Genomic DNA, 60147 nt, shown 5'->3' on the forward strand with positions numbered 1-60147 from the left:
TTGCACACTCACACATACACTCTCACACAAACACACATACACTTAAACGTGCACACACACTCTTACACACACTCACACAGACACATGCACATACACACACACACATGATCTCACACACGCACACTCACACAATTCAGACATGCACACACACACTCTCACACACACTCAGACAGACACACACAGAGACATGCTCACACACATGCACACACATAACACAGACATGCACACACACACACACACACACACACACACACACACACACACACATACTCCAGCTTTTTTGCCCTTAGACACTCAGGGCTTTGGCTCTCTACTGTGGCTAGGCTTCAGGTAGATTGTGTTAACAGTTTTATTTTTGCTAAATGAAACTTACAATTTTTTTTCTCATATTGTTTTCTTTTCCCAAAACTTCCAGTTGTATCCACCCCCACATTTGAGTCTAAATTTGGGGTTTATGTTTGATAGCACAGTCAAGTTGAAAAACACAACAAAGCTTGAAAATCCCCATCTGAATAGTGCTGCCTTCAGGCACAGCTGTTCAGATAAAATAAAACCTAGACAACCTAGCAACTAAACGAAACTGTTTTTCTCCTTAAAGGGACAGGCAGTCTTAAATGGCATTGTCTGGTGTACAATATTTTACTTGGTGCAAAAGTGCTCACATCTGAAATTTTATGTGTTTGCTTTGGTTTTGATTATAGAGATGATGCTATTCCACAAGAATTAACTTGAGCAGTCATTTGCTGATGGTCACTGAGTATGTGGAAAAAGAAACAGAAAATCCCAGTGAGGTGGCCCTGTGGTTAAGATGAACACTGCTCTCTTGCAGAGGACTGGGGTTCAATTCCCAGGGCCACAGCAGATAGCTTACAACCACCTGCAGTTCTAGTTCTGAGAGGATCCAAGGCCTCTGACCTCTTCAGGCACCTGCTTTCACGTGCACATGTCCTTCTGCCCAACCCCCACATAATTAAAAATAAAATAAAATAATTTAAAAACACGAACTGACTAATGAAATATGAATCATAAAACCAAATGCAAATCCACAAATAGAATAAAATTGAATTGCCAATTGCAGAATTTAAAGATTAAAATGTTTGCTTGATTCCAGCAACTTAGCCTTCTGTAATCTGATCCATTCTGAAGAAACATTAAAATCATCTTTAAAAAAATAACAGTAATAGCTGGCTGCAGAGAGAGAGAGAGAGAGAGAGAGAGAGAGAGAGAGAGAGAGAGAGAGAGCTCTCAAGGGAAATAGGAGTATGGAGAAAAAGGTCTGCTAGCATGAATGCATGCTTACATGTTTCGTTCTACCCGGCATGCTCATCATATAAAAGGAAGTATCAAGTTTCCCTGTAAATATTTGACTTCAATACTACATTTAAAATATGATTAGATTTGTAAAGGTGTTATTTACATATCATTTTTCCTGGCAGCTATCCATTATATAAAGCAAAAGCAAGCAAGAAGACACAGTCGTGTGACTTAAAAATTAAACAATAAATCATGTTGTAGAAGTTGCATCTATCAAGATTCTTTGATATTCTGGACTAATTAGAGTAATGAAAAGGACTGGGGAGACAGGTCAGTCGGGAAATGGTTTTAGCATGCAAGGATGAAGGCCTGAGGTCCATCCCTAGAACCCATGTTAGAAAGCTAGGTATGGTGATCGTGCAATTTGTAATCCTCATGCTGGAGAGGAGCCGGCCAGATCCCTAGGGCTTGCTGGAAAGCCAGTCTAGCCTAATCCACGGGCCCCAGGACTCTCTCTTCCAAAACCAAGGCAGACAGAGCACTGAGACTGAGCACGTACACGCGCAGACTTGGGTGCCCCCATACACACGCACACATACGCAACCAGCACAGCAAGGAAAGCAAATACGATTCTGAGATGCTTTCTTGCCTTCCGTGTATAATCCTAACATAGGAGTTGCTCACTGCTCCCCTGGCTCTACCCCATCTCAAAGGGATGCTAACACAGCAAGAAGCCCAACACCCTTCTCCGGTCTTTGAGCACATATGACACACACACACACACACACACACACACACACACACACACACACACACACACATTTTCAAAGAGATGGTACCTAGTTGGAGAAAGTTAGGTCCCTGGGAAGGTGGCCTTGCAGTGGCTCTGGGGTCCTATGCCTCCTGTGTCTGTACTCAGCCATCATGAGATGAGTAGATGGGTTAACCTCAAAACCTATGATATTCTGCCCCATCACATTCCCCCAACAGGGGAGCCAAGTGGTACTGAATGCTTTTAGAAGTTTATTATTCCAGATACTTTGTCACAGCCATGGAAAGCTAATACATATCCCACATTTTTCCTTCTTAATTATTCCATTCAACTATTGCTTTGTGGGGGAAAAAGTTCAATATTGACTATTGTTACAGCCCATCACTTTTATAGCAGTAAAATGAAACATCACAGCTCAGGTCACTTCTTGAGAGTCTGGTTGTTTGCTTGCTACTATTATGTAGCATTCTTGGTTGGATGAAAGGCAGCCTGACAGTAGCTTGCAGCCTTTGTGGTTTACTAAGAAAACATGCAGAGGAATGTGGTCAGTAGCAGGGAATTTGGGAGCTCAGTGACATTACCACGGACCCAGGTGGCCAAGGCAAACTTTCAATGCAGGTAGTGTAGCTCAGAGTTTAGCTCACTATCATTACTTTCCCTTCCTCGGACACTGTGAGTTTCTGTTGTAGACAGAGCACAGTAACCACTTAGGAAATACTCATGAAGCCACGAGGTCGGGCTAGGACATGTAAAATTGGAGCACTACATAGAGAATGGAATGTTTGAGTTACTCGTTATGCTGGATTGTGCTTCTAAACTGATGTCTGTATGGCAGAAGAACATTTGGGATTATACATAATCTTTTAGTTCTTGGAAAGGTCTTTTGTCAGCTGAGCAAGGCTCTACATTTAAATTTTCAAATCAAAAAGAATAAAGCAAACTAAACTGTTTTCTAAAAAAAAAAAAAAAGGTAATCTGCTGTTTGGTAAGGTAGCTGGGTGTGTGTGTGTTTGCACACACGTGCACGCTCACTCTCACACACGCACTCACACTGTCAGTACACACACTTGTATACTGGAAAGGAAGGGAGACTTGAGAAGGATTGGGAGGAGTTGTGTTTGGGGCTGGTATGAGGGCTAAAGTTATGTTTTAAGTTTAAATTACTGTACTTGAGATCTGAAAACAAAAATGCCTCTGATCTGTAAGCCTCACTTGCAGAAGGACAGATAACTTCTTGGAATGCTGGAGGCTGTTGTTCATGTAAGATAACAAAGCCACACATTTTCACTCTTGTAAACAAGGTTGGTGCCCCAACTGCACGGGACTGCACAGGCTGTGCTTGAGCTCACTTAGGTGGGGGGAGTTTGCCAGGATGTATGCTTGCCCCTGATTGGATTTGCCTTTAAAAGCTTGGGTGAATTCTTGTGGACATTCTCTGGAAGTCCCGGGTATGGACCTGGCCAGTGGGCATCATTCTGGCCAGTATTTAGTAAAGCTGGCTTCAAGTAGTCTTATTCTTGCCTAGTGGAGCCTGAAATGGTTTTGTAAAAGGTGATTTATTTTTACTAGACTTGAGACCTCCCAACCTTCCAGTTTATATAAGTCATATTATAAGCTGGGCATGGTGGTGCACATCTGTAGTTCCAGCTTCTTGAGGGTCTGAAGCAGGAGGAGCAGTTGAGCTTAGCAATTCAAGATGCCTGGAGGGACTTGATTAAGAAGGAAAGCTGTGTTATTCTTCATATGAATGAGCGGCAAAGATGAGCTTCTGTCAAGAACTTGAGATGAGGTGTGAGATGGGAATTTAGACAGTCTTCCTCAGTGTGCACGCCCTTTACTGAAGGTGGTGCACTTGTCTATTAGAAATGCAGTCTTAGGGGTTGGGAAGATGGTTCAGTTAGTAAAACAAAGACCCAAGTTTGATCTCTAACACCCACATAAAATCCAGGCAATGGCAGACTCCTGTGACCCCAGTGCTGGGAAGATGGACACAGAGGGTCCTTGGGGTTTGCTCACCAGCCACTCTGTCAGCATAATGAGTTCCAGGTTAAATGGGTGACACTGTCTCAAAAAATAAGCTGAGCGTTACCAAGGAAAATGCCTGGTGTCGACTTATGGCCTCTATGTACGCATACACATATGAATTTGCACACATAGGTGTACACACACACACACACACATACACACTTTAAGCACTCTCTGGTTGAAAACTAACCACCTTTCTATGACATATTGTATCAATTGCTTGAATGATTTATGCACAATCAAATTTTACATGGCCTTTTAAAGTTAGTAACTCAATCTGGGGACAAATGGTAAGTTGGGAAGCACTGTCTGCTAAAACTCATCAGTTATTCTGTGATTCATGGGAAGCCACGGGGTAAAACACTCTCAGCAGACCAGACCAAAGTCTAAAGTGCTAAGAAGGGAACTACCTGTGTGGCCTGGTAGAGCCTTCAAGGAGGGGTAGCTTGTTTTCCTGGGGCTGCTTTCTAGAAGGAGGCTTTTAACCAACAGGAGGAACAGGCACAGTCTGGTTTTCTTCTGAGCACAGCTCTTTTAAAGCGGTGCCCACAGTCATTTCAATTCTGCCTACTAATGGTCCAAGCCTAGCGACTGGTCAGTAAGACAGTTTTGTAAACACAGCATGATGTCACCAGTCCAGGAGGATGGGTAGGAGATTAGGTCCCATTAAGTTTGCAGCTGTTTTAGACTTCCATTTTGCTTGTGTGGTGCTGAGGGTGGGGTGGGGTGTTGAACCCAGGGCTTTGCACATGCTAGGGCAAATAGTCTACCACTGAACCACATCCGTCAGACTGGCTTTTCATTTTTCTTCCTCTCTCTTTTTCTTTTCTCTTCTTTCCTTTACTTCTTTCTTCTCTTTGTTTCTTCCTTCTTCCCTTCCTTCCTCCCTTCCTTTTCCTCTTAGAATTACCCATTTAGCAGAGTTGAGATTGTCTTAAAGTTCTACACCCATTCCTCTACTCCCTTGTGGACAATTCCCTGGCAGAGAAGACTGAATTTTCTTGGCCCTTTAACTCTGGCCATATTAAACTGTTCTCACAAATAAAACAACCATAAACACAGAAGCAGCCCACTCAGTGTTCAGCAAGACTTACGTTTACCCACCCTGCTATCCTCAAAAAGGTAGTCCTCCCAAGAGCCTACAAGTAATAGAAGCAGAACCATTAACAGAAGTGGTTCAGCTCATAGTCTTGACTGTTCCAGCATGCACACGGGCCCTGACAAGCAATGTACTCCTGTGGACCCAGAAATCATTGCTTATTGAACAACCCAAATGGTATGGCTCCAGCAGACAGCCTTCAGGCATTGGCCTGTTCCTACCCAGCTCTGGATCTACAGATCCGAAGAAGCTGTGTATCAGCATGCTTGCTCGGGTATTTGAAGTGCTTGTCTCTGAGAAAGACAGACCAACTGAACTAGGGGTGGTTCAGAAGCTGCGTTGGCAGAATTACTATATTTTAAAGATCACAGTAATACCTGCCTCTAAAAGGTCTTGCATAGCAGAAATTAGTGAGCTGAAAATCGTGTTTCTTTTTACGTCTTGGCTAATCACAACAGGCCAGCTAGTGGAGGCTTAGTGCAGCCATGAATGGCTGAGGCTACAGAATTGAACATGGACACAGCCCCTGCCCTCCTGTTATATTCTAGTGGGAGGAGACAGACCACAAGCAAGGAAACACATTGAGAAGGCTGCTCTATGTTCAGGTGGGATCTGAATGATGAGAAGGGATCAGTGCTGAGTCTTTGTGGGAAGAAATCTCCAGAAATATGTTAGTTTGATTTGAAATGTCCCCTAAGAGCCCACAGGCTGATGCCTTTGTCCCCAGACCCTGATGATATGGGGTAGAGGAACTTTTGTGTGTGTGTGTGTATGTGTGTGTATGTATGTGTGTGTGTCTGTGTGTGTGTATGTGTGTGTATGTATGTGTGTGTGGTGTGTATGTATGTGTGTGTATGTATGTGTGTGTGTATGTGTGTGTGAGGGGGGAGGAGCATAGTAGGCATTGTTTACTAGGGATGTGGTTCGCTGGCTGTCGGGCTTCTGGTGGCTCCCTGGAGTCTCTTTCTTCCCTCAAGTCTAAATTCCTCCTACTACTTACTTTGTCTGCCTAGAAGTCCTGCCTGTACCTGCTTCATCTCTATTGGCTGATCAGTTTTTTATTGAATCAATCGGGTGCCTTAGGCAGGCAAGGTAAAACAGTAATAGTTCTTTACATAAACAAATAGAACACATCTTTACATAGGAAATATTCTGCAACATAAATAACTGCAACACATCTTTGCATAAATATTCTAGAACAACTTTCTGTTGTTCTGAGGAATATAGGAGTCGTTCGTGGATGGTCCTGTAGGATACAAGGGCAGAGTGCTAGAAAGATGTGCATCTTGGCCTATCCTAGCCTACTTTTCCTCACAATAACAAATTACTTTCTCTCAAGCCCAGTCTTTTCCAGCCCTGTGCTACAGCCCAAGGCCCTCCTTCAGACTGCTGCCTCGACTATTTATCTTGTCCCGTGTGCCAGTCAGGGTCTTCTTGATCTAAGTAACTGAGCAGCTGACCCCCAAAGCCTTGAACAACGAGCTTTCTGAGGCTATGGCATCTGAGGAGCAGTCTAGAGCTATTGCATGGGGCCAGCAAAGGCTAATTTAGCCATTCAGTGACATTTGGGTCCCAGGTTACTCTTTCTTCATGCTTTTGTCTCCTGACTGAGATGTCCTGTCACAGATCTAAGCAGGTCTTAAACTGGAGGATGCCAAGGCAAGAGAGAGTAAGGAAAAGATTTCTTATGGTTGGCATGAGGACAGGCTTCCTATTAGATCAGTGAATCACAAAGAATGATCTGTGGCACCCAAAAATCCCCCAAAGGGAATCTGAGGTCAGAGCTACTTCTGTTATTACACTAAGGCATTTGCCTGTCTCACTTCATCTTAGTACACAATGGGGTGTTCCAGATGACACCAGAAACAGTGTCACAGATGGAATGTAGAAACAACTTGGAAATCTGTATCCCTCCTTCTGTCTTTGCATGTAAAGATACATGCAAAATTTTAAATACCATTAAATTTTAAAGCAATATAGATTTTCATTAAAATCTGTTTATGTTGACATTGATGTTTAAGGTATTTTTATTATTATTTCCAAAGTATGGTATTTATCCGCAGATGTGACCTATACAAAGGAAAGCTTTGGGACACCTTGGCACTTTAGTGTGAGAAGCAAGTCCTGAGACACAAAGGCTGAATACCTCTCATTCTTCCAGATAGGTTGAACTGACTGACTTAGCTAGCCCAGGAGTGAGTGTTCATTTCATTGGTAGAATGAAACGGTATAGATGGAATCTTAATTGCTGTTTCAAAGAACATATTCATATTAAGATGTTTTCCTGAGAAAGGAAAAAGAGTAACCTTTTGGAGAGTGGACAAAGGGACTTTCTAAATGCCCCTTGGGTGCAGAGGAGCAACCACACCCCATTAACCGGCTGGCTTGGGAATCAAAATACTCATTCTCGGTAATTAGTTTCTTACTAGTTTCAGCCCTGCATCCCAAAGCATCTTTATGACAATGGGTCCTTTCTGTTTCTGGCTGTCATCCATCTGTACTCAACAGCTAGTCCGTCTCCTTGTATCCATCTCTCATTTCTTCATCTTTCATCTGGGATTGTGGGTATGTGTAGTCCCCATTTCTCTCTCTTGTTCTTTGGTGGCAGTGGAATTCATACTTTTCTCTCTCTTTTCGCTGTTTTGGCCTCTAACTGCTCTCAGGAGCCACTTAAAAGCCTGAAACCCGTTTTCCTCCTCCTTGGTAAACCCCTCATCAGAACCCCACGACCTCCCCCCTTACTGTGATCTCTCCATCTAAACTCTCCCTTTCCTTGGGGAATTTTAGGCAGACGTCATAGGGAGGAGCAGGCAGACTTGGCCTTGTGCTTGCTGTTCCTATGTTTTCTTTGCACTCACCGTGTGGGCCTGGGAAGGTTGTTTATTTCCCCCTCCCACCAATTTGCAGTCCACAGGGGCCATTTCTTAGTTTTCCCCGTCCGTTGCAGCTGTCTCCTCCCTAGGCCCGTTTCTTCGCCCTAGTTTTATTCACTCTGCTTTACTCATATGACCCAGGCTAACCTCGAGCTCCCAATGCAGTGGAAGATGACCTTGAACATTGTTGGGTCAGAGACGTGCACCCTCCCGCGCGCGCGTGTCGTGTGTGTGGTCCTGAGGGCTGGGCTCAAGGACACTACACCCCGGCCCTAGCTTTGCACGGACTTCAGTATCACTGGCCACTACCTCCCTTCTCCAGGACCTGACCTAATTTTGGGAGCCCTCGGCGTCTCTGCACTCTGGCGAGAGCCCCCTCCTGCTCCTAGAGGAGCGTTGGGGTGCAGGGGGCCTCGGAGGCCGGGGCTCTGGGGCGCTAGGACCCTCCCTCCATCCGTGCATCCCTCCCTCCCTCCCTCCATCCCTCCGTCCCCTGCCCCCGGGGAGGGCTGGGGGCGGGGAGCGGCGGCCGGGTGAACCCGGGCGGAGTAACAGGTGCGGCGGCCGCAGCTGCGCCGGGGAGAGCGGCTCGCCGTTTGCTCGGGGTGTTCCGAGGCTTGTCCTCTCCGGACCAATGCGGGCCGCGGTTGTTCGTCGCCTGGCAACCGGCGGAGCCAATGGGCGGCGCCAGCGCGGGGCGGGGTGGGATGGGCGTCCGCCGCGGGGGGCGGGCGGAAGGCTGCGCGGAGCTGCGGGCGGGCGCGCGGGCGGGGAGCCGCTGCGGGCCCCGCGGGCTGCGGGAGGCGCGAGGCGCTCCGGGTGCCGGGGCCGTGACGGCGAGCGGCGCGCGGGATTGTGACGCGCAGCCGGGGAGGCCACCGGGCCGGCCGCGGGCGCAGCCACCGGCGCCGGCTCTGGGCGGGCTCGGCGCGGCCGTTGCGGCGGTTGGAGAGCGTTTTCTGCTGCCCGCCGCCTGCAGCGGGAGGTGCGAGGTAGGTCCTGGGGGCCCCGCGCGCCCTTGCGGGCTGTGACGCGGCCGCGGGTGGGGTCCCCTGGGCGCGCGGGCTCGGCGATTTCCCAGCCGCGGCCCCAGCGCTTGGCGAGTGGTCCGCGGCCGCTGCAGGGGACGCTCGCTTCGTAGGGGTCCAACCCCGCGTTTAGGGGAAGAACTTACATCATCGCGCCGGTGGGCTTGCTTGAGAAATTATTTGGCCTCCGATTTCCCAGTGCAGCTGCAGGACAGTGGAAGGCGAGCTCAGGTCAGCATGTGTTTATTGCTCTTGGTGCCGATCGCCGGGTTATGCAAGTCACCTGGGCCCAGGAAATAAAACTTGCCAAGTAATTCCCCATCAACACCAGTAGAGGAATCTGAACATTAAAGTCCCCGGTTCAGGCTCCTTAGTCCTGAGTGTCAGACTGAGGACTGGGAAGGCCGATGCAGTGTGAGAACTGGGATTTCCTAAGAGTCTAGACAGCATGGAAGGTGGGTGGGTGAGAGCCGCCTGGATTTGGGATGTGCTTCCATTCAGATTAGAGTCCAAGCCTGGAATTAGATGATAGCAGTGCTGCTGCGCAGCCCTCAAGGCTCTGAAAGAAAATCCGTCTAGTCCACGATTTGATCTTGAACTGGAAAGGTGACACATGTACGAAGCTGGATAAACTTTGAAAAGATCTGGATTAGAAACATGCTGTCTTGAAATTTAAAACTGAGGCAGATTCGTAAAACTTGGGTCTAGGTAAAACTTCATCCTCCCAGTTTCTTTACTCCCAGAGACCTCGGGGGCCCAGGGAGCTTACAGGGTTGTTTCAAACTAAACTAGTCGGAAAAGCTGTGATCTCATTTGGCACTTGGTCCCGCCTGGTGTGCCTGAAGGTTCCCCATACAAAATGGTTCTCTGAGCGGATTAGGAATGGATAGAATTCAAGCCAGGGCTTTTTTGGTGACTGGTGGGGCCTCTCCAGCTTAGTCATTTTACACCCTTCTGTCCCTTCCCATTCTCCGCCTGTACAGGGAAGATAATAAGACCCAGGGATTAAGTAACCGAGTTAAGCAGCTTGAAGATGAGTGGAGAGACTCGGTTATTGTAGATGAGATGTGGAGCTCTCCCCAAAAGGCAGTGATCCTTGCGATACGACTATTTGAAGTGCTTAGCATCCTGGCCTTGCTGAGGCAGGCATATACGAACAAAGTGGGAAAGTTAACTGTTTTCTTTTTTTAAAACAGAGGCCTCAAACCCAGCCCGTTCATAAAACCGGACAAACCTGCTCTTTGGCCCAAACTGCCTAAGATACAGATTCTGTGAAAGTGTCCTTGTTTAGTATTCATCTTTGGAGAAAGACTAGAAAACACCTTTCCACAGTGATTTGAATCCATTTCATGTTTAAATTGGAACAGTAAGCCTAGTGTGGCTTTTATCCCAGCTATACAGGAGCTGAGGCAGGAGGATAACTTGAGTTTAGGAGTGGAACACCATACTGATTCTGTTTAAAATCAACCCCCCCCCCTTCGTTCTAACTGTCCTCACCCATCCCTTGGGGAGCCAGACCCAGGGGCAAGTGTTGTGTTGTTGAGTAATGGGGTCACATGCTTCTTTATTTTGAAGCTGGGTTGCTTTCCCACTCCGCCTCCCTGGTATTTGGGATTTAGGCTGGGCTCAGTGGGCCCAGCTTCAGATGCAGTTTTAGTGATAGCTTCTATGTCTGTACAATAGCTGTGAACACCACTTGTTGACATGGCCATTTGTTCATAACAAGAGGCTGTGTGAGTTCTGTGTCTGGGTAATTACGGTTAGCTGGTAATGAGCATATATCTTATCTCAAATTCATGTGCTTATGGGATAAGTCAATAAAGAAATACGTCATCCATCTCATTATTAGTAACGGAAAAACCTAGATTCATACCATTTGATGCTGGTCCCGTATCTTGTATAGTGTAGGAGCAGATTTATTGTGTGTTAATAAGTATATTCTTTCAATAAACATTTCTTATCAGGTACTCAGCTGCTACTCGCCAGGTGTAAGGCTAGAGAAGATGCATTGCCCTGAATGTTTTGTACTTGGGGAGATGTATGTGAGGAGAAGGAGACGAATGGAAACATGGGTGGGCTTTAGAAAAGAAGGCATTCCAGATGTGTCCTGACAGGTACTCACCAAGCACCTGGTGCCTTCTGCCCAAAGCAGGTGCAGGTCACAGGTGGCTGAGGGCCTTCAGGTGGCTGCGTAGTTGCCTTAGTAATAACAGTCAAGAGCAGTTCTGTGAACCTTGACCAGAAGGCAATAAGGAATATCTAAACCGTTTTATTGGGGGATTATGTTGCTTCTGACACAGTAGAGTATGCCCACCCAAGTCAGTAATTGTCACAGTTCATGGGGCTGTAGACTTGGACAGTTCAGGTACTGCCTGAAAGCTGCTGCTTTTCAGCAGGCACTGTGTCTGAGCCCACAGAATCTGTAGAAGCAGCAACAGTCCCTTGCAAGCAGGTGGGCTTGCCCGTCACAAAAACACGGGACTTTATTATGGAAGCTTGGGCTTGTCTCACCTAGCTCTGAAAACTTAAATTGATTTATATTTTTTATTAATCTGTGTTCTAACACATGGCTTTTACGTCTATTCCATTCTATGTGTCTTAACTCACTCTGCTGGCCTCTCTCCTGAGCATGGGTTCCTCCCTATGACTTCCTCTCTCTCTGCCTGGGAGTCCCGCCCATCCTCTCCTGCCTAGCAACTGGACATTGAGCTTTTTACTATGCCAATCACAGCAACACATCTTCACATAGAATACAGATATCCCACAACACATGTCTTGTTGAATTGTGTTGTGTGGCCAGGGCTGGGTGGTAGAGCTCCAATGGTGGTGAAGATGCAGCCCACGGTGGGCAGTGGTGCAGTACAGGGCAGATGCAGCCCACGGTGGGCAGTGGTGCAGTACAGGGTAGAGCCTGAGCGCTGGGCTGGGTGGCCCAAACATGTCAGGAGGAACAGTGTGGGATTCAGAGATGAGAACAAGTTCTTAATGGAAGTGAAGCAGAATTGTCGATTACAGTTCTGAAGGGCTGCGCATGCCTCTCCTCCATCTTTTCCCCAGTGAGAGGCTGCGTTGCGGCACTGCTGGTCCTCTGCACTGCTGGTCCTCCCCCCGCACTGCTGGTCCTCCCTCCGCACTGCCGGTCCTCCCTCCGCACTGCCGGTCCTCCCCCCGCACTGCCGGTCCTCCCCCCCGCACTGCCGGTCCTCCCTCCGCACTGCCGGTCCTTCCCCCGCCCTGCCGGTCCTTCCCCCGCCCTGCTGTTCCTCCCCCCGCCCTGCCGGTCCTCCCTCCGCACTCCTGTCCTCCCCCTGCACTGCTGATCCTCCCTCTGCCCTGCTGATCCTCCCTCTGCACTCCTGTCCTCCCTCCGCACTGCTGGTCCTCCCTCCGCACTGCTGGTCCTCCCTCCGCACTGCTGGTCCTCCCTTTGCACTGCTGGTCCTCCCTCTGCACTGCTGGTCCTCCCTCTGCACTGCTGGTCCTCCCCCCGCACTGCCGGTCCTCTCCCGCACTGCCGGTCCTCTCCCCGCACTGCCGGTCCTCCCCCTGCACTGCTGGTCCTCCCTCTGCACTGCTGGTCCTCCCTCCGCCCTGCTGGTCCTCCCTCTGCTTCTCATGGAGGAGGAGGGGTGTAACACTGGCCGACTCCATGGGGCTGTGCTGATTGCACAAGTGTGTCCTGGTAAAACCCACTAAAGTAGTGTTCATCTGGGACACTTTCTGTGTGAAAAGTGTAATTAGCCAGGCCTGGTGACATATGTAATATCCTTGCAAGCTGGAGACCGAGGAAGAAGGATTCCAAGTTCAAGGCCACCCTGGGCTACTAGGTAATCCCTAGTACAAAAACAAAACAAACAAACTAAAGCAAAAATCTAAATGTGACTCACACAAAATCCTAAATTTAGATGAGGTTTTTGATATCTTTGTTTGTTTGTTTGCTTGTTTGTTTGTAACTCGATTGTGTAGTTCTTATGCGTGAACTTTGTGGATGATGTGTGTTTCGCATTGTCAAAGGCTGGGTGGGTCTTATGCTTGACTTCACTCTGCATTGAACACTGTAGGCATCTCTGTGTCCTGCCCGATCTTGTCTCTACAAGTCTCATTAACCTCCTTCCTCTGTTCCAAGCGCACTTTGTCTAGCACCAAAAAGAGTCTGTTACTTGAGAGAATGTTCTTTCCGCCCAACTTACTGCATATTTATTTTCCGTCCATTTTTCACCATTGTGACCATAAACTACTTCACTTCCCATGTCTTTCTTGATAATATTTTCTTTATAAAAGTATGTGTACTTGTGTAATGAAAATTGGGCCTTAGCATGGTGGTTCACACCTTTAATCCTAGCACTCAGAAGACATAGGCAGGTGGGTCTCTGTGAGCTTGAGGCTAGCCTGGTCTACATAGTGAGCTCCAGGACAACCAGGGCTACATAGAGAAGCCCTGTTTCAAACAAATAAATTAAAAAAAAAAAAAAAAGGTACTTTAGAATTTTCTTATTTAGTTCCTGGAATACAGTGATCACTAAAAAAGTATTTTTGTGTCAGGTTGCTAAAAATAGAACTTACTTAGAAATATTAAGTTTGGAGGAAATCTGCAAAATGTTGCTCTAAAAGAATTCCAGTCCTTTAATAGTCTCATGGTTTCGAGATGATCAGAACCCTGAGTTTACAGCACCTTGAGTGTGCTGTGACTATCTCTCTTTGTGGGATCCATAATAAGGAGGTGAGACGACCATCTAAGAAATGGTCAGCAAGTAGCCATATTATTGTGAGGGAGAGATGGGCTCGGGGAATCTCCACCATTCCCCCAGAATGCTTGCTAGTTAGGAGGGGGCCAGGATCCCGGAGTCCTAGAAGTTGTACCTAGTTGGGTTTTTCCCTTCCGGGCTTAGAGCTAGCTGAAGATAGAGTATCTCTTAGTTTCATCCATCGCTGCTTTCCTATGGCCATCTAAGGAGTGAGGGACTTAGCCACTGAGCCGAGCCGCATGGGGCGTGGTGGATGCGGGAGTTGTCATCTTCTCCGTTAGCGTTAGCTAGCATTACATAAACAGATGGTACATGAGTTCTTTATTCTCATGCCAAGGATTTTTTTTTCCAGTCTCTGGATAACTTCATAGATCCCTGAAACTGTAGCCAGAGCTTCTGATCGTTACACTTTTCAGGGAAGATGTAAAACAGTTGAATCCCAGAACCCTTGGCTCTTTGTACCCCGTGGCCTTAAGGACTGGAAAGAATTTCAATGTGCTGAACAGTATGCAGTTTAAAGTTTATAAAGGATTTTAGCTATGAAGCATGAACTAGTTTATGTTCCTTGGTTCATCACACGTGTGTGTGTCACACGGCGTGGGTGAATTTGTGCATAGCATGTATGCATGTGTAGGAGGTCAGAGGGCAGCCTCGGGTGTGGGTCGTTGGGTGCTTTCCACCTTTTGTTTGAGATGCTCTGTTACTGACCTGGGGTATGCCACATATTGATGCAAAGAACTTTAGGGAGATTCGTTACTTCCTTACTTTGGATACTTATCTATAGCTATAACCCTGGGAGAATATAACCGTTACAGTGCTCTAAAATCCACACACATCCTGGTCCAGTCTTGACTCAGAATATCCTGAGTAGATGGTGGGAGTTGTCTGAGCCCGTGTCAGCATTAGAAAATAGCCTGGCTAGTGATAGGGTCTCATGTGAGCACCCATGGGTTTGCCTGACTTTGCCTACCATCCTCTGCCCTCGGCGTTCCCATGGATCCCTGGAATCCAAAGTCAGTTCCTCGGGCTCATGAGACAAACTCTCATCACACAATCTTTTGTTAATTTGTTATTCATTTTAGTAATAAAGCCCATCAAATACAAAGGGGGCTTTAACAGTGACTCTATATAACTGTGTGCAGAACCCTCCTTCCCTTTTTATTCGGCAGTGATGGCTGACTTCTGCGTCATTCTTGTGTCTTGTAATACAGATGTATCACATCTGTTTTCCATATGTATAATTAAAAGCCAGGTGTTACATGCCCTGTCTCTTGGAATGATCTTTTTGTGGTGTGTGCTTTATAATTCATCTGTTGTGTGTCACTAGGTTTCCAATGGCTGCATAACAGCCCATCTTGGGAGTAGGTCCACTTGTCCCTTGTGCTGTTGGAGTGTGTGGGTTATGGTGGGGTCATGCCCTGAGCTGTGTGAAATGCTCTGCTGCTCATAGCACCACCTCCTGGAGTACCTGTGTCCTGCAGTCTGTCACGCTGCAGCAGTGATGGAGGGTGCGCTGCAGCAGTGATGGAGGGTGTGCACTGCAGTCTGTCACGCTGCAGCAGTGATGGAGGGTGAGCTGCAGCAGTGATGGAGGGTGTGCACTGCAGCAGTGATGGAGGGTGTGCACTGCAGCAGTGATGGAGGGTGTGCACTGCGTCTGTCACGCTGCAGCAGTGATGGAGGGTGTGCACTGCAGTCTGTCACGCTGCAGCAGTGATGGAGGGTGTGCACTGCGTCTGTCACGCTGCAGCAGTGATGGAGGGTGTGTGAGCATGTAATGATAACACGCAGTGTGAGGACTACACGCCGGGCCTTGCTACCTAGGTTAGATAGAAAGCAGCTTTCTGACAGCCACTTTTGGCTAAGAGCATCACTAAAACTTGTCACATGAAATCTTTTTTTGCATCCCCACATGATTTTATTCTGCCTTTGCCGAATTGGGAGATCAGACTAGAATCCTGTGTTTGGTGGGGTTTACAGATGAAGAGATTGCTGTTATTGCAGTGCAGGACCAGATGGCCAAGAGTGGTTGTGTGGACCAGGGCTGGAATCCCTGCAGGGCTCTGCTCCTCATTAGCCCTGTGACCCTGGATGCATTCATTACCTAACCCAGCTGCCCTAATTGTGTTAGTACTGCATACAGGGAAGGGATGCAGTGGGCTGGACTTCCGGATATCTGTGAGCGTTGTCCTTTGTCCTTTGCTTAGTTCTGCACCTGCTGTCTAATTAAGTGCCTGCAGCAGACTTAAGAAATAGATGTTGTGGCCCTCATCATGCAGGTGAGGAGACCAGCTTGGAGAGATGGTTTGTGGGAAGTGACTTAGTCAGAATAGGATCCCAGACACGTGGCCAGGCCTAGGAGGCCATCATGGTTTACACTGCATTCCCTAGCTGCAAATCTTCCTGATAGCCATAAACTCAACATGAAGGCAAATCAATAAGGATAATAGTAGTGTTTCCACCTGGGCCCTGCTGGTATGTGGTGCTGTTTTCTTTATGAAGAATCCATGCCCGTGTAAGCTCTGCATGCTTACCAGTTACATCACGGGGGCTCTTCTCCAGGGTTCGCATCTGTGGAACATGTCTGTCGTACTGCTTCATACAAGTGAAATGATCTAGATTTTAAATTTGTAAAACTAAGAGCTTGAATTTAGTGTATTGCTGTGCTTGTAGTAAGCAGAGGTGTTTGTGATGCAATTAAAAGCTATAGTCTCCTTTAGAATGAAATTGTAATTAAAAGTGTTACTCATATTTTAAATAACCAAATTTTGTTTTTGAGATTAGTGATATAAATAAAGCATGATAACTGAATCTTCAAGTTCTATGACTGAATATAGAAGATTACTAATGTTTAAAGATTGAGTTTTAACAATTTTATTTTTGAATCCAACAATCTGGTAACTCAACTTGGTGATATTTTGGCAGAAATGTTAGTGAACTATCTAAAACCATGTGAGTATCTCGGAGGCCAGCTGGCACCATGTGACTGTGTCCCTGGGTAATGGAGACCTGTCCGTTCCTGACTCTTGATGGGTGTTGTTGTTGAATTCTGATGAGGTTTTCGTTGCGCCTTCTCAAGCTTGAATTGCAAGTCCGCTTGGAAAGAACACAGAGGATGCACTGTGCAAAGAGGCTTTGCCATGAAGGTGTGGTTTCTGCCACATTCCTTTTCCCTTTGTAGGTAAGGACAGACCCTGGGTGGGCAGGGCAGGAGAGATGTGCATTACATAGTACCTCCTCGGGTATTGGCTCAGCATCCGCCAGTTCTTCCCATCGCCGCTTTCCTTCGCACACGTTGGCCAGTGTGGATGGCCACACTGACTTGTCACGGGCTGTTCACTGGAGTTGTCATTGGTTACTGTTGATCACTTATGGGTGTATTTAGCAAAGAGTGTAGCTGAAGATGAAATAGTAAGAATGTGAGAGGTCAAGGAAGAGGGTTGGTGGCTGGGCTAGCAGAGCTCTGTGGGGCCTGGAGTCCTTTAGTCCTGCTGTATGTCAGGGCCTTGGCTACAAAGACCAAAGATGGAGACAATTCCTACTTCTCATAATATATAAATCCAGTCATTTGAATTTGCAGCTCCTGGTATCATTTATAGTTCCATTTCATCAAGATGTATTTAAAGTCGTTTCAGAATATCTACTAATGAATAACAAATTATTCTAAAGTTTACCAGCTTAAGAGAGCAAGCATGCATTATCTCCCAGCTTCCACATAGCAGGAATCTGGGCACAGCTTAGCTGAATGCCTTTGGCTCAGGCTCTCATCAGGGGTCATCACTTAGGTATTAACCAAGGCTCAGGCAAAATCCACTTCGAGCTTGGTCCTGGCTCTTGGCTGTGTCCTTTTGGGCACAGATGTCAGTTCCTTGTCACATTGGCTGTCAGGGCTGCTCACAGCAGGATGGCTTGCTTGGTCCAGAAAAGAGCCTGACCGTGCAGGAAAGGCTTACTTAGTGGAACCACACATTCATAGCCCGGTTTTCAGAGTGAAGACATGTCATGTCACCTGTACTGTAGACGATGCTCACCAGATCTAGCTGTTCTCCAGGTGCAGAATGACCCAAGGCTATCCCACCCACAGGAACGGTGCTGAGGGGTGCGTAGAGCCTGCCTACACCAAAGCTCTGCAGATTGTTGGTGTGTTGGGAACCTGAATCTTCAGAAAGGATAACAAACTTCTCTGGTGGAAAGGATGGATGGGTATAACTAATCAGAACTCAAATGTTTGTGTGAAATGTCTTAGTGTCGACGTGCAGAGACAGTTAACAACAGGCTTGCCTAGATTTGAGACTGAGTTCTGCAGGAATGGTGTGTTCTGGGTGAAGTGACTTGAAATTGATGAGAGGAGCTCACTCTTGTGCGTGTCTTTCTGACTTGTCGGCATTGTAGGTGGCTTCCGCACACTGTTGAAAGGTGGGAGTAGGCAGCTAGGCGCCCAGAGCGCTGAAAACACAGGTAGCTCAGGCACCCAGCTGGTCTCTCTGATCCCCAGTTTCCGGCATTTGACACAGGAAACCTAAGCATGAACTAAATCTGCCATGAAGCATGATGAGTTTGGGAAATGTGTCTTTCTGGAAAAGCCTTGCTTTTGGGTGAGAGAATGCACAGTGGGAGCCAGACGCCGGGCGGGCGCGAGCAAGCCTCAGGTCCCAGGGCAGAGAGGCTGGGCCCCTCCCTCTCTGCGCCTGCCTCTGTGAAGACAGAGCAACACTGAGGGCTCTGCTTCCTGGTTTCCTGTCTGGATTCCACCCTAGAAACTGCTGCTAGATCACTCTTCAGCTTCGAATAATTACTTCTCTCAGAGGGCTACACAGCCGTCCCTCGCTGTGTTTGTGTGTGAAGGGCACACTACATTGGCGCCCAGAACCAGCTGCTTCAGAAGTGGTTATGGAGCCTTTTTACTGAAGTTACTGCTATTTTCTGAAATTAATACGATTTTCTCTTATGGAGACTGTTGATAGGCGTCTGTGGTGGACTATCTCCCATAGGAGAGTTCATCAGCCTGCAGATAGTGAGTAAAATGGCATCTCTCTGACATGAAAAGAGAAAGATTTTTGTTTTAAGCCGTCTGGGGATGAACCCACGACCTTCCATTCTAGGACTACACCCCAGCCTGAGAATGCTGGCGTTCTCACGGGTTATATTGTAGAATTTTGTTCCCTCAAATCTTAGATGGATGAAATAGACTTGAGTGTCACTTAAGTTCTTGCTATTTCGGTTGTAAAATGTGCACCTGCACCCGACTGTCTTGGAGTCTGAATGGCTGTCCTAGCCAGTGATGTCTGTCCACGGTGAGAACGAAGTCAGAGATTGCCAGGTCCAGATTACTTGACCACATTGTTGTCATTAACTCTTCCCTCTTTTGAAGTGCCAGTAATACTGTGGGTGTAGCCAAACCTGCAGTGGTGTGATTTGTCATTGGTTGTTGTGGTCTCGTACAACGGATTGCTTGATTGTGGTGAATCTGTAGTGTGAGCCCTTGCTGGAGTAGCAGCCTTCAGGACAGCCCATGCTTGCCTTTGGTGTTTCCACGTTGCAATGGGTTTGTGGTAGTGTGAGCCTTGTGCTTCATGGAGATGCTCCTGTTACCTTTTTCTTTGAAATTAGCCTCAACCAGTTTTAATATCATAAAAATAAAATCTTAGGTTGAGCTATACAATACGACGTGTAGTGTGAACTAACCTCTTGGGTCTCTGGTATGTATTATCCTTGAAAACAGCTGGTAGAGCAACTTCTCCCAGATGTTTGTCATGGTGTGTAATTTGGTCCTTCCTTGGACTGTGTATGTTTGTGTGTGCATGAGAGGGGTGGGGGAGGGGGAGAGGGGAGAGCTAAGCTCAGACACAGAGGCCTTCATTTTAAGGAGCAGGTGAGTGATCTCACTCTGGTCCAGTCTCGGTGAGTGAGGAGAGCCACGCAGCTCTTTTCTCTCAGGCGTTCTTGGAAAGAGCTGATGTTCTGTTCTTTCATCTCCTCAGCCCTGCAATTACAGTGACTTAGGTCACTGCTAGTGTCTATGCGGACAGCCTGTTACAGTGGACTAGATCTCTATCCAGTGTCTATGCGGACAGCCTGTTACAGTGGACTAGATCTCTATCCAGTGTCTATGCGGACAGCCTGTTACAGTGGAGTAGATCTCTCTGTCTGCTGTCTATGCGGACAGCCTGTTGCAGTGGATTAGATCTCTGTCCAGTGTCTATGCGGGCAGCCTGTTACAGTGGAGTAGATCTATGTCCAGTGTCTATGCGGGCAGCCTGTTACAGTGGACTAGATCTCTGTCCAGTGTCTATGCGGACAGCCTGTTACAGTGGAGTAGATCTATGTCCAGTGTCTATGCGGGCAGCCTGTTACAGTGGACTAGATCTCTGTCCAGTGTCCATGCGGGCAGCCTGTTACAGTGGAGTAGATCTATGTCCAGTGTCCATGCGGGCAGCCTGTTGCAGTGGAGTAGATCTCTGTCCAGTGTATATGGGGACATGAGTTCCAGGTCTCCCTAATCTGTGTCCCCTTTCCTTGAGAGCAGTGGTGCATTTCTGCCTGTCTTGGAATCCTGTCCCTTACAGGAGCAGAGATGTCTAGGTGATGAGTGTGACAGCTGCTCTTGGTTGTCACAGCCACTCACAGATGTGAGTGCACATCCAGAAAGAACTGCCTCATGGTGAAGACCCACTCTGATTGGGCAGCTACATCCCATAGGCTGGCGTTCTGGACTGAGGGAGAAAGCCTGTTCGTGTGCATACTCACATTCTCATACCCCATTCCCTCCCGGGTGATGTACCTGCCCACCCTCTTCCCTCCCTCCCTCTCTGGTAGGATGAACTCTCTGAGCCTGTGAGTCCAGACAAATCCCCCTCCCCATTGTTTATATCAGATAGCCGGTCTTGGCAAAGAGGAATATGGACACAGTGAACTCAAACTAATTCCTCGCCCCTTGTGCCAAGCAGTGTGATAAATACTTCATGCATGGCCTCACTTAAGGACACGAAAGTACATGTTACCATTATGAGACATGACCAGTGAGAAACAGGGCTCAGAAGGGATGTCGTCTACCCAAAGCCAAGCTCCACAGACACACAGGTTGTGTTTTTCTTAGAGCCCTGAAGGCCCAGACTGAAAAGTTAATGTGTTTTTCTCACTTGAAGACTCACCCTTTTTACCTTTCTTCATAGTTCTAATCCCTAAGCTGTTTTTGCTCCTGTAGTGGTCCGTGCTCACCTTTCCCAGAATGTGAACTCTGGAGAATTTAGCTTCCCTTGTGCGGAGACTCTGCCTGCTGTGTGGTGGCAGTGGGGCTTCGGATCAGACTTAGAGTGAGGGCAGGCCGTGACTCGCCTTCACAAATCATGTCAGTTTCTGTCCATGCTAAATATTCAGAGAAGCGTTAATGGGCGTGGGTCTGTATCCCATGGTATGTTAAGATATACTGTGGCATGCTATGATATACTATGATATGCTATATTAAAGTTGATTTGACTTGTTAAATATTGAGTTACAGCATATAGTCAAGAGCATAGACTGTACACCTACAACTTAATGAATTGTATGTATACCCACGTAATTGAGCCTCAGATAAAGATGTTTCTAGAACCACGGAAGACTATAGTATATTCCCTTCACTCCCTCTTCCCACGGGATAAACCACCATGTTTCTTTTAATTAGCTTCTAACACTTCAGAGTTGGAAGATTTCATATAAAAGTGCAGAATTCCAAAACCTCTCAAACTTGAAAGCCATCAGCATTGGGGCTGTCATCTCTTCAGGTTACTGTTGCTGAGCAGCAGCTGTCCAAAGTGTCACACATACCCTGCCATTTGCCTACACACTTCACCGTCCGCCTTCTCCTGACTAGGGAATCTGTTGCCAGTTGCCAGTTATAATTTGAGTTGATTGTTTTTCTGTGGTAGAACTGTTGCTCATCTGGGAAGCATGGATAGTAAGCAAAAGTTAGCTCTTACTGTAGTCCGCTTCACTCATTGTGCCCCTAGACTGCCGTATTTCTTAGCCACTTTTACCTCTCCAGTCTTGTTTAAGCCTGTGCAATGTCCTATTGCATGAGCCAGTCCCCCTGAACGTGTTTCTGCCCTGATTTCCTCTATTAGGAAGAACACTCTGTCGATGAATCTTTGTGCACATTATCTTCTTAGCATAAACTTGGGATCCATATTGCCAGCTTTGCTTCGGGAGTGTGAGACACTGTTGCCTAAAGGGCCACACATAGAATGTGTCTTCCTATTCTGTGCGAGACTGGGCGAATATAATTAGGAAAAACGAAACATGGGGATAATGGCCTAGAAGGTTTTATCTTCTCATCTACATAAATAAGTTGTCTTGTATATTATTATTATCCCTATCATCATCATTATTATTCCCTATTAGACTGCTGTACCTTAGAGTCAAATCAGGTAACATATATCTTGGGAAACCTAACCTTACTATAAATATGTATACTTTGTAACACACACACACACACACACACACACACACACACACATGCACACATGCACATACACACAGCCTGTGTGTCTTTGTGTTCTAGCTTTCATTTTTGTTGATGTAAACATTAAACATCTGGATCAAAACCCACTTCAGGAAGAAGGCTCTATCTGGTTTATAATCCAGGTTGTGGTCTGTCATGTGGCAGGTCCCAGAGGTAGGGCCTGAGACAGCTGCTCACACTATATGTAGATTCTGCTTACTTGCTGTTTTAGTTCAGCCAGCTGTCTTCACTCTGACGCCCAGTTCGGGGCCCAGCTCATGAGATGGTGCTGTCCACCCACATTCAGGGTGGGTCCTTCTTCCGCCTGGGCTGATGATGGAAACACCCCACAGGCATGGTCACATACCAACCGCATCTGGGTAATCCCTCATGAGATTCCCTCCCCAGGTGACCCCAGGTCTACCAATTGTCAGTTAAAACTAAATAGCACACAGTACCTAGCATTTTCTCTGTGTAGATAGGAGCAACTCCTACGGAACCCTTCTGTTGTAAAGGACATGCAAATGGGCTACAGAGGTGGCTCAGTGGTTAAGAGCACTTGCTGCTGTTGCAGGGGACGCAGGTTCAGTTCCTTACCTGACCTCATGGGCACCAGGCATGCACCTGGTTCACATACATACATTCAAGACATTTATAAGCATAGAAATGGAATAAAACTGCAAAGAACAGAAAATGACCTTTTGCTTTCACTGAGCTTCATTTTTGAAGTCAGAAGCCTCTGTCTCTTGCTTTCTAAGCAGATGCTCACGTAGCGTGAGAGAAGCCGTTGTACATGCCTCAGCCCTGAACCGCCGTCTCAGGTATACTGGCGCTGGAGACTGCTATGGGAGATTGGATGACTGTTACAGATCCAAGTCTGTGTGCAGGTAACGGAGTCTAAACAGCAGACACCGTCAAAGGCGGAGAGGGGTGTTGAGAACAGTGGAAACTGGTTACCACAGATGGGATGTGTGAGGGCAGCGGCCCATAGTTAGCACGTATCCAGTTTTCATTTTCAGTAAAGTTATAAAAAGCCAAGCTGGGCTATGAGTGGACAATAGATTATTTATCACCAGGGTTTTGTGTTGTTGTTTGTTTTGGGGTTTTTGTTTTTGATTTTTTGTTTTTTTTTGTTTGTTTTTGTTTTTTGAGACAGGGTTTCTCTGTATTGAAGCCAGTCCTGGAACTAGCTCTGTATGTACACCAGGCTGGCCTCAAACTCACAGAGATCCTCCTGCCTCTGCCTCCCGAATGCTAGGATTAAAGGCGTGCGCCACCAATGTCCGGCTATTTATCACCAGTTTAGAGGGAAATTGTATACATTTGTAATACGTTCACTGACTCCTTTAGTCCCTAATTCCTTTAATCACATCAACTGAGTGTCATAAACAAGTGTTTTTCCTGTTTTTATAAATCCAAGAGTGGAAGTTAAGGTGTGACTCCATTTAACATACCTACCAAGACAGAACACTAGTGTAATTGCATCTTTTCTCATTTTTTTTTAAAAAGTGCATATAGATTTCACACAAGTATCTTTGCCCTAACTTTAAAATACTTTGTAGGTAATTCAGAATCTTTGGTAATGGAGAGTGTTAGATTTGTAAGTGTCTGAATTTTTTTTTTTCAGAAAGCAAAAATCTCTCTGAATATACCTCAGAAACAAAGATGTCTCCATCAAGTTTATACTCCCAGCAAGTGCTATGTTCTTCCATGCCTTTATCAAAAAATGTACAGAGTGTTTTCAGGGTCTTCTGCACAGAAGAGAACATTGAACAAAGTCTTTCATATCTCGATCAGGTAATGTGTTTTATGTAAGAAGCAAGAACATGTCATATCCTGGAAAATATCAAAGCTACAAGAAGTGCCCGAGTGTGTCGTTACACAGTGACCGAGACTTAGACACGCAGAGACCATTGTGAGCTCCTGGGCTGACACAGCTTAACTGCTGTACTTACAAAAGGCCAGCACCTCCTGCCCTGGGCTCCTCTACTCAGAGTCCAGCCCTCATTTCATTGATGGAAAACCTGGATAATTTATGCCAGGCTGTAGTGGCATCTTGCTTTGTCAGTGGATTTGCAGTGGTGGCTACATCCTAAGGGCGTGGCTTTAGGCGCAGACATGACCCCTTATAAGGAAGAGGAGGGACTGGCTCATCTTACCTAGTGAATATAAGGAGACAGGCTAGGCTGGGCCGGCTAGCCATGGAGGCACTAAATGAAGGCAGGGTTTAAATGAGTCCACAAGACTCGAGATAAATGATAAGCAGATAATTATTAGGGAAGAACTTACACAAATAATAGTAAATAATCGTCAAGGTCTTCCTGCTTCAGAAGATGCACTCTCCAGCCTTCTGATGTTCTCCTCACAACTTAAGAGAGTAAGCCAGCCCCTTCTCTCCCTGATAAGAGGTCAAGTCTGCACCTGAACCACACCCCTAGGATGTGATCACCACAAAGCAAGTTGCCACTACACCAGGTCACAGGTGATTGTTCAGCAATGAATTTAAAGTTGTTCTAAGTATTCATTCTCTGAATATTTAATATTAATGATCTAGGAATGGTTTCCCATTTTTCTCTTTTTCCTTTTCACTAAGTTATCTGTTAATCCACTAAAAAAATTACATATTGAAAGTTTCAGTTGACAAGTTAACAACTGTGTATATTGTGTGCTGCATGTTTTAAAATATGTGTCCATTGTGGAATGGCTCTGAAGTGCACATAGTGAGATTTGATGTGTGTCAGGGTGACTTTGTCTAGCCTGTCCAAGAGTCAACATTGTTGCTAGCTTATCACCATGGAGTGAACTGAAACATCCTGTCCTTCACCAACTTCTTCCCAGAGATAACCAGCCACTAAGAAACCATTCTCTCCTCTCAGGAACTGACTACCTTCGGTTTTCCTTCCTTATATGAAGAATCCAAAAGTAAGGAGACAAAGAGACAATTAAATATAGTTGCTGTGTTAAACTGTATGAATGAGCTACTTGTGCTTCAGCGGAAGAACCTTCTGGCCCAGGAAAGTGTGGAGACACAGAATCTGAAGCTAGGCAGTGACATGGACCACCTACAGAGCTGCTACACCAAACTTAAGGTATATGTTGTCCATCTTCCGGCCCTAGCGCCATGCCCCAGGCGTGGTGCCACGGGTGGCTGTGGGCTTCAGATGAGATTCGAAGCTGTGTTTAAAATCTGACATTTCTTTTAGCTGTGGTTAATTGTGATTTCAAGTCACTTGCACAGATTGCTCGTTCAGCTTGTTGCTGTCTGTGCTGAAGGCCTTGGTCTTGTTGTCTTGACTTGTTGAAGCTGTAGGAAGTTAGGAAATACGTTAGGTCTGGGGAAAATTGGGATCTCTCACCTCCTCGAATCTTGCCTGACAAAGTCAATGCTTCATGACATGTTGATTCCAAGAATATTCCTGAGGTGTGTGTACCAGAGCAGAGCTCAGAGACAGAGCAAGCCAGACAGCAGCTGACAGTAAGTTCCCAGGCTGCAGGGGGACTGGAATCCCTGTGGTTCGTCTCTTGTAACCCTTCTCTGTACAAAGGGAAGCATACTTTCCATAGGGCATAGACCTGCCACCTCAGTGTACTGTGCTGTTGCTGGTTTCTGGTGCTTTCTTTTCTCCTTCATAAAAAAGCTTCTCTGTGTGTTTCTGAAAGAAATATAATCCTCTGAGAAAAGAGGAATGAGCATTTGAATCATGGTACAGGACAGACTTACATTATAGTTGTGTATTAACATAAACTTTAGAAACCATTTTCCTCAGTACTCAATAGAAGGCCCTGCTTACAAGCACAAAGCTCCGCGTGCGTGTGTACCCTCGGTGATTGCTTCCTTGTGCATCTCCATCTGTAGGTCCTTGGCCCTCTTCTGTACATCTTCTTCCTACCCCACCCCTTCTAAAACAGACAGGAAAAGCAAAGGACCCTTGGCTTCGGGCTCCTAGAGAACCATAGTCTCTGTAACATCTGCAGGGTAGTAACACATGCTGTAAGTGTGTGTGGTTTGCCTTGCCCTGCTTGGGAATGCCCAGTGCATTTGGGGATGCCCCAGAGAAGTGTCACCTTATAACCCATCACTGCAGTGTGTCTTGTCTGTCCTCAGACCAGGTGCAGTGATGTCGTCTCTCTCTAACAGTTCTTTTAACTTCTTGTATATCCTGTTTGCCTGAAGGACAGACAGGGAGAGTAAGTACCCCATGTGTATCTTGGCTAGCTGGGGAGCCCGTGGGGTGGAGAAGGAATTAGTGCTCTCTAGAACTGTGAGCTGTGCACGCCACACCGATCCAAGTCCTCTTCTCAGGACCTGGATGCTAATCAGGCTGATCAAGACCTAGAAACCTGGAAGACAGTGTTCTATCTGCATTCCATTGACCAAGGACCACGTGAGTAGTCAGTGCCCAGCTGTGCAATGGGGCAGGCTAAGTTGGGGGACTGAGAAAGGCCTTTCAGGAATGAACTAGAACTACTTAGAACAGGTTGTTCTATGAGGATGACTTTTAACTGGAGTCAACCTGGGCCAGATCTGTTATTTGGCTTAGCTGAGGACAGAAATTTGTAAGGTTTCTAGATCTAATGTCATTAATTCATTAGGTACTGGGAAAAAGAGAGCAGTCCCTGCTCATGAGTTTTCCCACTAATGGAGTCCAGTACGTGAGGACGCAGTTATAATTTCAGTGCTCACACACGTTCATGCTCCCCACGCCACCTTTTCCTTACACACCCATCTGTTGCTGTATCTAGACTGGCCCCATAGCTTAGCTACAGTGGGTGTGCAAGGGTCTCTGCCATGCGCTAGCTGGGAATGCTTCCGACTGGGTTGTATGGTATTTCTGCTTTTAGTTTCTCTATCCATCGTGACCTCCTTAGCGCCAGCCTCAGCTTACCAGCATGTAGTCATCTCTTTGTTTGCATCCTTGCCAGCATTTGGAGTTGCTTATTTATATCCTTGATCTGGCCGTTCTGACCAGAGTGATGTGGGATCTCACTGTAGTTTTTAAGTTGCATTTCTTGTAGGGCTAAAGGTGTTGAACACTTTTTATGTAATTACTGGCCATTTGTCGTTCTTCTTTTGAGAACTGCCTAATCTAAACTGTTTGTCCATTTGTTGATATTTAGTCTTTTGAGTGCTTTTTATAGATTGTAAGTATTAGTCCCTGCCAGACCTGTAGTTAGCAGGGATTTTCTCCCATTGTTCCTGTGCTGACTACTCCCTTTGGTGATTCTCTGTGATGCCATTTGTCCATTCGTGAGGTCAGTTTCTGTGACAGTGGAGTCCTTTTCATCAAACCCTTGACTCACCCACCCTCTGTCTGAAATACTTTCTCTGTTGTTGGCTCTGGCAGCTTCAGAGTTTACAGGCTTACGCTAAGGTCTTGCATCCATTTGGAATGAGTGTTTTGCATAGGATGGAAGAGGATCTAATCTACTTCCCAGCACAGCTTATTGAAGAGGCTGTCCTTTCTCCAGTGCATTTTTTTTATACCATGATCAAAAATGAGATGGCCTTGTGGGTTTCTCTCTGGGTCCTGTGTTGTGTTCCGTTGGCGTTCATGTCTCTTTTCATGGCAGCGCTGTGCTGGATTTTTGTTACTGTGGCTGTGTTGTATAATTTGGAATCGGGTTTTATGGCATCTTCAGCTGTATTCTTTCTGTTTATGGTTGTTTGGTTCCTTTGTGCTTCTCTATGAATTTTAGGACTTTTTTTTTTTTTAAATAATGTGTCAGAGTTCAGATTTGAACTTATGCAGTGAGAAGGATAGCGTTTCACACTCTGCGGCATTATATTGTTCCCTAAAGCCAAGCATCCCCCAGAGGGTGAAGAGTCACCGTAGATGAGGGGTCATCTGAAGTGTGCTGTTAGAGAGTGAAAGCCTTACGGAGAATTTTGGAAACTTCAGTGACAGCATCAGAAGAGCCTTTTGAGACCAAGCTGCAGTTCTTATGTATAAATAGAATAAAATGAATTTAAGGCTTGTGCGTTTATATATTAAACTTGGTAGTAACTGCGTTAAGTAAACACTGAGTGTGCCACTGATGTTAAACTATAGCTCCCAGGTTAATGTGTGATTTCTGTCCCTCCTCTTCTGCGGACTTTGTGACTCCTTCCGTCTTACTTGAATGCCGTATTTTATGTGGCAGGAACAACTGGAAACCTCAAGGCGAGAGATGATTGGGCTTCAGGAGAGAGATAGGCAGTTACAGTGCAAAAACAGGAATTTGCATCAGCTACTGAAAAATGAAAAAGATGAGGTGAGTTTTCTCTTACCTTGCATGAGGTGTGACAATGGGCGCTTCATTTTGAAAAAGAACTGTCTATTCATCCCGTGTCACACTAGCGTGGTGGGTGGACACTCCTGTGCCCGTCCTCTGCCCAGGCTCCAAGGTGTCCTTACTTAGGACCTGAGCCCATAGCTGGCCCCAGGCAGTGAGTGCCTCCTGCGCACCCTCCCGCCCTGGCTCGTTCCTCAGGTGCAGGAGAGCTCACTGTGCACCCTTTGTCTCCCTGCTCCGTGCTGTCACAGATGCAGGGCTCCACGCCCCACTCACTCCAGCAAGGTCTCCCTGCACAGGGAAGGCCTCTCGCTGGCTGTCGCCTGACCTGGGCCGTGCACATGCTAGGCAAGTGCTCTGCCACCGAACTCTCTCCTTTCTCCCGTCGTGTGTGATCTGAATGTTACCATTTTTCATCAGGCAAAGAATAAACTGATTAAGTGGTCACAGGGCAGAACACTTGCCTGGGATGCACAAAGCTGTGGCAATTCCTAGTGAAATTTTCACTTCTAACTCAAAATACTCTTGATTCTAATCTCTGCTTAGTGGACATCTAGACCTCTTATTTTTAGCTTAGTACTGACAGCACTGTGACTGTGTTAGTGCATTTGAAGGTGTTATTCATAATGCATTTGAGAACAAGCCATTCATTAGGCTTTCCATGTTCTGTGTTTTGACCCCTGTCTATATAATAGTTATAAAAATAATGTTTTCAGTGTTTTATTCTTGGAAGGGAGTTTATTTCTGTTTTATTTCTTTTATGTGTGTATGGGTGTTCTGCCTCCATGTCTGTGTACCACATACATGGCTGGTGCCTTCAGAGGCCAGAAGATTGGATCCCCATGGAACTTGACCTACAGGTGTTTGTGAGCCACCTGTGGGTACAGAAAATTGAAGCCAGGTCCTCTGCACGAGCAGAAAGTTCTTAACCATGAACCATCTCTCCAACCCCAATAATCTAGTACTTAAAAAGCCCATGAGCAAATAGATTTCTTTTTACACAATTAGTACTTAATAGTGGACCATGACTAACTAGGGTTACTGCATAGGAAATTGTGATATGAAGCGTTGATTACATTTAGTTTGAAGTTTAGTTGGAGTAAACTAAAACACCACTCTGTGACTGGGGTTGAGAGAGCTCTCAAGAACAAAGTGTACTTCCTGTCAAGAACAAAGTATACTTCCTGTCAAGAACTGTCCCGGCTGAGCCTGGCAGCACAGGCCAAAACCCAGCTGCTAAGGAGGTGGGCGGACTCAGCCCTGGGCTCCCAGCGGTGCTGCTCAGAGAGAAGTCAGCTTGCTGGCAGCTGCAGGCACTGCACACTGTTTTCACGCACTTAGTATTTTTAAGGTGCTTTCCACTGGTTACAAGTGGAAAATCATTACGAGGGAAGATGGCCACTAGGACTGGTTTCACCTTTTGCGTTTATGGGTTTTAGTGGGTTTACCAATACTTATTTGATAGAAAGTGTTTTTTCTTTCAGGTACAAAAATTACAAAATATCATAGCCAGTCGGGCTACTCAGTATAATCATGATATGAAGAGAAAAGAACGCGAATACAATAAACTAAAGGAACGGCTGCACCAGCTTGTTATGAACAAGAAGGATAAAAAAATAGGTATGACACCTGAGTGGCATGCCCATAGTGTGGAGTTGTGAAGTACTTCCATACGCTGAGAAGCTGCCTTTAGAATTTAGGTATTTCCATATAAAGTGGAAACTGAGACAACCGATTTGTGGAGAAAATCTGGGTCATTTAGTTTGCATCACTAGTTACATGTCTTAGTTACTTTTCTATTGCTATAGGACAAACTGACCAAGGCAACTTATAGGAGAGTTTCTTGGGCTCACAATTTCAGATATTAGTCAGCGACTGCTGTGCCAGGGAGCATATTGTTAGAGCATTCCTGAGAGCTTACATCTTGATCCAAACTGTGAGGCAGGAAGAGCCAAAGCCCACCCCTAGTGACACACCTCCTCCAGCAAGGCCACGCCTCCTAACCCTTCCCAAACAGTTGCACCAACCGGGGACCCAGGTACTCAGACATCTGAGCACACCAGCACACATGCATTTGTTTAACACGAAGGGTATATAGTTGAAAAGTAAGCCAGAGGACACTGGCTTCCATAAAGAACTGGAAACAGGAAGCTTCACGGTGGTTTCTGGATGTCAAAGAAGCGTGCTTTTACAGTTAGCTTTGTAATTGGCAGTGGCAGCAGACTGGAGTGGGTAGCTGTTTCTTGTCCCAACCCCAATCAGAAAAAATAGATTTCATCTTACTGTTCAAAATTAGAATAACGTCTTTCTTGTGGAAATGAGTCTGCCTGTATCTGGGACAGATGGACATTAGTGCTGTCACATTTTCGTTCCTGTGAGGCTGGCAGCAGTGATGTGGTTAGTAGGGCAGGAAAGGCCTTCTCTGCAGTGTCCACACAGTGAGGAAGTTTAGCGTGCCCCCATGCATTGCAGGGAAGTAGGTAGATAGGCCACTGTGGCTGAGTTCTGGAAAAGCTGTGTGTGCCGGGTGCTGTGTCCCCCGTGAGTCCATCCCTGTCTTTAAGAACTGGAGGGTGTCTCTCCTTCCCCACCCCCAGCCAGGGAAAAGTAAGGTAAGCATGGAGCTTGCCGCACTCCAGGGTATTCGAAGAGCCCTGACCGATGTCCCAGGTCAGCTTCAGGCAGTCTGTCGTGTGTCTCATATGTGGTAGGGTTTTAAGCATGTGGTAGAGATTGATTATGTTTTGTGCTTACATTCGTAGCCATGGACGTCTTAAATTATGTGGGTCGAGCTGATGGAAAACGAGGCTCGTGGAGGACTGATAAAACAGAAGCCAGGTACAGCAGCCGCGTGACCTGCAGTGTAGCCTGGGTTTGCCGCGGCCGTGTATTCTCACAGGTGTGGTTTCTCCCCCAGGAATGAAGATGAAATGTACAAACTTCTGTTGAGTGATTACGAGTGCCGCCAGAAGCAGATCCTCACAGAAAACGCTGAGCTGAAGAAGGTCCTGCAGCAGATGAAGAAGGAGATGATTTCTCTTCTCTCTCCCCAGAAGAAGAAACCCAGGGAAAGAGCAGAGGACAGCGCAGGCACTGCCGTAAGTGTCCCTCCAGACCCGCCTGCTCACACACTGGGCGATGCCCGTCCGGTACTTAGGAGTGTCATCTCAGTCATGTTCTCCTGGAGGAGGTGGTTAGTGTTACAGTGCTTAAATGTTACAGTAATCTGACTATGCTTCAGTTATACCCATCTTAGATGCGAGCAAACTGAGGCACAGTCGAGGCTAGCACAGTGTACACGGCAGGAGTAGGGTTGGATTTGCGCCTGCGCTCAAGCACCACCCTGTGTGTGACGGTCTTCACCCATATCGTCTCTTTGGAGCTAAAGAAACCTGTATCAAAGCTCATTGTGTTCCAAGTCCTGAAGAGACACGCCAGGCGTTTGACAGTTTCCTCAGGAAGGGATAGACAAGCAGAGAAATGGTTACCACATGCACCAAGCGTGGTGGCTGTTGACTGCTCAGACAAAGACGACGTCACAAAGAGAGTGACTGTGGAGCGGCTTCCTCCAAAGTGAGTAGATGCTCTCACGGTGGAAAACACTGGAAAGCCTGCTTGGCTCGAGTTCCTGCCATGGGAACCCAAGTTCTGACCTTGAACTTTTCATAGTGGTTAAAATCTGAAGATGGCAGATTTGATATCGGATCTGTCAACTGCCAGCCAAGCCACCAAAGTCATTTTATAAGCCCATGTTCTAGGATTATTTACTTTGTGGGCTCTTAAATTGGCCATCTGAGAAGCCCACCTCACCTCTCTGCTATTTTTAAATATTACCTTAATACACAGGAGTGGGTGTCTGGAACTGTTGATGGTACCAAAACAAATCCTAAGTGTCCTGTTTTCCCTGTGTGTGAGAAAGTCTGATTGCTAAGCCAGGTACAATAAGATTATTGCCAGCAATAACAGTATATGGTAATGGGTGTTAACGTATGGTCTTCCTCCTCAGAATTCTACTTTAGAAGAAGGTGCCACTCTGTCCCTTGACAGCTTCTGACTTACCTCTTTAAACTTGGTTTTTCCTCAAAGCCTGTCAGTTTGGCCACCGCAGGATATATCACTTATGAGGTCTCTTCGGGATTGGCTGTACTTTACTTTACGGCAGAGGTGGGGGGATTCAGGAGTGCCTTCCCCTTCTTCAGGCAGGGTGGCGTCCCTGCCGGTGGCAGTGCTGGTCCGGTGGTAACGTCCCCAATGGTTCCTCACAATTCAAAGCTAAAGGAAGTCCCAAGTGTTTTTCCTATGGCTAAAAGATTACGTTTCTACTTTTCTCTTAAGCTTTAGGTAATATTGCCACTCTTTTCTTTCAGTGAAGGTTTTAGGACAGAATAGCAAGAATAATAAACTCTTGGTGCTAGCTGTCTTTTGGATTTCACTTATATTTGGCTTGATTCATAGCCAAAATATGGGTTTGGTTTTGTTTAGATTTCTCTGTGTAACCCTAGCTGTCCTGGACCTCACTCTGTAGACCAGGCTGGCCTTGAACTCAAAGATCACCTGCCTCTGCTTCCCGAATGCTGGGATTAAAGGCGTGCACCATTACCTCCTGGCGTTTTTGTTTTGTTTTATTTTGTTTTCTATAAATCTTGTGATTATAGATTTTTATTCACCCTGGGAAGCGGGTAGTAATTTGATTGATTGATTGATTGATTGATTGATTGATTGAGTGACTGATTGATTGAGACTGGATCTTGCTATATGCATAGACTAGGCTAGCCCAGAACTTAAAACACTCTCCCAGCTTTCACCTTCCTGGTGCTGGGATTTCAGACATGTGGAGTCACACCTGCCTATTAAAGGTCTTGAATTTTTAAAATACACTTTATGGCGGTGTCATGGAGACCAGAGGACAACTTGTGGCAGTCGGTCCCAGGTGTCAGGCTCAGGTCAGGCTGGTGGCAGGTGCCTTTGCCGTCAGTGTAACAACACCTAATCACCATTGGCACATTATCATATAATTTCATGTTTTGGTACAACAAAAAGACAAACACGTCAGCCATAAAATAATGGAATTGGGGTTGACTCTGTTGATAATTCCAAAAGGCTTATTTGTTGCAGCAGTCTTAATTTAGAGACAAACTGACCGATCTCAGTCCTCTGTCATCTGTGTGACCCAACACTGAGCTTGCCGCAGAGCCTGAGTTTCTCTTTTGCAGTTTGAGAAGTAAATGTGGGCAGCATCCAACACGCATGGCACAGACAGCAGCTGTGTCTCTTCAGCTCTGCCAGAGTCAGATTTGAAGAGATCTGAGTTTGGGAGTCCTCAGCGCATTTTTACAAGCTAGATAATGCCTAATGGTGCCTGATACCGCTGCCTGGGTGTGAAGCCATTCTGGTTACTGGTCTTTCCTTTGCTCTCCCTGGGCTGTAGGTTATCTCTGACATTGAAGATGACGCTGCAGAGCTGAGCAGAGAGAGCGTGTGGGACCTTTCCTGTGACACTGTAAGAGAACAGCTTACAAACAGCATCCGGAAACAGTGGAGGATCCTGAAAAGCCACGTGGAAAAGCTTGATAACCAAGGTAATCACCGCTGCAGCCATGCAAGGGGGCGTGGCCTAAGCCATTGCTGTCCAGTTGCCAGGGACTGCAGTGCTCTGGGCTCAGAGCTGCTTCTCCCAGCTCAGCCCAGTGCTCTGCGTGTCCGGTTCTGCCTGGTCTGCCCTGGCTTTGCACTTGCTGATAGAGATGCGCTGGCTGGGAACAAGCCTTAGTGTTGCTCTGTCCCCCTGCTGCTCGCTGGCTAGTGACCTGGACAACGTGTAACCCAAGTGTGAAGGCGAGCTGTCTTTAAGTCTGCATGCTTCTGAACCAGGGAAGTTAAAATTTGTGTTCATTAAGGTTTATTGTCACCATTTTAATTGTTTATGTGTCGCGAAGGTGCATATCATATGAATGTCGGTTTCTGTGGAGGCCAGAGGTGTTGGCTTCCGGGAGCTGAAGTGACATGTAGTTATAAGACCTCAGTGTGGGTGCCAGACGTGGAACCTGGGACCTCTACAAGAGCAGAGTGCACTTTTAGCCTCTGCCATTTCTTTAGCACTAAAATCTCTGTTGAGTAAATAAAGTTACTTAAAGTTTATTGGAATTATCAAAACAGTGAATTTTAGTAATTGTGCTGTAAGTGGTAAAGGGCAAACAGCACAATTCTTATAGTTGCACGTTAACTAATTTCATCATCACTATTTCTTAAGAAGCGTGCCTGGACTCTAGTTTTGGGGGATCTAATGTGAGAGCATGCTGTTGGTAGTCCAGTACCACCCTGTCAGTCACCATCAAGTTTATAGATTTGTCGGGTTTGTTAGCATTATTCTGTGGCTGAGCCCACAGCTCCTGAAGACTGGGTAGCAAGGACCAGAGGCCCAGGGAGGCGTGTTAATAATCTCATGATAGTCTTGAATAAATGTGGCTTGTAAGTTCAGTGTTGACAACAAAGCTTGTCTGTAAATCCATTTAGTCCTAAAATTGTATAACTGTATAGTTGTTAGAACTTGGGTGTGTTTTGCTTTAAAACATTTAATTTTGTAACAAATTTTTAAAAATAAGTAAAATGGAAGAAGAAAATGACTTCTTTCATAAAACCTGTGAGAAGCCCATCAAGGAAAACGTTGTCTTTTATTTTAAATAGCTGTTCAAGGCCAACATAAGCAGACAGTGGCTTTAAAACCTGTGCCTAGCTTCTGGCTGTTCTCTTCAGGGTTTCGGTTGCTTTGATAAACACCGCGGCTGGAAGTAACTTGGGAGGAAAGGGTTAACTTTACCTCCTACCTCACAGGCCATCTTGAAGGGAAGTCGGGGCAGGAGCTGAAGGGGTGGGTGCGGGGTGCTGCTCATAGGCATGCTCCTGATGGCTCCCTTTAAACTGCTTTCTTACATACCTCAAGACTACCTTCCTGGTGGTGGCCCCATCACACTGAGCTGGGCCTCCCACAAGGCCGGCCTGGTCTCCAGAGTGAGTTCCAGGACAGCCAGGGCTAAACAGTGAAGCCCTGTCTACAAGCAAACAAATGGGAATCATTACTGAGAAAAATGCCACACAGGCTTGTCTGTGGAAGCATTTTCTTGACTGAGGGCCTCCTGTGAGATGACCCTAGCTGCATTCAAGCTGACAGCAAGCTAACAAGCACACTGGGATTCTGTCAGTTTCAAAGGTCCACTTAGATGGCCTCAGTGATGAGGACGTCATCTCTCGACAAGACCATGAACAGGAGACTGAGAAACTGGAGTTAGAGATCCAGCAGTGTAAAGAGATGATCCGAGCGCAGCAGCAGCTCTTACAGGTAAAGGGGAATGGCCCGGGATGTTACTGACCCGGCTACATCATTTTGGTCCTGTATCTCCCGAGGTCTGTAGTCGATCTCTCCCATCTCAGTGGCATCTGCACCAGCAGTTAATGAGCCGCAGCCTTGTTCGCGCGGCCCCTGCATTGCCCAGGGAAGCAGGTTCTCATTGACTTGCTGATGCTTCATCGTGTGTGTCCCTGGCCAAGCTCTGACCCATCTTCCTCACTTTCACTTGAATGCGCGAGCTGTATGGACTTACTGTGTTTTAAAATTTAATAGCAGCAGCTGGCCACCACCTGTGACGACGACACCACCTCGCTGCTGCGAGACTGTTACCTGCTGGAAGAAAAAGAACGCCTCAAAGAGGAGTGGTCCCTTTTCAAAGAGCAGAAAAAGAACTTCGAGAGAGAAAGACGAAGCTTTACAGAAGCCGCGATCCGCTTGGGGCTGGAGGTGAGCACTAGAGTGGGTGTGCCTTGGGCGTGGGTGTGCGGCGAGTGCTTCCTGGATCCCACTTGCCTCTGCCATCCGTTTCATCTGAAGCATCACTGACCATCTTACTACCCAAGAGGACTGCTCAGATACGGGTTTAAACCAATGGCAAGTGTTTATGATCCGGCCAGTGACTACACTGTGTGTTTGGGACCTTTGGGATCTCAGCCTTCCTCAAGCTGAGCTTTTAAGCACAAAACCCAAAACTTGGGTTGACATACTTCAGTTAACAGTAACGGTTAGCCAGAAGCAGAACTACACAAGCCAGAAAGCAAGGGTAGTTCATTTAGAGACTTTCCCAGAACTATGGCTGTGATGGACTGGGTCTTTGTTTTAGATTTAGCTGGAGGTGCTGTCTACATGCTGAGCTCATGGCCTGAGTGGCCGTTCCATCATGGAGTCGGTGGTGCTAAGGCCTGGAGTAACTGGAAATTGAAGGAGGGAGGCTGAGCATATGGATGGTCTTCTGTTAGATATCGTTCGGTTCCTTTGGGCATTTGTCACTTACCCACTTTTCAATAGTACCAACAGCATCCTTGTTCCATGCAAAAGAAAACACAGTAAAAGATTCTGTTTCCCAATCCTGGAAGAGGATTGTATACAAGTTAGCCATTTGGATTTTTGCATTCTGTCAGCAACGTGTTACCTCCCTAATACCCTTTCAGAAATTAAAGACACAGTGTCCCCAAACTGACTTAAAGCTCAACCTATACAAAATAGTACTGGTATGGCGTGCACGGTGTCTTCTTCATCTCCAGTGTCACCCTTAGGAATAACCGCTGAGTAAAAGAAATGTCTGTTGGCAGCTAGGTATGGTAGCACAGCTTTTAATGCCATTTCAGAGCTGGAGAGCTGCTTTTTCAGAGGACTGGCTGGCTTCCTAGCACCCACAACCATCTGTAACTCCCGCTCCAGGGGAGGAGGCCTTCTCTGGCTTCCATGGGCACCAGATACACATGCGATGTACTTACATACATGCAGGCATTCATACACATGAAATAAAAATTAAATCTCTAGAAAAGGTTAAAATACTGTAAAAGTTAAAATTCTCAAAAAAGTTACCAATAGACTCTTTTTAATTTGGATTATTTTGGAGCAGTCTCTCCATGTAGCCTGTGCAGGTGTAGAACTTGCTGTGCAGAACTGGCCTTGAACGATTGAAGGCATGTGCCACCACGTCAAGCAGAATCCTTGTGTTAGCTTTTCCCATCTCCCTTGCTTGCCTCTTCACTGTGCATCTTTATGAGGCTGCCACTTCTCCATCCTGCCCTGTGTTATAAAATACCGATAAGTACTGTGATTTGTCTGAAGTTGGGGCCTAAAAATTGCAAGCCAGAAAATAACATTGGTCCTGTGATTATGTGATGTTACCCATTCCATAAGCAGAGAGCGCATTTAAACACATCACTGGTGGGGTTGAATCTGGGGCCGCCTCTGGGCAGGACTGCCTGCCAGAAAAGCCATATCACTCTCTCGAGTTTGTGTTGTAATCTGCCAAGTCAGACTCTGTGGCTGTGTTTCTGCCGCTCACGTCGGTCCTCCTCTTGCTGTCCCTGTGAAGGCTGTGCCACCATCTTGCATCACATTTGAAGAAGCAGCACAAGCATGGAGACAACCATTCTGGATTGCATCAGCTGGGTGTTTAACTTCTAGCTTTCCTCAAAAGTTGAAAGAATTGTTCAATTTCTGTTGCTGAGGGGAAGCTAGATGACAACATAGCCTGTTTTTACGGTGTAGGTAATTTTATGGGGCAGCCGCCCACACGTCCATCTGTGAAAGTTTAGGGGAGTTTTGTAGTTCTTAATTTTGCCAGGATCCATCTTAATTTTTTCCATCTGGAAGATTCTGTCCTGAGTAGATCACTCTGTAGTTTGACTTCTCCATGCTATCAGGTGTGTCTGTGGCTGACACTGGGTTCTTCAGGATCAGTTTTAGTAGTTTGTAATTTTCCTGTTCTCTTTGTACATTACTATCGTTGTGAATGCATTTTTGAATCTGCAGTCAGTCGTTATCTTGGCCCTTTCTCCTCTTCTGCCATTGGTTTTCTTTGCTGTCTGGTGATTCTTTGTTTCATGCTCCCATTTATGAGAGAAAGACTCAGTTCTGGTTATTTTAAGGGCTCACACCAATTTCGTCCACAATTGTAAAAGTCCCTTTCATCAGTAGTTGTCTTCCTCTGGCCACAAACTTGTTGTGTATCCTTCCAGCTTTCTGTAGACACAGGGGACAGTGACAGATCAGACAGGGAGATGGGAGAAAATGTTTAGGAGTCATCGGCTGACCTGAAGAGGAGATACTTGGTATGGTCTGTGTGTCTGCCCTCTTGTGGTCAGTAGCAGTGGCCGATGGCTAGAGGACAAAAGAAATGCCTGATGTAGTCAGAAGCCTGTTTCCAAGCAACTGACTGATGAAGCAGGGTATTTTTCTGATAGCAGCTTTATGGTTGTGTGTTCTTTGTGTTGAGCACTCTGCTAATACTCTGTTCGTGTGCAAACCATCGATTGTTGGTGTAATCAGTGAAAGCTATGATTTGCTATTATTAAAGTATTTTAAAATTATTATTTATGTATGGGGGTGTTGTACCTGAAAGTATGTCTGTGCACCATGTGTGCCTGGTGTCCTCAGAGGCCAGAAGAAGGTCTTGCCTCCTCTGGAACTGGTGTTACTAATAGGTGTGAGCCACCGTATAGGTGCTGGGAATTGAACCCAGATCCTCTGTAAGAGCAGTAAGTGCTCTTAACCATTGCACCATCTCTTCAGTCCCCAAATTTTATTTTTCCAATATACGTTTCTCAAGTGTCTTTTAGCTTTTAGGTGACTATTTCATACAAGTGATGTATGGGTGGCCAGAGAGGGCGCCGCTGGGGGAGTTATGGGAAGTGGCAGTGGAGTAATTGCCGGTTTGGTTTGTTTGTTACCCTAGAGGAAGGCATTCGAAGAAGAGCGAGCCAGCTGGTTAAAGCAGCAGTTTTTAAACATGATGACCTTTGACCACCAGAACTCGGAAAATGTGAAACTTTTCAGTGCCTTCTCGGGAAGTAAGTTGAATCCGAGTGTGAGCTGTGTGCAGCATCACGGGGCCATAGTCTGATGTCTGCAGAGGTGAGCTGCAGCCTCACTGTGTGCAGCCTGATCTCTGCAGAGGTGAGCTGCAGCCTCACTGTGTGCATGTTGATCTCTGCAGAGGTGAGCTGAGCCTCCCTGTGTGCAGCCTGATCTCTGCAGAAGTGAGCTGCAGCCTCACTGTGTGCATGTTGATCTCTGCAGAGGTGAGCTGCAGCCTCACTGTGTGCATGTTGATCTCTGCAGAGGTGAGCTGAGCCTCCCTGTGTGCAGGCTGATCTCTCTTCTGCTAGGACTTCATCCAGGTGAAACATTTTCTATTTTTAATCTCTGCCCACCTGTGTGTTCAGGTGCTGGCAATCAAACCCAGAACCCAACCCATAATAGCTCAATAAGGAACTGTCCCTCTGGCCGCAAAATCAACTTAGTGGTTTATTCACTGACTTCATAGAGGGCTCATAGGAGGATCTTGCATGTAAAAACTAATTTTATGAAAGTATAATAACGCCATGTTTTTGAAGATTTGTGATTTTTGATATTGACCATTTTTAAGCTAGATTCTTCTATTTGCAGAGTAAGTGACAGAGACACCAGTTAATTAGTTCTTTCTCCTCAAATCCCACTCGGAATTGCAATGATTAATCGCGGTTGGCTATCTTCATTGTGTTTGGTGTTTACCGTGTGCCCTGTTCTTTCCCTTACCTAAAAACCAGGTTCTGATCCAGACAATCTTATAGTGCACTCACGGCCACGGCAGAAGAAGCCACACAATGTGGCTAATGGGGCACCAGCTTGCACATCAAAACTGACTAAGTCTCTTCCTGCTTCACCTTCTACTTCAGACATTTGCCAGACACGCTCCTGTGTGTCGGAACACAGGTATTTGTCTTTAAGTGACCTTTTCACATACTTCACACAGTTAACTTTGCACTGCTTAGGCAAAGTTGTTTCATAGGGTGTCTGGGACGGTAGAGGCTTTGGAGAGAAATGAGCTTCTGTACAGAGATTCCCAGTGTGGGAGGCTGTGTGCCAGGTAACAAAGTCTAGTGGAGAGCGAGGGAGGGTCTGGCTTGGTTTACATCTGAGTGTAGACTTGGGGGCCAGCTTCCCTGCCCCCACTCAGCAAACGGCGGCAAATGAGTCTGTCCAGTCTGAGGCAAGCTGGGCGCCCATAGTGAACTCTAAGTCAGGGCTACATAGTGAGACCTGGCCTTAAAACCTGAGAGACAGGGACAGCGCACTTCAGGGATCACTTAGAAATCTCAGTACTGTGATTACATTGAAGAATGCCATTTTGATAGTTTTCCAGAGATAGTCCAATACCATTGCACTGGTATTGGAAGGCAAAGAGCCGAGAAGAGCCACTTCCTCGGGTGATAAAGGAGGTTCCTTATACATACCACTTTATAAAACAATTTAATCTGTATTTTTAGCTCACTAATCTTCTCAGAGCAAATGTTAGGAGGAGGGGAAGGAAAAACATGAGCTTAAAAAAACCTAGAACACCACTCTTATCTGTGGGAATGGAGTGTGTGTGGAGAGCCAGGTAGAAGGCTCTGCAGAAGCTGAGAGCTGGTGCTCTCTTGGAACTGGGTCATAATGTAAACACAGAGCCAGCAAATCATTAGCTGGTGGGCTAAGTATAAATCATTAGCTGGTGGGTTAAATTTGGGAAGTGGACTGATCTGCACTGTTATGATCTTGCTGCTCAGTCTGTACCTGATGTGGGTAAGTGGAATTCTGAAATAGAGCCAGTCCTGAGCATGCCCAAGTGGTTTCCCAGGATGCACTATTAGCACAGACACGGAGCAGTCAGACTTGAGGTGTTCAGGAACATCTGCTCTTAACCAAATTAGTTATTAAGATTTACCTTATTTTCCAGGAGTTCAACCAATGTGCTGAATGTAACTCCTGAAGAAACTAAACCAAATGAGGTTGGAAGAGAATGCACAAATCAGAAATGGAGCGTGGTGTCAAGACCCACTTCACGGGAAGGCTGCTACAGCAGATGCTCCTCAACCTACACAAATTCTCACCTGGAAAGAGATGACTCACCTTAGATGCATAGACTGCCGTGTTCTCGCTAAAATGTGCATCCGAGGTCACAGCTGAGTTAAACAGGGTGTATCATAAAGTCGGTCATCTAATTTAAGATGGTCTGGGTTGTTTGTCCGGATTGCCGTCTTCCCCCAAAGAGCTGCAGTGTAAGCTATTGAAAAGGATGCAAAAGCTTTGGGTGTGTGTTAGTGACAGCAGCTGGCTCTGTGACTAGAGGGATGAGTGGTGTTTGGATGAGACACACATGAGTGGATTTCCTCCTTCAGGAACTCAAAATAGCACTTCTAGGGGACTGATTATTGTAAGCATTAAATCTTTGTCCCAATATGGTTGGCATCGGAAGTTTAGCCTTTACTTGAATGTATACTGTAGATTTTTAACAAAGCAGGTTCTATATTTATTATGTTTAGTGTGATTTTGGGATTACCTCTTTCATATGTTTTACATAAAGTGAAATTTATGTATGTTCTGTACATATGGATATACATGATTATGTTAAAAGGCTTTAAGGTTTAAAAATTTCACACAACCAACGCTTGAGTGTAGTATTTCATGCCAATAAGATGTTTTCAGTGGCATTGTGTTTACAGATGGGTTAGGGCAACCTGCCACATGACATTTAAGATTTTATTTAAAGCCATCTAGGCAGTAGAAATTCAAAGCCACTCCATGAAAGCTGAGTTGAGATAACTAGAAGTACTAACATTACATTTTTGAGATTTTTAAAGCATTACATTTTATTTTATATATGTGAATGTTATAATTTCTAAGAGGAATATTGATTATGGAGTAATGGGGGAAAGACAAAGAAAGAGTATCTTTGAATAACAATGTAAGAACATTGGTTTAAGATATTTAGATGATAAAGGATATTTAAGATAGCTGGATGGTGATATTTTCCTTACCAAATGGGTGCCAGTACAGATATTACTATATCTGTACCAGCCAGGGCTTTATATCATTGCCAATAATTTTGTAATTAAAAGATTTTCAACTAGATACTACTACTAACGAAATACGACAGTGTAAAAACATTGACTTTTGTAATTGAGACATGACATTCTGGACACTCTTGTGTCATTTCGTTTTCAGAACAATCTTAGGCTCTTTTGTCTCGAATGTTTCTGCTGCATGTTTCTTCATGAGACGTATGTTCCTGTTGATAGTAATGACAATGGTATTAACTGTAGACTAGGCCCAGGCTTCTCCCGGGTGGACATCCATCCAAAAGCTTTAAGTGCCTCCCTTCCCCCTGCTTGCCTCTGCACAGAAGCCTGCACAGTCCTTGCTCAGTGATGCAGGTTAGGGATGCAGGTTAGTCTCGTTCGTCTGCCTCTCCCTTTCCCCTCCCCATTGTGGCTGTTGCATTAAATTCATCATTGTACCAAAAGGAAACTTGTGTTGTCCACTTTCTGTGTGACTGTGGGGTCATGCAGCAGCCGCCACATTTGTCTGGCGCTGGTGAGACCGCACTTCCTGATGAGGCATTGCTGCGCAGTAAGCATCCTCTGGTAGCAACCATGCTGGTAGATCCAGGAGCTGGCTTGTGAGTCTGAGTCACACTCCCTTCAGCCGGATGCACACTCACTTCTTTACTCTTTAAAGTGTGATGTTCAGAGTTACTGCTGTGGTCTGGAGGAGCCAACCAGCTGGGATGTAATTACCTTGCTGTTGCAGAAAGGCAATCAAAGTTTGAAGTAGTTACTGATTATTTCTACCCCACAGGGGTCTGTCTCCATGACAGCCTTTGCAGGATACAAACCTTCCTGTTTTTTCATCTTAACTGTGCTGTATTCCATGAGAAGGGTACTCTATAAGGGAACACCCGTTTTTTTTTTTTTGTTTGTTTGTTTGTTTTTTTTTTGTTTTTTTTTTTTTTTTTTTTTTTTTTTTTTTTTGTTTTTTTTTTTTTTTTTTGCAGTGTTTGCATTTCAGCCCAGGCTGAATTCTCAGACTGCAAAGAAATCCCTGAGACTTTAAGGTGTGAAGGAAACCATAGAAGAAGCCAGATCCCTTTCTTTGCTTTAGGGGTGTGCATGAATCTTCCAAAGCCTGTACATCTTCCTAGCTCATTTGTCTTCTGCCCATTCCAATTGTAAAATGCTCCCTAATCACCCAGATTTCCCAGAGGGTTGGGTGGTGCTCTGTTGGAAAGCATGAAATTGGCGGGAAGCTCCTGGGATTCTGCCTCTTGTGCAGGCATTTGCAATGTTCAAGCCGCACAGCCATGCTGGTCTCAACACTCAGTTGGTAGTGCCAGTGTCTCTCGGCTCAAAAGCCTCCTGGTAATCATATGAGCGTATTGTTTATCAATGTGGAAATCTGAAACTTTGTACCTTGAGTTGGCTTTTACATATTTGAATTTTCAGGGCTTAAAATTGGCGTTGAAAACTTGAGATAGTTTGCCAATGATTAGAAACTTAATAGAAAAATCAGTAACAGGAGAAAACCATGGCTAAGATTTAATAAAGAAGGAGTATTTTCTTACAGAAGCAAATATTAAATAACTTGGGTTTACAGGACTATGCACAGCAAGTCGTTTGCCTCATTGTGTAAATGAAATTCTGAATGCTGTTTGGGAATAACTCTGTGGTTCCTATCCTAGCTAAGAGGGCTTGTCCAAAAGCTTTGTAATCACCTGATTTCTGTGGGGGAACATATTCTGTGGGTTAAGGAGAGTGCCTGGCATCCCTGTTAACCTCCCCTGTGGGAGGTCCATCGGAAAGGCCTTGGGACCCCAGGGGCGGCCTCTAAAGTGTGGGAGCTTGGAGCACTCCTGTGATCACCCTGTTCTAAACATTCTAAGTACGTACTCTGGTATAGATCATGCTCTTGGGTTGCATCGTAGGACTTGAGTAAATACACATTGCCCTGTGTGTGTCTCTCCTTCCACTCAGTAAACATGGGCAGAGGACCTGCTGTGATGTTGGGGTTTGTCTTGTCGGCCTGGCCCGAGGATCACCCCGTCACTGAGAACCCTGAGTTGACAAAAACAATGTCAGTCACACATCGGGGCTGTGTGACACACATCATTGCAGCTGCATGCAGTGCTCGCCCCCTGCAGGTCCTTACTGTGCATTGCAATATGGAATCCAGTCACTGGTGTTGATATGCAAAGCAGCTAGGACTTTATCCCCAGGGTTACCATCCAGCAGAAACAAAGCAAAGATGTGAGTGAGCTTGTGGTGAGATCGATTGTGAAATGGGTGATTTCAGTCTTTTTTTTTTTTTTTTTTTTTTTTTTTTGTAAAGTGAGTATTTGGTGATTTTTTTTTTTCTTCTGGGTTCTGGGGGCTGAATGTAAATTAGAATGGAATGAACTGCTGATTAAATGATTTGATCTAAAGCCACCAATTGACTAGTTGAAGTTTTATTTTCTTGAACTCTTGAGAATAACATTTTTTATTTAAATTAAATGTTTTACATATTGACTCCAGTTTTCTCTCCCGCCCATCCTCCCATGCCGCCTCCGCCCTCCCCACTCCAGTGTCCCATTCCCCCCCTACTCCCCAGGGACGATGAAGCCTTCCAGGAGGGGCCATCAAAATCTGTCAAGTCTTTTGCAGTAGGGACTAGGCCCTCCCTCCTGCCTCTAGGCTAAGGGAGTATTCCTCCATGGGGAATATGCTCCCAAAGTCCTTTTGTGCACCAGGGATACATCCTGGCTCCACTGTCTGAGGTCCCTTAGACTGTCCAGGCCTTCTAGCTAAGACCCATGTTCAGGGAGTCTGAGTCAGTCCCATGCTGGTTTCCCATCTATCAGTCTGGGGTCCATGAGCTCCTCTTTGTTCAGGTCAGCTGTCTCTCTGGCTTTCTCCAGCCTGGTCTTGACCCCTTTGTTCACCACTCCTCCTTCTCTGCAACTGGATTCCAGGAGTTTGGCTCAGTGTTAGCTGTGGGTGTCTATGTCTGCTTCCATCTGCTACTGGATGAAGGTGGATGGCATATAAGGTAGTCATCAATGTCATCATCAGGGAAGGGCATTTAAGGTAGCCTCTCCACTATTGCTCAGATTGTTAGTTGGGATCATCCTTGTAGATATCTGGACATTTCCCTAATGCCAATTTTCTCTTCAAACCTATAATGGCTCCTCTATTATGGTATCTCTTTTCTTGCTGTCCTCCATTCCTTCCCCAACTCAATCTTCCTACTCCTTCATGTTCTCCTCTCCCCTCCTCCCCTTCTCTTTCTCCTAGCTCCCTCTCCACTCACTTCCCCTCCCCCTTCCAATATGCTCAGGAGATCTTGTCCAGTTCCCTTTCTGTGGGGGACCAAGTATGTCTCTTGTTTCCTAGTTTTTCTGGTGGTGTGAATCGTAGGCTCGTGATCATTTGCTCTATGTCTAAAATCCATATATGAGTGAGGACATAGCTTGTTGTCTTTTTGTGACTGAGTTACCTCACTCAGGATGGTTTCGTCTAGTTCCATCCATTTGCCTGTGAATTTCAAGATCCATAGTTTGTTTGTTTGTTTGTTTTTGTTTTGTTTTCCATAGAGTAGTATTCCACTGTGTAAATGTACTACATCTTCTTTATCCATTCTTCAGTTGTGGGGCATCTAGGTTGTTTCCAGGTTCTAGCTATTACAAATAGTGCTGCTATGAACATAGTTGAACACGTTTTTGTTGTGTGGATATGGATCATTTTGGAATTGACTAAGAGGGGGATTGCCGGGTCCTGTGGTAGACTGATTCCCAGTTTCCTGAGGAACCACCATACTGATCTCTAAAATGGCTGTATGAGTTTGCACTCCCACCAGTAGTGGAGGAGTGTTCCCCTTTCTCCACATCCTCTCCAACATAAACTGTCATTGGTGTTTCCATTCTGACAGGAGTAAAATGGTATATCAGAGTTGCTTGATTTGCATTTCCCTGATGGCTAAGGATGTTGAGCACTTAAAGTATCTTTCAGCCATTTTAAATTCCTCAATTGAGATTTCTCTATATTGTACTTGAAGTTCTAGCTAGAGCAATAAGACAACAAAAGGAGATCAAGGGGATACGAATTGGAAAGGAAAAAGTCAAACTTTAACTATTTGCAGATGATAGTTTACATAAGTGACCTGAAAAACTCTACCAGCAAACTCCTATAGCCGATAAACAACCTTCAGCAAAGTGGCAGGATACAAAATTAACTCAAAAAAAAAAAAAAAATCAGTACCCTACTATATACAGAGGATAAAGGGGCTGAGAAAGAAACCAGAGAATCATCACCCTGTACAATAGCCACAAGCAACATAAAGTATCTTGGGGTAACACTTACCAACAAGTAGGCAAGTAGTTTGTGTCTTTAAAGAAAGAAATTTAAAAAGATACCAGAAAATGGAAAGATCATCCACGATCTTGGATAGGTAGGATCAACATAGTAAAAATGGCAATCTTGCCAAACGCAATCTACAAAGTCAATGCAATCCCCATTAAAATCCCAGCACAATTCTTCCCAGACCTTGAAAAGACAATACTCAGCTTTATATGGAAAAACAAAAGACCCAGGATAGCCAAAACAACCCTATACAGTAAAGAAACTTCTGGAGGCATCACCATCCCTGACTTCAAGCTCTGCTATAGAGCTATAGTCCTGAAAACAGCTTGGTATTGGCACAAAAATAGGCAGGTAGATCAATGGAGTCTAATAGAAATTCTGATATTAACCCACACACCTACGAACATCTGATTTTCGACAAAAACAGCTAAAAGTATACAATGGAGGGAGGAAAGCATCTTCAACAAATAGTGCTGGCACAATTGGATGATGGTGTGTAGAAGACTGCAGATAGATCCATATCTATAGCCAAGCACAAAACTTAAGCCCAAATAAATCAAAACCTCAACATAAATCGAGCCACACTGAACCTCTTAGAAGAGAAAGTGTGAGGTATCTGGAACAAATTGGTACAGGAGACCGCTTCCTGAACATAACTGCAGTAGCACAGACCCTGAGATAGACAGTTAGTAAAAGGGATCTCCTCAAACTGTAAGGAAAAAGACACAGTTGACAAGACAAAGGCAGCCCACAGAATGGGAAAAGATACTCACCAGCCCAACATCTGACAGACGGCTGATCTCCAAAATATACAGTGAACTCAAGAAGCTAGTTACCAAAAGACCAAACAATCCAATTTAAAAGTGGGGTACAGAACTGAATAAAATAACACATTTCAAAGGGGTCAGGAAATACTGTTGTGCCAGTGGCATGTACAGTCATGTCAGTGATGGCCTGTTTATAAAGTTTTAGAATATCTTTATCAAGTGTAACATTGAACAGATAGCAGCATGAGCTCTGTTGGGAAGTTGTAAATATTGATGGGTTTAATAAAGCAGCACATTTCTTCATTGGAAGAAGGGACAGTACCAATGGCCTTAGTTCTAAAACTCCACCCGCTGAGACTCCGGGTTCTTTTGTGTGTCTAATGTCTTGCCTTGACTCTTTGCAGAGTTTTAGGGTAAAAGAGATCACACTATACATAGTAATAGTTACACAACGTAATACAAAGGGCTCTGATTCCTATAAGTCCTGTGTGTCTCATCTTCATCTTAGTCAAGGGCAAGATGTGGTCCCAACATTGGCGGATCAGGAAGAGCAGACTAGCGAGAGGTGTGCCATCCTCCTGAGTGCCAGGCCTGGAAGGCAAGCCTCTCACCTCGCGGACAGCCTAGCTGCAGACAGCCTGGCCGTCTGCCATGGAGTGGAGCTGACACTGTGTTTCATCTGCTCGGTGATGAGAAAATGACAGGTCTGCAGTGAATTTACTGTGGACAGTGGAAGCTCCAAATAATCTTTGTCTTTGGAAGAAACGTTATTTTTAACCTTGGTATTTCCAAATCTTTCTCATAGTAGATTTTAAGATGTTCAAATGGAATTTGACCAACTTAATTATTAAAACACAGTGTACAGAACACATTTTGTTTGGGATCTTTCGATCGCTCTCTGAAAGAATATTACCACCCTTCTTGTAAGCCTTAATAACAAGCTCATGTTAAAGGATAAGTCAAGGCCACAGGAGTAGGAAGTGAAACCGGACGAACACCAAGCATGGGTACCCCGGGCCCGCATCTCCACTAGACAGAGTCAAACGGAGCCAGTGCTAAGCATGGGTACCCCGGACCGCATCTCCACTAGACAGAGTCAAACGGAGCCAGTGCTAAGCATGGGTACCCCGGACCCGCATCTCCACTAGACAGAGTCAAACGGAGCCAGTGCTAAGCATGGGTACCCCGGACCGCATCTCCACTAGTGAGAGTCAAACTGTAGGATTGAGAACTAAGCATGGGTATCCCGAACCCGGTTTCCAGCTGCTGCAGCTTTTGACTTGATTTTTTTCTTTTTTTTTTTTTTTAGTCCTGGCCCAGCATGGGCTCTCAGGAACCCTGCATGCCTGATGCTTTGGTGAGGAGGTTTAGGGAGAGGCACCTCTCAGCCTCTTTAGAGCGAAGTGCTTTGGGGAACTGTAACAGTCTGAAGCATTTTCCTTTCACCTTGAAAAGTCCTTTTCTCACGAAAGGTAAAAAAAAAAAAAAAAAAAAAAAAAAAAAAAAAAAAACTACTTTTTGGTGAGTTATTGTACTTAAGCAAAGAAACATATAATTGCTAAAATTTGTTATTTGGTGTCAGTGAAATTCAACTTTTCATTCCAAATTTCACTGGAAATGCCTCAAAAGAAAAACAGAAATCCAGCATCTGGCATACAGTGCTTTGGCATATTGTTCTAAAAAGTGAAGAGAAGAGGTTTGCCGGAACCTGAAAGGCCAGCATGGACCTTGTCTTTCTACAGCACTATCAAAGGGAAATTCCCTGACACAGGACACAATTTGGAAATGCTTCTTAGTTAAACTTTGCCCCCTGCAGACAGACCGGTAAATCTGAGGTGAACTCTGGACAGAGAGACAAGAGTACTCATCCCAAACAGGTGGCTTTTGTGTGGCATCCTGGAGCAACATTCTTACTGACTCAATTTATCGCTCTGGAGGGTGGGTTTGCTTTGCAGACACCGAACACTTAAATCACATTCTGTATTCTCTCTCTGTGTCTGATGGCTACAGATAGTTCCAAACTTCCGGGAAAGTGTGGATAGTGATGGGGGCTGCTTGTGTCTAGGCTGGGCCCACAGGCCTCAGCTGTGGTGAATCGTCACCCTGAATATGGTGCATGCCTTCTCTAAGCAACTCCAATTTGAGTTTTCATTAATTATGCCCAGAACTAGTTCCTTTGAGTCCTGCCTCAGATACCGGTCTTCCTGAGATCGAAGCAAGTTGTAGTGTATCCTGATGTACGGTTCTTAACACTTGCTTATAGTGTAGTGAAAAGAAACAAGGTCCCAGACATTTGTATGAGTTTAAATAAATATAAGAGGTAATTTTCAGCATAATGCAACCCTTGCCTCTGTTTCTGTGTGTGATTCTGAGAAACACCAGGTGAAACAAAGAGCTACCCAGCTGAACCAAGCTGCACAGAGCCACCTCGGTTGTTGACTATTGCTCCAGTTTACCGTGCGTTATAAAATACACCCACGCCTACCTCATGGTCTCATGCAACCCAAGTGTGCCACTAATGCAATGTTCAGTCTTTGTCAAAGTCAAGTGTAAGCATGACAGTGGGCTTGCATTTCTTAACCACTTAGCATGCATGAGGTAGCCATTTTATTCCAATTCCTTTGCTACTTTGTTGGGGCGGGGTGGGGGGGGCGGTGTACGTGTGATGTGCACTGGGACCAGAAGAGGAGGTCCCTGGAGCTGGAGTTAGGTGGTTTTGTGAGGTGCCTGTTGTGTGGCTGGCAAAGGGACCAGGGTCCTCTGTGAAAGCAGCAAGTTCTCTCTTATCCACGGAGCTGCCTCTCCTGCCCCACGTTACTGATCAATCGTGGATGCTTTGTTAGGGCAGCGTCTGGGCTCCACCGCCATTATGCAGGCACTTACCCTGTCATCCTAGCGTGGAAGCGGTCTTAAAGTGGACAAGAGAGCGCAAACAATTGCTAGTGCAGCCCTTAGGTACGGTCCCAGAAATGCAATCCCGTGCCCTTTTCAAAACAGTCTTCATCTGAGGCAGACACCCGTGTGTCTGAGCAGGCACTACCTGCTGTAGTGGTCTTTAGTGGGCGTGGTCAGCCGTGCTCGCCCCACCGCCAGAAACTCGGGTTTGCGTCTGCGTGTAACCCAGGGAAACCCAGTCGGAAGTCACTTACACAAAAGCTGAGTTCTGCAACCTGCATAGCAGTTCATTATAAAAACAGCAGCGTATGGAACACAGCAAGATGGAGACAGAGCAAAGCAGGTAAGACTCAGCAAGATCTGCTCGGCAGACTCCACCCCTCCACGGGAGCAACCTCTCCCCGTGAACTGGCTGTGCGACCAAACTTTCTGGGGAGATGTAGCACATGTCCACTCACCCCATAGAGGGAGCCCATGACAAACCAAAGTATGGAAACCACCAAATTCCAGCTTGGTGAACCAGTGGGTTTTACTGCGGTTACTTACAGGAACATGGGTCAGGGGTTACCACAGGAGCAGAAATGACTCACAGAGAGTCGCATCACCAAAGCCCACCCCAGCAGGGGTGACAGCTCACAAAGCTGGGAACCTGGCACTGCACAGCCTGCAGGTTGGAATGTGTCCTTCCCAGGTGCCTCAGTTGGTCTAACCTCTTCCAGGCAGTTAACTGGTTTCTGCTGCTTCTGCTGCTCAGAATCTTCTTTGTGCTTCGGTTGTCTGAGTGTCTTCTTTGCAGCTTAGCTTCAGTTCATCTGCAATAGGCTCTCAGCTTTTATTGCTTACCCTGTCAGGGAGGAGTCTAGTGAATGGTCAGTTTTAGGGACTTCCTGAGGTGAGTTGTTTAACAAGCCTGCTTAAGGATGGAATGGCCCAATCTTGGAGGAAACTGTTACACAACACTCTACCAACTTCTTAACCCTTATTTGTCCCCTCTCCACAGTGGTCTCTGAGCCTGAGAGGGGGAACCTACAGATGTCTACCTATGGCTAAGAATGAGGCCACTATGCCTTGGCAACTGTCACTTGTTCTCAAGAGCATCACCGGTTACAAGTTTGTAACAGGCTTTCTTTTGAGCCACCAGCCAGCTCCCAAATCATGACATGGAGACTTAGTATTAGTTATGACTGCTTGGCCTTATCTTATGTGTCCCTCTAGCTCTTATAACTTAAATAGCCTGTTTCTCTGCTTCTACATCAGGGCTTTTCACCTTTCATTCTGTATGTCCTACTCAGTATCTGGCTGGCTGGTGGCTTCCTGGCAGACCCCAGGTGACTCCCTCTCTCATTCTCTTGAGCCTAGATTCCTCCTACTTACGATCTCTGTCTGCCAGTCCCTCTACTGCCTACCTATTGGCCATTCTGCTTTTTATTAGACCAATCAGGTGCCTTAAGGTAGGCAAGGTAAAACAGCAAAACATCTTTACATAGTTAAATAAATGCAGCAGAAACAAATGTTACACATCTTTGCATAGTAAAAAGAATATTCCATAACATGCATTTAAACTCACAACAACCTTGGTCTAATGGCATAGGCCTAAATATTTATAAGGAAGTTTGACAGGCACATTTTCATCTAGAAAAACCATAGAAGTTGCTTCCCCTTTGGGACCTATGACTCCTCCCCCAGCCCCAGATTTTTGTTTTGGCCTACAGTACCAGGCTTGAACTCCCTCTTGAGTATTGGGCCCTAAATCCAATCATAAGGCTGTTGATCTTACCCGCAATAGCTGAGCCACTACGGCACAACCAGGCATGTCTTCTACCTGGCGTGCTTGTGGTTCAGCAGCAGGGTCCACAGCCAAGCAGGAGTGCTGGCTAGAGTGGCAGTTCTCCACCAGCAGCCTGCATGGCTCCTCCTGGTACTGTGAAAGCCCACCAGGAAGTTTCCAGTTCATTCCCACCTCAGTTTCCCCATTTTCTGCACTCAAAGCCTGTGCCTACAGTGCCTTTAGCAATAGGTTCTTTCCATTTAGTTCATCTAGATCTGACATAAAACCCAACAGCAGTAGTAGTAGCTTTGTTTGTTTGTTTGTTTGTTTGTTTGTTTTTGGAGCCTCAGGGCTTCCATGGCCAACAACTCATACAGAATTAGCCTGTGGGCTTCTGGTTTCTGGCCATAAGACTTCTGGAAGTGTCCATTTCCACACACTTTTTAACTAACCCAGCCCCTGTAGGGTTTTAAGGTAGGTGGAAGTATCATTCATTGTACCAATGGCTTTCCAAATATGTGAAACACTAAGTTAGCGTTATGTTTCCTGTCTCCCCCTATTCTCTCTCTCTCTCTCTCTCTCTCTCTCTCTCTCTCTCTCTCTCTCTCTCTCTGTGTGTGTGTGTGTGTGTGTGTGTGTGTATCAAACCCTTTTTCAGGTGATGGGCAAGACCCTGAACCACTGTTCTGTAACAGAGTGGCATTACAAAGCCGTGATGAGGCTCCCTCCGTCTGTTGTCATCTGTGCTGAGCAGTGTCAGGTGACACCCGAGGTTCACAACGAAGAAAATACTAAGGTCTAAGGCAGCATGAAAAGAGTCCATCATTTGTATCAGTTGCTTCCTTCACAGATCAAAGTTGGGCACAAGCATGGATGGGCGGCACTAATCTAATTAGCTCCCTGTAGTCTTCATTCTCTCTGACTGTTACATTTCCATATCATGGAGTGCTATCATGGGACCTCTACATTTCTCCACAACCCATGGCTCAAGGGGCCTGACAATATGCTCAAACCTGCCTGGGGCAAAGGTGAATATGACCTTGCTGTACCTGCTGGCTCCTTGTGTCAGAGTGGCCCGGGTTGCCATGATGGCTGGAGTTGTTGCATCTCCAACTACCACCCCTCACTGCTGGGAGAATCCTTGGGCAAACCATCTCAGTCCTTAAGGTAACCTTTCGCATAGGGAAACGTACTCCTTAGTATGGGGCATACTTACCCACCCTGGGGCCAGCTTGATCGGCTTCTGTGCACTGCTCTTCAGGCTTTAAAGGTGGCCAGAAGCTGCTCGGCCCAGAGTTGGGCTTTTTATTAGTTTTTTTCCTTAGGAACTCCAGCTTGACATAGCTGTTGCCACATTTGTCTTTGAGTAACCCAGATAGACCCCTTCTCTGTTTTACCATTCTTTAAAATCTCTGTCTGAATACATTGCTGGATGGTTAGAGATCATGGTCTGCCATATCCTAGCAGCTATCTAGGATCAGCAATATGGAAACGCCTTCCCTTCCCTGCAAGGCTTCCTGCTCTCTCCCCACACTTATGTGGAGACTGTCCCCTTATCCAAAAGCTGTCTGTAAACCAGATGCCAGATTCATCTTTATCTTGACCCTTGGCACAGATCCCTGCTGAGAAGACTCATGCTAGGAGCTCGGCTATGGGACCGGACTGTCACACACTAAGCCTTGTGATAGGACTGTGCCACTTAATGCAAATTAGGGATTGTCCCCAGGCTCCCCAGTCCTAAATAGGCCCCGTAGTCTGGAACAAAGTTGACCTGATTCACCGAAGTCTGTCTCCCAGAGGCCTGTCTCTGTTCATGCTCATGGGCCTCTGCAAAGCTGTCTGACACCTTCTGCCTCTTTCCCCTCTGGGACTTATTGGTCACAGCCTGAGAGTGAAGGAGAACTGCACACTCTAGTTTTGTTTTTAAGTTTACAGTCACTGAGATCCACCAACGCCTTTCCTGCTTCATAAAGATTTGTCCCACCAGAGGACTCAGCAAAGCCACCAAAGTTCCTTACTAATCTCTGGGTCCCTAGTGATACACACACACACACACACACACACACACACACACACACATATATATACACATATATATATACATACACACATATATACATATATACACACATACATATATACACACATATATATACATATATAAATATATACACACATACATATATAAATATACATACACATATATACATATATAAATACACACATATACACATATAAATATACACACATATATACACACACACATATATACACACACACACATATATACACACACACATATATATATACACACATATATATACATACACACATATACATATGTACACATATATATAAATATACACACATACATATATATACACACATATATACATATATAAATATATACACACATACATATATAAATATACATACATATATACATATATAAATATACACACACATATACACATATAAATATACACACATACACATATAAATATACACACATATATACACACACACATATATACACACACACACATATATACACACACACACATATATATATGTGTATATATATATATATATAGTCATTTTGTCATAATATTTTTATTATTTGGGGATTTCACCTAAAGCACCCAGATCTCTTCCCAGTCCTTCCAGATCCACCCTTGTCGCCTTCCCCCACCCTCCCCTCAAAAAGATTTTTTTAGAAAGGGAGAAAAAAACCCAAGTCCCGTCTGTGTTGACTTTGTAGTCACTGGGCCATGGTCAAATTCCCTATGTCCAGACCCTTAGAGAAGCGAGTGTGTCCCTTCCCTGCCACCCATCAGTACACATCTGTTGTGGAGAGCTGCACTTCAGGGATCTTTATCTCAGGAAACCGTCATACAATAGAACCTGTTAGTGATTCTCAACTACAGCTTTGGGGCAAGAAATCAACCACACTAACGTATTGGTGCTTACAAATGAATTCTTTTACCAATGTTATATTGGAGGGAAACTCTAATTTATCCATACCATTCTTGTTCCCTCACAATTGTATTTCTTTAGCTGTTTTCAATGGAAGCAGTTTGTTCTAACTGCACAGGATGTGTGTTCTGCACACATGGGCCTACAGACAATGAGAAACTAAGACTGGAAACTTCTAAATGCCTGGAGCTCACCACTCCTGAGGTGGCTGGGTTGGTAATTCTAATCCCACTGGACCTCACACGCTTCTGGCCTGAAGGCTCCCAAGGGGCTGCTGGTATTAAACTTCTTTCTGGACTGGCTAGCTCTCAGCTTATGGGTTAAGGACATTACCTCAGCTTCAGTGTCACAGAAGTTGTTCTCAGGGAAGTGTCAGCAAGGCTTTCCTCCTAGCCCCCATCTCCCCCAGCTCTTGGAGAAAGCAGTCCAGCTCGCCCATTGCTCTCTGACCTGGTGGGCGTGTGTGAAATGAGGTCCTTCATGCATAGCATTGATGGCAGAAAAGCAAGAGAAGCCTGGCAACTCTGCATCCTGACTGATGGGGGTTCACCTTCTGTATATGTTTTCTCTTATTGGCTGATGAAGAAAACACTGTTTGGCCAGTAGCCTGGCAGAAAGGACAGGCAGAGCTACCAGGCCAGGAGAATTCTGGGAAGAGGAGGTAGAGAGATGTGGTGAGGAGATACTACTACTGCACAGGATGTGTGTTCTGCACACATGGGCCTACAGACAATGAGAAACTAAGACTGGAAACTTCTAGACCCTTCTCCAGTGAGAAAAGGCCACGTGGAAATGCTTGGATTAACAGAAATGGGTTCGTAATTAAGAGAGGGCTAGCCAGTAAGAAGCCTAAGCCATCGGCCAACAGTTTATAAATTAATATGTCTTTGTGTGTTCATTTGGGGATAATTGGCCGTAGCCCCCTGCCACTTTAGTTTTAGCTTCATGCTTATTGCCACGCCTAACTCTAGCTGGCTGGGTTTTCTCCTGGCACCGGTACTGTGGGGAAGAGAGCTTCCTCCTTAGGCGCCGTCTGCGGAATGAGCTCTACAGTTCTCTGCAGTTAAGAGCGAAGTTTCAGAAAGTAGATGGGTCAGGAATCCTTCCATTGCTGTGAGAAAGCACCAGGGGAAAGGACTTAGCAACGTTTTGTCTGGGCTCGTGGTCTGAGGACAGCTGGCAATCACAGTGCTGGCTGCATTGCATCCAGTCAGGAAGCAGAGACAGAGAGACGCTCACTTTCTCCTTCCTCAGTCCAGGGCCTCTGCCTGTGGAATGGCGCTACCCAGTCAGCGTGGGTCTTTCAACCTGGGTGAGCCCAGAAAAATGTCCCCACAGACATACTCAGAGGTTTGTCTGACCATCACAGCAAGTCGTGTCATATAGCTGGCTCAACTTAACATCTGAGGAGACAAGAGACTATCACCGGCTCATTTCCTTGGGACTTGTTCTAGGGACCTAATTTCCTCTTATTTTCCAAGAAATACTACCTGATGCCATCAATCCAGAAGGGCTTTCTTCCCCAGTGTCGCCCACTGCAGTTAGGAGCGGGAAAGGACACTCTGCTCACTGTCTGCTGCAGAAGGACACCCTCCAGAACCCTGCACGGTGACCCATTGCCTCAGGTACAAACTGGTCATTCCCCCTGAACACAATGGAGCCCCAGCAAGGGGGTAACAGTCCCTTACCGCTCGTCATTGTGGATGTATACAGTGTATGTCTAGCGCTGACTGAATGTCTCTGCTTAAGTTCAATGAAGAATGTGTGCCTCTACCTGACAGGCAATAAACACAAACAGCACCTTCCTACAGCAGCAGTGATGGTGTGTCAGTTTTCATGTCTACCTGTAAACATCTCAGTGGAGACCTGGATGCATTGTCAGTGGGAGATACCTCTTCTTCTCCTGTCCAGGCAGGGAGAGTGTGGGCAGGAAAGCAATACTACTGCCCCAGACCTGGTCAGCTTCGCTATGGCTTGGATGTGGTCAGTTGTGGCTGTGGCTTGGATATGGTCAGTTGTGGCTTGGCTTGGATATGGTCAGTTGTGGCTGTGGCTTGGGTATGGTCAGTTGTGGCTGTGGCTTGGGTATGGTCAGTTGTGGCTGTGGTTTGGATATGGTCAGTTGTGGCTGTGGCTTGGATATGGTCAGTTGTGGCTGTGGCTTGGGTATGGTCAGTTGTGGCTGTGGCTTGGGTATGGTCAGTTGTGGCTGTGGCTTGGATATGGCTTGTACTCACAGAGGTTCTTTTCTTTTAGAGGTGTGGTGCTTTTAGAGGTGTAGATGGTGGGTCTCTTCAGTGGAGCCTGAGGCCGTGGGAAGCGTGCCTTTGGAAGGGATCATGGCTGTTTGTACTGTCACCCCATCCTTTCTGACTCGTCATGCTTGCCATGTGTAAACCTGCACTAGGAAGTGATGCGGCTAAGAACGCCTCACCCAAGCTGAGCAGATGCCAGTGTCGCGGCCTTGAAGCTCCAAATCTGTGAGCTTAATAAACATCTCGTCTTCAGTCAATGATCTTGACCCACCTTATAGTTACAGAAAACAGATGAACACAGCTACCCGAGGAGGCATCAGCCTCAGAAGGCCTGATGTACACCAGCTACCCAGAAATGAGTGCATAGCCTATTTACCAACTCCCATCTTTCCTTATTTCAGTTACAAGTGAGGCTTAGTGAATTCTCTAAGGTCACGTGGCTAGTAAAGATAGACCTCAGGTCTGAAATAACACGCACTGTAAGAACTATACCAAGACCCTGGAGTCACTGTGATGGGCAGGTTCAGTACACTAAGAACCCCAGTGTTTTTAGTAGTACATGTCAGCTTTCTCTAATAAGTCTTATTGATGTTTAATAAGGATCAGGAGAAACAAATAGGCCAAATAGAAATTTATTCAGGGAGGAATAACTCACAACATAGACAGATGAACACCAGCAGGTTCCTGGCCCCAAGGATGCCTCTGGAAGTTCTCCTGTCCCCATGCTGCAAGCAAGAGAGCTCCCAGAGCCCTTTCCTCAGACCTAGTTTCCCCCAAGTCACATCCAGCCCTGTCTCCACCCCCATGGGCGTGGTCTATGCCACAGGTGCAGACAAGGTGAATATCTCACTACAATTCCCCTTATTTGGGCTAGATACACAAACTATATACAAATAGTGACTAACAAGTGTGCTCTAAGAAAAGGAAAATTGAGAACATACAAACTTAAGACCTACATATCTAGTCCTAGGGCAAAGTCGAAACGGGGGTTTACAATAGAGTTGTCCTAAGCTGGAAAGCTTAAGTCTAGTACCTAATATATCTAACTAGGAAGAGAGAATAATAGTTGTGATCATTTAATCTTCAACCTCATCAAATACCTGAAAAGGAAAATAATAATACTAGGGTAGGCAGGAAGTGCGGATGGGCAACTTCCAAAAGGCGCAGCAAGGACAGAAACAGCAGGCTACCTGGACAGTCACCCAGGTCTCACAGCAACATTGGTACAGCCAGTTTTGGCTCAGGCCAAGAGTACTTGACAGACCACAAAAACCAAGCATTCTGTTTGCAGACTGTCAGCTTGTTTTCTAAGGCTCCCGCCCTGAAGTACATGCAAGGCACGGTGTCTCTTAGTATTTGCATGCAGGGTGGACTGGTTCAAATACGATGCAGTTTTCCAAGATGCAGGTAAAACAAGTTAAACAAGTTCACTACAGTAGTAAAGGGAGATGAAAGGGCTTTACAGTTCCTATCAAACAGAGGCTTACTGACCATGGGTTTATTATGAGCACAGGAACGTGACAAGCATTAGGGCATGCAGCTCCTAAGAGCACCAGTTCTGCTGGATGATGCACAGGCCTGTCCATGCTGGAGTTTCTGTAAGCACCATACACACTGTCCCTAGAGGTCATCGAAAAGCACGCAGAGATGATGACAGTCAGAAAGCTTAGATCAGGGTCTGGCGAAGGTTGATACAGCTAGAGGAGGAAAGATGAGAGTCAGGAGGAGGAAATGTTGGCTGTCTGTATTCAAATAAGTGGAGTGTCGTCATTGTCCCACCCCCACCCCCCCTACATAAGAGAGATCACCATTTCCAGCAAGTCCCCAAGATAAAGGGCTAGGAACAATAAGACAATTTTTAACCAAAGGTTAAGAAACTGTCTGCAATTATTAAAAGGTTGGGCTGCATATTAAAATGGAAAGCATATTCTGGAAGAGCCAAGTAAAAGCTAAAGTCCTGTTTGCTTGCTTGCTTGCATGTTTTTTGAGACAGGCTCTCATATGTAGCCCTGGCTCTTCTGGAACTTACTATGTGGACTAGGGTGTCCTGAAACCCACAGAGATCTGTCTGCCCCTAGCTTCCCTAGTGTTGGGATCAATGACATGTCAATATTACTAGCTTTGAAACTCCTTCCTTATGGAAAGAAAGATGGGTGTAACATCAAGACCCAAATGTTCAAAGATGACCGTGGAGATTCTAGACACTCTCCTGACCTGTGCCTCTGACTTGATGTCCGTCTGAAGCTGTCACCCTAACGCTGGCTGTTTCCTCTATCTCAGGAAGATAGACTGTAGGCTTAGCTAACTTGAATTGAGATTATTATTAAAAATAGAAGTATATGGCCCTGGGATGCTGTGCAACTCTACCTGAGCAGACAGATTACTTGCTCAGAGCCAGGTGATAGGCTCTGGAGCGGCTCGAGTGATGCCCCTCCCTGATGGAAAATGGAGACGACTTGGCATCATTGTAAAGATCGATAACTTGGAGCTACATTGTCCAAGCTGAAACCCTAGCTCCGCTCTTACTATCATCGAGCTACAATTAACCCTTGAAGTACAAATCAGGCTTTAGATGGAAAATCACAGAAAACAAGAGTACCTGCTAAGGCAAGTTCTGGTCAAATCCCTACCTCTCACATTTACTAACATCAGTTCCTTGGACCACCCTCAGACAGTTTGGCTTCATTGTCTCTAATATAAGACTGGGAACCATGGCTACTTTCCA

At 45.8% G+C, this 60147-nt stretch overlaps 1 protein-coding gene across 2 annotated transcripts; it reads left to right on the plus strand.

The window, feature by feature from the left end:
• Positions 1-8870: 8870 nt before the first annotated feature.
• Positions 8871-41594, plus strand: Ssx2ip (SSX family member 2 interacting protein). Of its 2 annotated transcripts, none has more exons than XM_051194887.1 (14): positions 8871-9015; positions 23034-23162; positions 23903-24072; positions 25152-25364; positions 28417-28527; positions 30033-30168; positions 31311-31386; positions 31466-31646; positions 33977-34127; positions 35748-35884; positions 36167-36340; positions 39303-39417; positions 40156-40321; positions 41325-41594. In XM_051194887.1, the coding sequence occupies exons 2-14, from the start codon at positions 23120-23122 to the stop codon at positions 41500-41502; spliced, it is 1851 nt and encodes a 616-aa protein (XP_051050844.1). In that variant the 5' UTR covers positions 8871-9015; positions 23034-23119; the 3' UTR covers positions 41503-41594. The 2 variants fall into 2 exon arrangements, with proteins under 2 accessions (XP_051050844.1, XP_051050835.1); XM_051194878.1 differs by having other exon boundaries at positions 23037-23162.
• Positions 41595-60147: the final 18553 nt, after the last annotated feature.

This window comes from Phodopus roborovskii, unplaced genomic scaffold (assembly GCF_943737965.1).
Source record: "Phodopus roborovskii unplaced genomic scaffold, PHOROB, whole genome shotgun sequence".
In the NCBI taxonomy this organism is placed as follows: Eukaryota; Metazoa; Chordata; class Mammalia; order Rodentia; family Cricetidae; genus Phodopus; species Phodopus roborovskii.

Excerpts from the sequence above, each read along its gene's own strand:
- Ssx2ip (XM_051194887.1), top strand. The coding sequence starts at position 23,120 with ATGGGAGATTGGATGACTGTTACAGATCCAAGTCTGTGTGCAG. Across the intron at positions 28,528-30,032 it reads TGAAAAATGAAAAAGATGAG|GTACAAAAATTACAAAATAT; the intron begins GTGAGTTTTCTC and ends TTTTTCTTTCAG. Across the intron at positions 40,322-41,324 it reads TCCTGTGTGTCGGAACACAG|GAGTTCAACCAATGTGCTGA; the intron begins GTATTTGTCTTT and ends CTTATTTTCCAG.